A 67,604-nucleotide genomic window follows, 5' to 3' on the forward strand; every position below is an offset into this window, starting at 1 on the left:
TGTACTTAATTCTCACATTTGTACCTAATTTTCACATTTGTACCTATAGCTACAGTGAAAAGAAAAGCTTCTGATTTGAGATTGGAATATTTTGAGAGAATATTTTTGCACTCTCACCAATACCCACAATAATGATGTGCAATACACATGGACATTGAAATCTAGTTTCTTTCTCCAGTGTGTACATATTACTATAACCTTCTGTTAATTCCATGGGATTATTTATTAAATTTAATTATAAAACAATTTTCATAGGTCAGATGTGATGAAATATTGACAGTTAATATTTTCCCTCTTTAAATATGGACAGAATATTGAAAATAATTTTTAATATACCATATTGGCAAATTTTAACTACAGATTACTGTGTTATTCACTGTCTTTACCATGCTATGAGTTATATACACAGAACTTATTCATCTTAAAATGAAAACAAAAACCTAGATGGGCGCCAGTGGCTCACACCTGTAATCCTAGCTACTCAAGAGGCCGAGATATGAGGATCTCAGTTCAAAACCAATCATGGCACAAAAAAATCCATGGGACTTTTATCTCCCATTATCCATGAGAAAACAGGAAGTGGAACCATGGCTTAAGTGGTAGAATGCTAGCTTTCTGCTGCAGAACTCAGAGACAACATCCAGGTCTGTAGTTCAAGCCCCACCACTTAGCTTTCTGCTGCAGAACTCAGAGACAACATCCAGGCCCATAGTTTAAGCCCCACTACTGGCAAAAAGAAAAAGACTTTAAACATTGCTTTCTCATACATCTGACCCTGGAAAAACATCAAACTATTCGGCTTTTTTGAATCAACATTTTTGCACTCTATTCACAACTGAAATCATTCTGTATATTTTTCTGTTTCTGGAATATATCACTAGACATTCTTTCATAATGTCTCCAACATTCATCACTGTTGTCACAAATACTGAATATTCTTTTAATAGCTAAATAATAGTCCATTTTATATCAAACATTTAGTCTATTCATACCTAGGTGAATTACATATAATGGCTATCATAAATACAAGGAAATTTCTGAAGCATAAATTCAGTATGTCATCATCAGTGCTCTTAAGTTTTATAACCACTGACCCACACAGTAACAGCCTCACTCTGGGCTTTATTGGGTAATTAGGGTTCATGACGTATGAAATACTAGAACAGAAAGACACAGTCTGATCCTTGAAAGTATCAAAGTGAGAGAACATGAAATCTCATTATGTATACTGGCAAGTAGCCTTATATTTATGAATCAAAGTTCTTGATTTCCATTGGAAGTTAGTAAAGGCATCTGTTCCTACATTCTGTGCATGTATTCTGCACAGATTCCAAAGTTAAGTGCAGTCAGCAATCCCATGTTTTGGAAGCTAATTGTTCTCTACATATTTATTGTAGTTTAAGTGGTAGAGATTATATGTTTACTATCATATTATCCATCATGTGAATCATAGACAAATTTGGCCTAGCTACTACATTTTTGTTGATTCTCACCATATCAATGTATAAGAATATCTCATATTGGTATAGTTTCTCACTTTGTTATCTGATATATTGAATTTATTTGTATTTGGATATTTGAAATTTGATAGGGAAGGGGGGAAAACCAAGACGGGTAGGAGGTGTGGGGGGGAGGGAATTGGGTACCAAGACATGTGAAAGGGTATCAATGTATGCGAATTAATGCACCTTCTATTTGGCAAATATCATGTAACCCTTTTACTAATTACAATAAAAAAAGAATTACTGACATGTATCATTCTATTTGTTGAAACAGAAGATCTTTGAAGTATATCATCAACTGTGTTGTTTATTTTAAGAAAACTAAGAATGTTGCCTTATTTCATTGCATTGTTTTGAACAAATATGTAGCTGGTGGCATGAGGATTATTGTTTTATTACCCTAAGTAATATGATAATATGGAGGTGGTGGAAGCAGAAGTAGGATAACATTAGTGAATAGAAAAGGGAGGTAAGTAGTACCTTGAAGAAACACAAGCCAGATGTGGTAGTACAACCCTATAAATCCAATAGTAGGAAGGCCACATAGCAATAACCTGTCTCAAAAGGAAATTGAAAACAGAAAGAAAAAAATAAGCCATAATAAAATAGCAACTTTGTATAATTAAGCAATGAAAACAGCTCCCCAATATTGCAGGTGAAGTGACTAGAAACCTGTATGGACCTGGGGGCTTTGTAATACCTCCAGAAGAAAGGCTATAGAGTAATTTCAGTGAACATAGCCCTAGGTCAGGTGTATGTATCCAGCATTCCCAAAATTGCTCCATTATAATCAGTGAAGGAAATTATTGGAGAACCCCCAAATTAGAAACTATCACAGAGAGCCCCCAAATTAGAAACTATCATGGAACAGAGACAAACCCTTCCTCAACAGAAATCTCACACAGGATAAGCTAAAATTAGCCTCTCTTCAGAGCTTATAATCTGAAAGTATAGCAAGAGAAATAAAAAGCTCACAGAGTAGGCCAAGTTTGTAATTAGCCATAAAAAGACAAGGGCCTCATATCTCAAATATACTTAGAAATCAAAAAATTAAATCCCTCAAAACAAATCCACAATGAAATGGCCAGCCTATTAAAAAATGCTAAAGAATTAAAGAGAGACTTCCCTGAAGAGGAAATAAGAATGGCCAATAGATACTTGAAGAATATCTCAACATCTCTGGCCGTAAAAGAAATATTAATCAAAACAAGGAACTGTCATTATTGAGATATCCAAAAACAACAGAGGCTGGCAGATATGTGGCCAGAAGGCAACACCACTACACTTTTAGTAGGAGTGTTAACTTGTTCTGTCACCCCAGAAAGCGGCAATATGGAGGTTACTCCAAAGACTAAACATATAGTTGTTCTATGAATCAAAAATTCCACTTCTAGGCATTTACCCAAATATCCAGAAACAAGGCTATACTAAACCTGTCAGCACAGCTATATTCATTGCAACATTATTGTAATAACTAAGATATGGAACCACCAACACACCGCTTGGTAGATGATTGGATCAAGAAAATGTGGTATACATACACAATGGAATTCTATGCTGCTATCAGAAAGAATGATATCAACCCATTTGTAAAGAAATGAAAAGACCTAGAAAGAATTATATTAAGTAATCCATAACCAAAAATCATAGAGTCCATTTGTAATAAATAATTACTATGTGTCTAGGACTTTCCTAGGGTAGGACCATAATTTCTCAAAAGCTTTATTCGTATTACCATATAAGATTACTCCTAGCAAAATGAATTTCACAATATGGAAATAAGAGACTTAGTTGTTGTTTATGTACTATGTAAAATTCTATGTAAAGTTATTTCTTTGTTTTTGTTTTGTTTTGCTTTTCTCCTTTGGTTTATCCACTGTTGTTACTCTATTTGATTTTGGTACCATTTCTTGTATATATGTTTATCTGAATTGGGGAGGAGAAAGGGAGCAACAAAATGGTGAGACAAAGGACAAGGGATGAACAAATGTAGCAATGATACACACAGACAATTTTTTAAATGAACTGTGGGGGAGGGAAAGTGGAAGAAATACAATGGAGAGGTAACAAGGTCCAACACAAAATGTACTCACTACCTTACATATGTAACTAAGCTCTCTGTATATCACCCTGATGATAAAATTAGAGAAAAAAAGAAAGAAAATAAACCTGAAGAAGGAAGTTTACTAATGTTAACCTCAGACTTCTATATCAGTTCAACTAAAGGAAAACTTTGAAAAGAATGTAATAGTATTTGGGAAAATGAAGGGTTTCTTGTTTATTTGTTTGTTTTTGCATGTGTGATATTGTGGATAAAAATTCAACCTTTTGGGCTAGAGAGTTTGGCCTGCAGGTAAAAGTGCTTTCCTAGCATGCACGGTGACCCAGGTTTGATGACCTGGGTGCTATGGCTCAAGTGGTAGAATGCTAGCTTTGAGAAAGCCCAAGGACAGTACTTTCATTCCCTGAATTCGAGCCTCAGTACTGGTAAAAATAAAATACAACCTTTTTCTAAATGCAGTTTTTACTGTTTATATGTACACAGCAAAATTTTGCTGCAATTGTTTTTATCTGTCTAAAATGAAAATGAAGAAGTTATAATTGAAAAACACTTAGGTTCTCAGTTTCATATATTTAAAAAGTATGTAAGATTCACATTCAAATACAAACTAACAAAAAAGTCTATTTCCCATACCATATTTCATAAGTAATCAGATTATAGAAACTAAGTGAACCAAGTGTACCAGTTTCTTTTCCATGTTTTCAAATCTTATGCAATTCTTACGCAATTTAGTTTTCTATATTACTTCCTGTAAAGACAGGAAATTCACAAGTCAAAATCAACCTTCATGCAAGTCTGTAAAAGAGAAACAATATTGATATGAGTTAACAGAATCTGAAAAGGCCTGAGGCATAATATTTAGGAAGAAAAGAACATTTAGTTATTAGTTTTAATAAATACACCAGAGTAATAAAGATGAAGCCTAGAGGAATGAATACTAAATTTGTGTGCAATATATGATTCCTTTTTGAATTAAAGGCTAATACAAAATATTATGAAGATTAATACAAATGTAATTTAATTAGTAGGGGCAAATACGTATTTTTGTGAGACATGGGGTTTATTGGTGCTGTAAGTGACTGCTTTTGATCAAAACAATTTCATTTCTGAGATTTTGGTGGTTAATTGGAGATAGGAGTTTCACAGACTTTGTACCCCATAGGCTTCAAATCATATTCCTCAGATCTCAAAATCCTGAATACTTAGGGTGACATGCATAAGCCACAAATACCTGGCCAAGGATGTACCTCTTTTAATTGAAGTCATTTACAACAAAAATACTGCTGGCCTGATAAGCTAATACTGAAAACATTACCTAATTATGTCACAGTTTTGTGCTTAAACTATTTGAAAGAGAAAAATATGGGTAGTTAGCAAATATATACCAAGTACTTATTTTATCTGGTAAATTTAGGACACATCCATGGTTTATTTATACATTATTACTAGCCTTAGAAATGATTAACTACAAGCTGGGCACTGATGGCTCACACTTGTAATCCTAGATACTCAGGAGACTGAGATTGGGGTTCAAAGCTAGCTCAGGCATAAAAATCCATGAGACTCTTACTTCTAATTAACCACCAGAAAACTGGAAGTGGCAATGGGGTTCAAGAGGTGGAGTGAACTGAACTGAAGAGCTCAGGGACAGTGCCCAGGCCCAGAGTTCAAGCCTCACAACTGACAAAAAATAGATTAAGTACATAAATAACTATGATCAATAGTTACAGTTCCTATGAGATATTTAGAATGATGTTGGAGTTTGTAGGATGGTAAAATAACTTCTAAAATGTTGGACTAAGGAAATTTTATATGAAAGTGTCATTTAAATTGGATCTTTAATGATCATTTAATTTGGTAGGGCAAGAACATAAAGAGTATAATATGAAAAGTCAACAAGGTACACAAAGTAGAGTATTAAATATAATCAGAAATATACATTTCCAATTTTTTTCACAGGCTTGAAAACAAGGTTATTCTGCCATGTTCTCTTATGTTTCTTATGTTTCTTATGGAGACTGCCTCTGGGTCTCTTAACTTGTTGCCTAGGACTTTAATATGATAGGCTTAGTAATGCTTTAAGTTGCCTTGATCTGTGTTAAGAAACATCTGGACTACTATCTTTCTCACAGACCTGCTATCTTTCTCACAGACCTGGTATCTTTCTCACAGACCTACTATCTTTCTCACAGATCTGTTATCTTAGTGACCAAATTGCCTATGTCCTGTTCCCACGGACTCATGCTGAGGAAAATTTTTTCTACTGAACCTAGCCCCTGCTTTAGAGCCCTATATAAACCCCCTCTGACTTTCAATAAACAGACCTTGATCAGAACACTGTCTTGGTCTCATTCTTTGTGTTTGTCTGTCCCACTCATTTAGGTACGGTTCCCTCTCAGGTCTCAGTTGACTGAACCCCGCGGGCCGGGGCAGATTGGCACCCAACGAGGGGCTTGAGGCATGGGAACCCTGCCTAAAGCCGTCGCCACTGAAGAAGGACTGCACAGTCCAAGCCACCCCAAATTCAGAGGACGAGGAGTACCCGCCTACGTCCGCTGCCAAGGTAGGAGAAATTCGACGAATTGGGACAGAAACTTAGTAAGCAAGAGTTGTTTGTTCAAGGCTTAAAGGCTTCATTCAAAACACAAGGAACTTGGGTTAAAAAGAAAGATTCAAAGGCATTTTTCGAAGAATTATGTCCTTGGTTTCTCAAAGAGGGAACGATTAATGAGGTTAAATGGCAAAGAGTTGGGGACTGTTTAAATGATTAAGAAGATTCATGTTTTTATAAGAATTTTCATGTAATTATTGCAATTGTGGTCAAATAAGGAACATTTTCTGCTATAAATAGTGCATGCTTGGCCATGTACACTGTAAATAGCCTTTACCAAATGTGTTTGACAAGGAATTGTTTTTATGTAGATAAAATGATCATTGATCTGAAAGATTGCTTTTTTACAATTCTCCTACACCCTGATGATACTTTGTTGGCAGCTCAAGACAGGCCAGATCTACTTTCTAAGGCCTTTCTTAACCTTGGCTTGCAAATAGCTCCTGATAAGGTCAATGTCGTGTTGACTGCCTCCATACCCTTAGATATTCAATGGCTCAGGCCTTATTTAAAATTGCCTAATAATATCTTTTTGCCCCTCAATGATATTCTGCGAGGAGACTCTGATCCCTCCTCCCCCCGCAAGCTTACAGCAGGCTAACTTAGCATCAGCTTGATTTGGACATCTCCTCCAAGTTAAAAGTTAGACCCTTAAAGAATCCACACAAGTCTCAGGTAAAACAGCAGGCCCCTCCCTTACTTGTTTCTCCAATCACTCCCTCTCAGATTAAAATTACCCCAGGGCGGTGACAGCCAAAACAAGGAGGCAGAAATCCTGGAGTGAAGGGGAGTCAGGAAATGACTCCCCTCAAGGAGATCAAATAGACCATTCCGATAATCAGAGTGAGGAGTCAGAAGAAGAGGGAGAAAGAGGCCCCCGGTTAATCCTCAGAGCCCAAAATAATTATCGGCCTTTCAGATTTAAACAAATTAAAGAACTAAAGAATGCTGTTTCCTTTTGGGCCAACTGCCCCTTTTACTCTGTCTCTGTTGGAAACCTTGTGCTCATAATACCTCACTATCTATGATTGGGAAACCCTGGCAAAGGCAGTTCTTAGCCGAGGTCCATATGTTTCCTGGAAAGCTGATTATACTGAAAGATGTCGAGAGCAAGAAAGGAGCAATGTCCTTAAACCAGAAATGGCCAAGTGGACGCTTAAAAAATTATTAGGACAGGCTCCCTCTAACACTAATGAACGGCAAGCCAGGTTTTCCCCTGGGTTGTTAGCACAGGCCCAGCTTGCTGTGCTGCAGGCCTGGAAAGCAATACCTTCCCCTGGCTCCATTTTTTCCTCCATTGCCAAGATTCGTTAGGGACCGCAAGAGCCCTATAGTGAATTTGTGGGGAGCCTTACTGAAGCCGCTGAACGTATTTCTGGTAGGGATGAAACTGAGAGTGAGTTTATTAGACATCTGGCCTTTGAATATGCTAACGCTGCCTACCAAGCAACTCAAAGAGTTACACCCAGAAAAAATGCACCTGTGTTTTAACTGCCTTCAGGCCAGGCCAGACACTTTGCTCGGGAGTGCCCACAGCCCAAAACTACTAACTCAGCTCCGGGGAACTCCCCACAGCAGGGACAAATTCCGCCCTTTTGTCCACGGTGTAAAAAGGGCAGACACTGGGTTTCCTAGTGACACTGCAAGACAGATATTCAAGAAAAACCTTTAACTTCTGGGCTGGCGGGAAACTACAGGAGGAGCCAGCCTCAGGGCCCCAGTCAACAAACTTCTGGGGCAGTCAGATTTGTTCCCCACAGCAGGTGGCCCCTGCAGTGTCTCATCCCTCATAGGGGCCACCCCAGGGAGCGCAGGACTTGACCTCTGTTCCTCCACCATACAATATTAACCCCTGAGGTGGGAACCCAGCTCCATCCACTGGAGAATTTGGGCCCCTGCCGCCAAATGTATTTGGCCTTATTTTAGGAAGAGGCAACTCAGTTATTCAGGAACATAATATTTCACCTGGCATAATTGATAATGATTACACAGGGGAAATAAAAATCATGGCCTCTGCACAGGATGGCCCTGTCTCTGTTTATCCGGGACAGAAAATCGCTCAATTGGCTTTATTACCCCTAAATACTAATAACCCAAGCTTCTCAAAATCTAGAGAATCCTCTTATTTTGGCTCCTCCGATGCCTATTGGGTCCAGGCCATTATCCCTTCTAGACACATTACTTTTGGATACAGGAGCTGATGCCACCATTATTGCTCAAAATCAATGGCCAGTCACTTGGCCACTTACCCCCTCATTAACACATTTAAAAGGAATCGGCCAGTCTTCCAACCCTCTCCAGAGCTCAAAAATTTTAACATGGGAGGATCAAGAAGGAAATAAAGGCACAGTTCAGCCCTATGTAGTTCAAAATATCCCAGTTAACTTATGGAAGAGGGATATTCTCTCTCAAGTGACGCTTTTTATGTGTGGGCCAAATGAAATTGTAACACAGCAAATGCTTAGTCAAGGAATTCTTCCCGGCCAAGGGCTTGGAAAAGAAAAGCAAAGGCCTCTGGCCTAGAAACTGCTGCAGGCCCAGCTCCTGGGTGTAGCTGGCCTAGCAGCATCTTAGCAATTGGCATGCCCCCTGTGCTGGCCATAGCCATTCAGCCGCTGCTCTTAAAGAGAACCTGCCCTATAATCTCTAGGGAGAGACAAGATACAGATGTTGTGACATTCTATGATGACTGCATTAGTTATGAAAAAAATGGCATAGAACTGCTCCCCAAATTCTAGGGGCCACAGCCTAATCGCTTGGGGAGCAGTGGCCTATTGGCCGGAAAAACAATCGGGCCTACTAAAATTAAGAAGAATCAGGCAAATACAAGTTTCAAATACAGGTTTATTCATAATCTCCCCTCAGTAAGTATGCTCATGGGAACCACCCAACCAGGGCTCCCAAGTCTTTCACCAATTCCTAATAATTTGTATATTTATGCTATTGAGATAAAAGGTTGCTTTTTTCTAGAAACAGTGGTTTTCCTTTAACAACCTTTTTTGTAAAAGATGCCTAGGTGAAAAGCAAAGGCCTCTGGAGGTAAGTAGAAATCGGCCGACCCCCTGTATAAAGAGTATAATATGAAAAGTCAACAAGGTACACAAAGTAGAGTATTAAATATAATCAGAAATATACATTTCCAATTTTTTTCACAGGCTTGAAAACAAGGTTATTTTGCCATGTTCTCTTATGTTTCAGGATTTTCATTTTGTAAGTAATAGCATAATATTAATTTCAAAGTACTGCATTGTTCCAGAAAGAAGGTATTATATTTATGCAATCAGAACAGGTTGGTTAACTTTTCCCTTAATAGAATAAATGACATTTTCCTTTAGGAGAAAAGTTCTGAAGGAGATAGCTAACCAGTAAGACATACACAAGCTTTACAAATTGTATAATATATTTTTCCTTTTTCAGACTGTTTATAAGCCTAATATGAGAAGACAATAGTGTATAAGTTAACACAAAATAAAATGCTTTACTTTATTTAGCATGACTGAATATTACAGGAGTATTTCCATATCTTGTTCCCTGAAATGCACAATCATTTCTGTTGATCAAATTTAATGTCTGTAGTCATAAAATTAATAAGTCACAGATACACTGGGCAAAAAGAATAGAAAAAGAACAGAAACTAAGAAATATTAATTCAAAATTATTGTACATTCTACAATCATTTCTTTGGTATGTGTTTTATATCTCCTAGGTATTTTTTTCAAGTACTATCATTTTATATGACATAAAAACCAACTGGCGGTATTTATCTCAAATAATACTCAAACTCATCTTTTACAGTTGAAATATCTTTAAATTAGTAAATACAAAAATAAAACAAAGTGGAGATAGTTTTAATATTTTACATAAATTTATTTTATTTTGACAGAAATAAATAACATGAATCATGCTAATGCAATCTACTAATATAGAAATGACATAACCATAATTTTTCTTAGAAATACTAATTTCTCTGAGTGGGTTATAAAAAAACTCAGGTTTTTCTAAGTGTATAGTTTTTTAAAGCTCTAGACTTTAAAAAAATATTATTGTAATGTATAGAGTGTTTACAGTTACATTTACCAGAGAGTAGTTGCATTACTTTGCACATATTCATGCCCCTTCTCATGTTTTTGTCCCCATTTCCCTCCCACCACCCCTTCCCAATCATCTTGTTTCCCCCTTCCCTTTCCTATTTCAAATAATCAAATGTACATGCAATATACCAGGTAAAACAGTCAGATATAGTATTAATATGAAATTAACCAAAGAGCAACAAAAGAGAAGAGAAATAACATAAAACATTAAGAACAACAAGATAAACACACAAGACAAACCTCTTGTTTCCATATCCTAGAGTTACATTCATTTAGTCTCATCCTATAAGACCTAATGAATTTAGGTTTTGTGCTATTGTAATTCCCTGCCAGAAGAGTCCTAGATGTGTGCTATTAAAAATGAGGGAAACCATTGAGCCTGTGATCCTTTGAGTCTGGCTTACTTCACTTAATATGATTCTTCCAAGTCTTTCCATTTCCTTGCAAATGGGGCAATGTCATTTTTTTCTGATGGCAACATAGAATTCCATTGTGTTGATCCACTCATTAACTAAATGGCATGTGGGTTGGTTCCATGTTTTTGCTATGGTAAATAGTGCTGCAATGAACATTGTTGTGCTAGTGGATTTAGTATGTCCTTGTTTCTGGATGATTAGGTAAATGCTAAGGAGTGGGATTGCTGGGTCATAGAGGAGCTCTATGTTTAGTCTTTTGAGGAACTGCCATACTGCTTTCCAGAGTGGTTGAACCAGTTTGCACTCCCACCAACAGTATAGTAGTAATGCCTCCTCGCGAGCATCTGTTGTTATTAGATTTCTTGATCATGGCCATTCTAACTGTAGAGAGGAAGAGTCTTAAAGTTGTTTTGATTTGCATTTCTTTTATGGCCAGAGATGTAGATGTCTATAGGTCATTCTTTTTTTTTTCAGAGAAGACACTCTTCAAGTCTTTGGCCCATCTTTTAATGGGATGGCTGTGTCTTTGAAGATTTGTTTTGGAGTGATTCAATTTGTTTTAGCTGTAGATATATTTTAGATAAGAGGACTTTGTTTGTTGTATGGCTGTTGTATAACTTCTCCAACTCCATGGGATTTCTATTTAATTTGCTAGCTATATCTTTTGCCATACAGAAGCTCTGCAATTTAATGCAGTCACATTTGTCAAACTTTTCTTTAATTTGTTGTGTTTCTGTGTCTTCATTAAGAAAGTTTCATCCTGTGCCAAGGAGGCCTAGTGTATCTCCTATTCCTTCTTGCAAAGTTTCCAGTGTATCGGCTTTTACCTTGAGGTCTTTGATTCATTTGGAGTTAATTCTAGTGCAGGGTGACAAAGAAGGATCCAACTATAGTTTTCTGCAGGTGCTTAACCAGTTCTGTTAGCACTACTTGTTGAAGAGGCTGTCTTTCTTCCACTCTTTTTCTAGCCTTTCTCATTTGCATTTTATGTGTTCTTATCCTATTTTTTGCCATTTTACCTACACCTTTTTTTGTCAACGTTATGACTCTTTCCTTTTCTTTTTTCTTTTCCCGCATTCCTTCTGTCATTGTGGTCATTTTAGAAAAATAGTGATAGTGCTGGGTACAGACTGGATACAAATGACATTAATATTGATACAGTCACCTGCTTTTTAATCTGTTGATTCTTAACCCTAGTATTTCTGCTCTAAGAACTTACAATAGTGTGGGATCTCCCCTTCCTTTTTTCTTTTTCTTTTTTTTTGTTTTATTTTTACTTTATAAAACTTTTATCAATGAACTCTCCAATATATACATCCCTCTTTTCTCTATATATTCTTCTTCTTATTATTTTCATATGTTTTATCTGATTCTTTCTAAATATTGTGCTCAAATATTTTACCTTTCTATCACCTTAGGTTAGTTACCCTAATGCTATCCCTTTTCTTCATTTCTACATTAATCTTACACTCCTACATTGCTCTTTTCTTACCGCTCCTCTTGGCTTTCATTCTATTTTTCTTTCTCTGGTCCTCTATTCATCCTTTAACTCTTAAATGCATGGATCTACAGCTGATGCTTGTTGAGCAATACTGTATATCTAGATGTTCAATTATACTGTAGGTCCAGAGGGACTTACATACAATAGAGATTGAATTGAGGGGTTTATTGTTTTGGTCATAAAACAGTGATAAGTGTTGGTATTAGATTTGTCTGTAAGTGCAAAAAGAGAGAGTGATAGTACCAGTCTAAAATTGTGAACATCTATTGTCTGGCTAGCTAAAGAGGTCTAGATTGGTTATATCTTAAAAACTTCCCATTTTAAAATGGGCAGATTGAAAATCTCAAGAAAAATGTCAAATCAAGGAATAGTATCTCCCACCCAACATAAACAGGCAATGGAGCAGACAATGGCATAACTAGAGGAGAGTCCTCTAAGTGCTATAAAAATGCAAATAATAAACATAATTAATGAAAAGTTTGAAAACATGCAGTTAGAGATACGGGAGGAAGCCCTTTCTAAACTAGATGAAACCATGAACAAGGTGATATGTGAAAAAGAGGAAGTGATAAAGGAAGCCATAATAATGGTTTTTCAATGTAAAATGTATGAATTCATAGAATCCACAAACAAAAAGCTGACTGAACTCCAACAAATGTCCAATGAGAATAAAGCAGCTGAGATAACTGCTCAAATGGAAATCAAGGAGTTAAAGAAATCAATACATGCTCTAAAACAAGAGATGCAAGGCATCAAAAATGAGCAATTAGATGGAGGGGAGATGAAGAATAAAGTAGAAAGCATTGATAGCAGCTTAGACAATGCAGAAGAGAGAACTGTCGGAGTTGAAGATAATTTAGTTACTATAGAGAAAGAACAGAAAATGAGTCAAACCAAATCTAGGAAATATGAGAGAACGCTTCAGGAAGTCCAGATACAATAAGAAAGCCTAATTTAAGGCTAATTGGTATTGAGGAGGACCTGGAGAAAGAGGTCAATGGTATTGGAAATATATTTCAGGGAATCATCTCAGAGAATTTCCCAAATATCCAGAAGGACAGGCCCATTCAGATACAAGAAGCTTTTAGAACCCCAAACACACCTGATCAGAAAAGGAGGTCCCACCACCCCATTATTATCCTTACAGGATCAATAGAGATGAAAGAAAGGATCCTAAAAGCAGCCAGGGAGAAGAGAAAAATCACCTACAAAGACCAACCAATCAGAATGACCACAGATTTCTCAGCGTAGACCATGCAAGCAAGAAGAGATGTCATGCCCTTAAGACACATAAATACCAACCAAGAATACTGTACCCAGCTAAAGTGCTCATTCATAACTGAGATAAAAATAAAAACCTTCCATTTCAAGGAAAGGTTGCATCATTATATAGAGACCAAACCAGCAATACACTAAATTCTCAAAAATGGTCTACATTGAAACACAAACAGAATACTGACAAAGAAATGGCACCTAAAATTCATACTATCTAAGTACCACAAGAACTGTCAAGACACAGGCCCTAATGAAAGCTTTAAAAAAAACTAGTAAATATTTTTCAGTCCTAACGCTCAATATCAATGTACTTAACTCTCCAATTATATAGCATAGACTGTCTGGTTGGATCAAAAGGTAAGATCCTTCATTCTGCTGTCTTCAAAAGACAAATCTTGCCCAGAAAAACAAATACTTTTTGAATGTCATAATTTTCACCAAGTTTTTAAATTTGTAAAGATTTGATATGCCAAAGGTGGTGACTACAAAGTTGATATTTTAAAAAACCTTAACTTCCATTCTCTATTTGGCAATTTGATTCTATCCACTAATCATTGTTAAAACTATGAATATTTGATTGATCACTGAAAAATTATTCTTTGTCTTTTTTTCTCCTTAGACTTTAATTTCTATTCCAGCTCAGATCTTCCTCCCCTCAGAATTAACTCTAATTATATATTCATTCATGGAATTCTATGTGATTTGTCATTTTCTACAATAAAAATATGCATAAAAGAAGTTTATCAAGCTAACGGCCCCTATACACACGCTGGAGTTGCAATCCTCATATCAGATAAAATACATTTCAACCTAAAATTAGTGAGAAAAGACAAAGAAGGTTACTACATACTAGTAAAGGGATCCCTCCTCCAGGAGGACATAACCATCTTAAACACCTATACACCTAATCCTGGTGCACCAACCATCATCAAGCATATTTTACATTCACTAAAACCACACAGAGAATGAAATACAGTGATTGTTGGTGACTTTAACACACCACTCTCAATTTAGGACAGATTAACCAGGCAAAAATTCAATAGAGAACCCTCAGAATGGAACAACTGTATAGACCAACAAGATCTAAAGACATCTGCAGATTATTTCACCCAGCAACATCGAAATATATGTTTTTTGGCAGCACATGGAACATTTTTCTAAATAGACCCCATTTTAGGGCATAAAACAAACCTGGGCACATTCAGAAACACTGAAATCATTCCCTGCACTCTCTCAGACAACAAGGGCATCAAATTGGAACTGGACACCCATCTGCACCAACGAAAACCTTGTATCTCATAGAGATTGAACAACACATTGTTGAATCATCAATGGGTCATTGAGGAGATCAGAACAGATATTCAACAGTTTTTGAAATTTAACCAAAAGTAACACACAAAATACCAGCTCCTTCAGGACACAGCAAAGACAGTGTTCAGGGGAAAATTTATAGCTCTAAGTGCCTATGATAACAAGTTGGAAAAATCACAAAGCAACAATTGAATGTGTCACCTTAAGCTCCTGGAAAAAGAGCAACAAGCCAAACCTAATACCAGCAGAAGGAAACAAATTTTTAAAATCAAAGCAGAATTAAATGAATTGGAGTCTAAAAAAGCTATAGAAAGAATGAACAAAAGAAGGAGTTGCTTCTTTGAAAAAAATAACAAAATTGACAGACCATTAGCAAATATTTCCAAGAAAGAAGGGAGCATATCAAAATAAACAAAATCACAGATGAGAATGGTAATATCTTCACAGGAATTACCAAGATCCAGAGCATCTTTATGCTCTTGGCATCTTTATGCCAAGAAATTTGAGAATCTAGAAAAAATGGATGAATTTCTAGCCAATATCAACATACCCACATTGAACCAAGAATACCTGAGGAAATGGAAAAAACTCCTGGATTGGAAGAATCAACATAGTGAAAATGACAGTCTTGCCAAGGGCTATCTACAAATTCAACACAATACCCATCAATATCCAATGTCATTCTTTAAAGAAATAGAAGAGGCAATCCAAAATTTCATATGGAATAATAAAAGACCCTGTATAGTAAAAACACTTCTTATCAGAAAGAACAGTGCAGGAGGAATTTCAATACCAAACTTTAGACTCTATTACAGAGCTATAATTATCAAAACAGCTTGGTACTGGCACAAGAATAGGCCTGAATACCAATGGAATAGAACTGAGGACCCAGATATTAAACCACATACCTATGGCCACCTAGTCTTTGACAAGAGAGCCAAAAAAATAGAATGAAAGAATGACAAGTGGTGCTGGCAGAACTAGTTAAGCCCTTTAGAAAATTAAAGTTAGATCCTTCTTTATCACCCTGCAATAGGATTAACTCCAAATAGATCAAAGACCTTGAGGTAAAAGCTGACACACTGAAAACTTTACAAGAAGGAATAGAACATACACTAGGTCTCTTTGGCACAGGTTGAAACTTGCTTAATAAGGACCAAGAAACACAACAAATCAGAGAAAGTCTGCGTAAGTGGGAGTGCATTAAACTGCAGAGCTTCTGTATGTCAAAACATAACTAGCCAATTAACTAGAAAGCATATAGAGTGGGAGAAGTTCTTCACAAACCATACACAGACAGAGGCCTTATATCTACAATAGATCAACAGCTCAAGAAATTAAATCACTCCCAAACTAATCTCCAAAGAAACAACCATCCCGTTAAAAGATTGGCCAAAGACTTAGAGTCTTCTCTGAAGAAGAAATAAGATGGCCTATAGACACATGAAGAAATGCTCAACATCTCTGGCCATAAAATAAATGCAAATCAAAACAACTTTAAGACTCTTCTTCACTCCAGTTAGAATGGCCATGATCAAGAAATCTCGGGCTCTAGGAGGATCAGAGAAGCCATCCCAGGAAAACATTTGTGATACCATGTTTTAATCAATAAAAATCTAAGTGCAGAAGCATGTACCCATTCCAGCTGGTCAGGAAGTGCAACAGGAGGATCACAATCCAGATGATTAACACAAGAACTAATGTGAGACTCTGCTAGAAAAATAATGAAACCAGAAAGGGCTGGTACCTGTCTAAGTGATGGAGCACCTGTCTGGCAATCACAAAGCCTTGAGTTCAAAGCCCAATGACACCAAAAAGAGACTGAAATTTAGGTTATGACCAGAAGTCCTAACATTCATTTAAATTGTAAAAGAATGTAGAAATAAAGAAATGACTGAAACAACTTGAGCAAGGTACCCATGTTTAGACAGCACCTTATCTTTATTGGCTACATGGAAATCTATTCTATCAAAGAGGTAAGCTACATCTCTGCTTGATTTTTGCTGTGTAAATGAAATTTGAAAGACATTTTAAAGATAGAGAGATGTGAGTAATTGACCTTTTCTCTGGGAAGGAAGTAGTGATAGTTTCACGCATCATAGTAGTATTAAACAGGTCACACAGAAGGATGGTCACTTTTTAATGAAAACAGAGCAAAAAGACATTGCAAAAAAATTCATTTTTGGTGGGGATAATTGAAAATCTTGCCCAGAAAATAGGCACAAAGCTTTTAAGAGGACCATTATGCTTTCTTCCCCAAGCCTCTGTACTGTATCATATCATACTAACATAGTCTTATGTGGAAAATACATTTATCATAACTGACATTTTGGGCTGTGAACTTCCCCACCTTAATACAAGGTCACCTGGACATCCAGGGAGAGATCGTCTTGGATCAACTTCAGCCACAACCTGTCAGTTTCCAGAACCTGTCAGTTTCCAGTATTATAAACCTCATCATTAGTTTTAAAAGACAGAGCTATATCCTCCAGCAGCCTCTAATGATTTCTCTGAATCTCTTAAGCATGTTCTTGTCAAGGAATAAACATGCAATGCTGATCTTATCACAGAGATGAATTGCAACTCCAATTAAAATGGTGCTGTGGATGGGTATTGGGCGATCTCAGACATCAATTGTACAGTTCACACATAATGAAGGCAGCCACAAGAAACAGCATCTTTATGCTTAGGCAGCTCAAAAACACAGAGCTCAACAAAAAATTGATGGAAATCATTTCAATTAGCATGGATGCTACCACTGAGATTAGATTAATGAAACTGATAAATCCAAAATGGACCAAAATACCTAGTAATATGAAAAAAAAGATAACATATGAAGCCATCCTGCCAGGAAAATTTTCAAAGCTTTCACCATTTCAATATGATTCAAAAATCTACAGTTTTCTGGAAAGATTCAAACAAAACACAGATCAAATGGTAACAGAGTAAAAAATTGTATGTCTACTATTAGTCAGAAATGTGGCCAGAGAAAAAAGAATAGTTATTTCCAAAGCATGACATTCAGTATTAGCTTCCTTACATTTGCTATGTAATGTAATAGCAAGTGATGCTGTATTTTAATATTAAAATTTTTATGTCTTCTGAATTGAATGTCACATATCAATGTGGATAAGTGTACTAGAAGCAATGACAGGATCTGAAAACAAGGAAGTCTTGAATTACATATGCCGCTAGGAAATAATTTATATCCTTCTCTGGCAAATAATTAACCCTTTCTGGTGCTGGTGCCTAAGACTCTTTGTTTATTTTAAGTTCCGACCTTAAATACTCTTCTTAAAACTAGGGAACTGCCAGAGGCTACATTCATACAAAATAGTAAACAAGTCACATATAGGATAAATGAGAAAGGATTAACATTGCTTAAAGTCATCCTGATAAGAACTGATTGACATTGCTTAAAGTCATCCTGATAAGAACTGATTGACATTGACCCCACAGTCGGTCCCCAACATCTCCCCCAAATGGCTGTGTACACTACATGCACTTAGTAAGTACCTCCTAATGTATTAGGTATTTATTTTGACAGTACTGGCAGTTGAACTCGGGCCCTCTATCACCTGTGCCATGTCTCCAGCCCCTTTTTGCTTTCAGTGTGTTCTTCATGTAGGATCTCATGCTTTTCCCTTGCTGGACTCAGCCATGACCTTCCTATCTCTGCCTCCTGAGCAGGCAGGATTGACAGGCACAAATCACATGTGGCCCTTGTTGGGTCATTACAATGATGATGATATGATGATGATGATGATGATGATGATGGTGATGGCCATCAACCCCAAATTTGGATAAATAGACCAGTATGCATGTGCTCTTCTGCTGCCTGCCTCCCCTGAGGTCCTGGTATGAGGAGACTAAGGACCGGGCCCTGCAGTCAAGTCCATACCTCGCTTGAAATCCAGCAGGAACCAGCGGTAACAGAAGTAGAAGTGTGTGTAGTCCCCATTCTGGTGCATCAGCTCGAACAGCTCTGAGTCCAGGATCTGTTAGAGGAAGGAGAGGCAGTGTCAGCCTCCCCCGGTCAGCGGTCAGCGGTGGTGCACTACCATGCTGCAGCCAGCCAGCCTTCGGCAACCGGGAGCTGTGAAACGCCCATCAAGGGTAGCAACAGATGTCTGTCCAGAAGGCTCCACATCACGAATCATGGGGTAAATGCTACTAAAGTCCACAATGAGACACACCTGTGAGAACCAGAATCAAAATGGAGGACAGGAATTAAGTGTTGGCTAGGATGAGGAGCAATAGGAATCCCTGTACACTGCTCTTGGGAAATGCAAATTGGTGTGGCTGCATGTGAAACAGATAGGAAATTTCTGGAAAGCTTAAACACAATCACGATTCATGATTCCACACCTACATTTAGTCCCCCCCCCCAAAGAAATAAAAGCATGTCCACAAAATGTATACTGGGGGGGGGGTCCTAGTTGCTCACACTGTAACTCCAGCTATGAAGAGGCTGAGATCAGAAAGGAGTGTAGTCTTCTTCCTTTTTTTTTTTCTTTTTGCCAGTCCTGGGGTTTGAACTCAGGGCCTGAGTACTGTCCTTTGGCTTTCTCAAGGCTAAAGTTCTACCACTTGAGCCACAGCACCACTTTCAGCTTTTTCTATGTATGTGGTTCCAAGGAATCGAATCAGGGCTTCGTACACGCTAGGCAAGTACTCTTCCACTAGGCCAAATCCCAGCCAGGGTTCTAGTCTTATAACAATTCGGGGGCGGGGGGAGTTTATTTTTAAATATTTGTTGGTTGCAAGGCCTGGGCACCGTCCCTGAGTTCTTCAGCTCAAGGCTACTGCCCTACCCCTTAAGTCACAGCACCAGTTCCCAGGCTGGTCTTGAACTCCTGATCCTCCCGCCTCATCCTCCTCATTGATTACCGGTGTGGGCCACCACAGCCGGCAGGAAACTTTATGTCACCACCTCAATAGAAAACGCAAGGTGTTACCCTACCTGCAGTGGGAAGCATACATGTGAGGCCCATGTGAGAAGAAGGACAGACTCTCAAAATCTGAGCAAAAAGGGCTAGAGATGTAGCTCAAGAAGTAGAGCATCTAGCCAAATGCTGGTCGCTCACACCTGTGATCCCAGCTACTCAGGAGGCTCAGATCTGAGGATGGTGGTTCAAACCCAGCTCGGCCATAAAAGTCCCTGAGACTACTATTAAGTACCAGAAAACTGGGAGTGATGCTGTGGTAATAATGTATTAAATGTATTACTTGGTAATAGAATAAATAAAGGAATAAACTACTCACAGAAAGCAACTCAAAGAGATAAAGGAAAGAAAGATATGAAATTTCACGCAAACAAAATCGCTTCGTGCTCCAGTTATGCTCAAGGCCTCACAAATGCTATCCGGAGTGACAGCATCAAGGGTGTACAACTAGATGGGCCGTGCTGCTCCAAGAGAGCAGCCTTGGAGGGAAAGAGGGCCCCCAGGCCCAGTGCAGCACGCGTGCGCACTCTGGGCCAGCGCCTCCACCCAGTCTTGTGGCCCAGTTAGTCTCCTGTGCGCATGCGTCAAGTGCGTGCAAGCCACACAGCGCTCACCGCCTCGCCACCCGCCCGTCGCGGTACGTGTGACATCACGTCACTCGTGACATCAAATGGACATGGTGGCACTAGGGAGGTGTGGCATCACAGTGGCCGTGACGTCATGGTGGGGACTGTGCCATTGGTTTCTCCCATGTCCCTCGCTGTAATGACTTACTTGGACTCAGATGCAGACACTGCGACGCAGGGAGAAAGAAATGGATGTCCCCCCCCCCCCCCTCCGAGCTCGCAAGGAGCAGGCGTGAGACGGGAGCCCAGGGGAGCCCCAGGGGAGCCGGCGGGGCGGGGCCCTACCTGGATCAGCGACCTCATGTTGGCGAAGTGTGTGTCCATGGCGCCGCCGTGTGGGAAGTTCTGCGTCATCCTCTTCATGAGCTCGGTGAAGCAGCTGAAGGCCAGGGCCTCTGCGAGGGGCGAGGGCCACCGGGGTCAGCGGGGCCCCGCCCTGGCGCGGGGCTGGGGTGCGGGGAGGGGTCTGCTAGGCGCCGCGCTCGGTCACACCCAGTGGATGCGTTGTCCCGCCCCGGCCCCCCGTTCTGAACCCCCGCATGGGCTCAGGACCCTGGGCCAAGCCGCCCGGTACCTGGGCCGTCACGCTGCTGGCCTGGTGAGCCCACCGCGAGCGCTGGCGAAGGCGTGGCAGGCCCGAGCCCCGCGCCCGGGGCCCCTCCTAGGTTCTGTCCTCCCGCAGGAGGCGCCCCAGCCCCGGACGAGGGAGGGCACTCACCGTCATCCAGGACGACCAGCAGCGGGGCCAGGAGGTCACACATGCCCTGCACGTAGCCGATCTCAATGTGCTGCCAGATGTAGCTGTGAGAGACACGGGGAGCCACGGTCCCTCCCCTCCTCCCCGCTGACCCCTCCCCTCACTCCCCTCCCCACCGTCTCCTCCCTCCTCCCCACTGCTCCCTTCTTCCCAGGGCTCCTCCTTACTGGTCCCCCTCCTCCCCACGGCTCCACCTCCTCCCCTCTACTGCTCCTACCCACTCCCTGCTGGGCCCATGCTGGGCCTGAGCCTGCACCACAGCTCCAGGCCTGGCATTTTGATGGCTACTTGGAGACACGAATCCCACCGACTTTCTGTGGTTGGCTTTGAACTGAGATCCTCAGATCTCAGCCTCCTGAGTAGCTGGGACCACAGGCGTGAGCCACCACCGCCTGGCTCCAGTGTGTTCTTGCTGGGCTCCTCCAGCCTCATCCTGCAGGCTGCCTTCCTCCTCCTCAGTTTCCCGGAGCTCCCCCACCTCCCCATCCCATCCCGGCCTCTGCTGCTCCCCTCCCCCAGGCCCCGCCCCCAGCCACCTGCACATGATGTTGCGAAGCTTCTCCAGGTTGGCAGGCGTGAAGTACCAGTAGTTGCGGTCGCAGCGCTGCACGTCCTTCTCGATGCGGTGCAGGTTGACGGTGTACAAGTCCAGCAGCTCTGGCTGTGGGAGCAGGGGAGAAATGTGACCCCGAGACCCGGGGAGGGGGGACGAGTCCCCTCTCCTCCTCCTCCTCCTCCTCCTCCTCCTCCTCCTCCTCCTCCTCCTCCTCCTCCTCCCTCTACCTCTTCTCCATGCAGGCTTTTCTTCGTTTTTATTTTACTGCTCAAGCAGGGCGTGGAGCTGCATCCTCGGTGCCCCACGGGGAGGGCTGGGCTCTGCACACAGGGCAGGCAGAGCCCGCGCAGCTGTGGACTTTCAAACCCCACCTTGGGACCAAGTGTCCTCTGTGACCCATGCTCTGTGTGTTCAGAGACCCCGGAGCCCATGGGTGCAAGGCCTCCTTCACGTCCCCGGAAATGGGAGCTTGGCAGCGGGAGACTGGGCTCACATGGATGAACCCAGGCCGGATGAACCCAGCTGGACATCCTTCAGGCTTGGCCGGGCGAAGGCACCACACCGGCCTGGGAAAATTCCTTTCCTTCCTCTACAGACAGTGTCATGAAGGGGCATACAATTCCTCTCCCTATCTTATTGTATAAAATAGAATTCTGCCCAGGTACTGGTGGCTCACGCCTGTCATCCCAGCAACTCAGGAGGCTGAGGCCTGAGGATCGCAGTCCAAAGCCGGCCAGGGCAGAAAAGTCCCTGTGTGACTTTTACCTCCAAGGAACCACTAGAAGACAAGAAATGGTGCTGTGGCTCAAAGTGGTAAAATAAAAGCTCAGGGACAAGGACCAGGCCCTGAGTTCAAGCCGCAGGTGTGGCAAAAATAAATAAGTGAAACTTAAATTCCAAATAGCTGGGACTACAGGTGTGTGCTACTCTACTGGAGTGCTTTGGGTGTCTGATGATGTTCAATCGGTGACTCTCCCATGACGGAGATAATACAACAGACCCAGGGGCTCCCTCCTGGGTTGGGAAGGATGAATGGACTGGTGGTAGAGCCCTGTCTCCTCACAGCTGGTGGAAAGAACATTAGACAGAGGGGCTCCTTGGTGACTCACCGAGTAGGTAACGCCGCTGGAAGACACCGGGGATGCCTCACTGTTGGCAGAAGTGGTCACGGCCAGGGAAGCCAGGGCAGGGAAGAGACTCTCCATCTCAGGCTCCTCTGAGAGATTGTCCTCACTGTCCACCTGGCTCTGCTTCTCTGCCTCACCGGCCCGCCATCCCTCTACAGCGGGGCCATCCTTCTCAGGCAGGGCCACATCCAGGCTGCCGGAAATGGACATGAACTCGTCCATGCTCTCGTTGGCCAGAAGATCACTCTCCAGGCTGTCCTGCACAACCAGCTCCTCCTGGGGGCCCTCATCCCGGGATGTGGTGGCCTCACTGCTCTGCCCCTCATCCATGCTGCTGTCCCCAGGTCGAAAGGTCGGGGCCGCATTCCGCTGGGCGTCCAGCACGCTGTCTTCCGTGCTCAGACTGGGCTCCGAGTGCTCCGAGAGGCCAGAGGAGAAGTTGTGAGAAGAACGATGACCCGAGTCCGGAGAGCAAGGACCATTTGCCAGGTTCCCGTTGGGGATTTTTGGCTGTTTCTCCTCCAGCCTGCTGTCTGCCTCCACCTGCTCCACCTCATCCACGGACTCAAACACCTGCAGTCACAGGGCACAGAGAGGGACCAGCTGGCTGCCCAGCAGGGGGAGATGGCATTCATTGGTCATTCACATGTGGGATACTATACAGCCAGTGAAAAGAAAGGCGCGAGAGGGTGGTAGTGTAAGCTTCCATTTGTTTCACATAAATAGATGGCCTGTGTGCACGCACACAGCAATCCATAGCTGACTGAGAACGGATGCTGAACCAGGAAGTTGAGACAGGGGATATAATCATTTCTTCAGACATGCATCATGTTTTCAAGTAACTATTAGTTATTGTAAGGAACAAGCTAAAAAGCACATCAGATTATCTCCCTGAGGTTGACCACCACAGATCAACTTCCAAAGCTAGTTAGGTATTTAGAAAATATTGTGAAAATACTTCATACATACTGAAGTTCTCTGCGGTTCTTCCAAGCTTGGAAAGCTATCTCCCTTCAAGGGCAGACCATAAAAGACCATCTCCCCATGCCACTTGACTACTTCAGCCCAGTATGCTGCTAACTTGATGGGTGGTTCTTTTGTTTTCTGGTGCTGGGGATGGACCCTGAACACCTCCGCGTGCTAGTGAAGTGCTCCCACTCAGTCCTCCACCCCAGCCCCTTTTTCTATTGTGTGTATTTATTTCTCATCCCACTGACTGAATGTATGTAAAATACCAAGTTTAGAGTCAAAATTAGATGTTTTGAAACTCTCATGGTCTAAAGGAGAACAACTGAGGCTCAGGCAGCTTCCTCCCGCTCCACTGAGTATGAATGACCTGTGATCCGCACATGTCTGCGTTTGACCCATTTTATATAAGAGAGCGGCCCTGGTCTGGGTGTCTGTGGGGGCGGGACGGGTGGCCTGAAGACACCCCTCTGAGGACTCCCATAAACACCTGCAACATATAAACCGGAAAGTGACGGAGGACGACGGACAGGGAATCCCCAGGACGGCCAGGTGGGCACAGGCAGGAGCAGGCGAGGCACAGACGAAAGGGGCGGGGCCTGTATGGGCGGGACATGGAGCAAGGCCCATGGGCCCTGCCCTGGCGTGGGCGTGGCCAGGCCGGCCAAGGCGCGGAGTGGGCGTGGCCAGATGGGGGCGGGGCCAGTAGTGGAGTGGGCGTGGTATGGGCAGTGGGCGTGGCCTCTGAAGATCACCTGTGTGCTGCTGCTGGAGTCGCTCTGCAGACGGAGGTTCTGGCGGCCCGAGCTGCAGCTCTGTGAGGACTGGAAGGAAAAGGAGGAAGAACGGGGGTGAGGCCTCGGCTGTCCCTGCACCCGGCATGCCCCAGGCGGCGGGGGCCCGCGGCCGGCACCTCGTTGCTGATGGTGGAGTCCCTGTGCACCATGCGGTGCAGGTGGCTGTCCAGGCTGGCCCCCGACGAGCACTTGGCCAGGGCGGCGGCGTGGGACTCGCGCTCCCTCTGCCGCACGATGGCCTCGCAGCCCAGCCACTCGGACATGGTCTGCGCGTAGCAGGCGTGGATCTGCTCGTCCACCTGTGGGCAGGGGCAAGGTCACCCGCGTGCTGGGGCCTGGGTAGCGCACCCTGGCCCAGCCGCCTGCCCGGGGCACAGAGCCCACCCCGTGCAGCTCTGGAACAGGAAGGGGGCCTGGTATCCCAGAGCTCTGTCACTGAGACTGGGCAAGTTTAGGGCGAAAGATTGTGGTTCTCAGAGGGCTGAGGTGGCTTTGGTCAGTTCACACTCCGGTGGCACCCACTTCCTGCGCTGCCCCTCCGGCCCTGATGACCTCAACGAGGTGACCCTGACACTCCCACACCTGACCACTTCCCTCCTCAACAGGTCATTTTTAACTGACCACAGTCCCTGTGCATACTGATGGGTACAGTGTGACAATGTGACACAGGCATGCGGCCTCTCAGCATTTCCTTCTCCCAAAACATTTATCATTTTTCCCTTCTTTTTTTGTCAGTCATGGGGCTTGAACTTGGGGCCTGGATGCTGTCTTTGTGCTCACAGCTAGCCCTCTACCACCTGACCCACAGCATCACCTCTGGCTTCCTGCGACCCTTAGATCTCAGCCCCCTGCATAGCTACAATGACAGCTAGGATGGCGTGAGCCACTGGCACCAGCAAGAGTGAATTTCTTGAAGATAGATGTGACATTAATGCCAGGATAATGATGGCCAGAAGGAGGAAGAACAGCAACAATCTCAAAACCTCAGTGTGGGTGAGAGAATGTGAAACCCAGCCCTGGACATGTTCATGCAGATTACGTGTCAGAATAGTGACACATTGTACAGAGTGGTTGAATTTTCCCTGTGCACATACACACACATACACACACACAAGTAAACAGGGAAGTCTGAGTCAGACAGGCCCACAGGCCCGAGGCCTGCCTGCTATGATGTGGGGGCACACCCCTGTTCTTCTGCAGGTTCCCCAGGGGGAATGGGTGGGGAGGGCTGATGAATGAATTGATGCACAGGTGTCAGTCTTGACCCATATCAGCGGTCTCCTTCGGTAGCTCCCCTCCCCTCCCCTCCCCTCCCCTGCTCTCCCCTCCCCTTCTTGGTCCCCAAGGTGCTGCAGCTGACTCCGGGTGGCCAGCCCCCAGCGTCCACATGGCATCAACCTCTTTCCTCTCCGCCTCCGTCATTCCGAAGTGGTAGTGGCCCAGCAGGAAAGGCCACACAGCCTTGCGAATGTCATGCTGGACGCCCCCATAGTAGACGAGCCGCAGCAGCTCCTGCTCCTCGTAGCTCTGCAGATGGGACACAAGACAAAGCATCTGGTTAGGCAAGGACTGGGGCAGCTGTCACCCACCCCACCATCCTGCTTCTGGGACCGGCCCTTGGCCACTGTGCAGTGAGGGGTGGAGTGTGGAGGGGTGGAGTGCACTTGGCCTCCAAAGGCCCAAGTATATAAGGCTGAGTCCCCAGTTTGATGCTTCTGTAAGTGGAACCTTCTGGAAGTAGGGCCCACAGGGAGGTCCTAGATGAGCAGGGGCATGTCCTCACAGCAAGCAGCAGGTCCCCAGCTCTGCCTTCTTTCTCCCCATGTGACACTGATTTTCAGGGTGCATCTTGAGGCTCCCCCATCACCCATTTTCCCGTGAAGAACTGTCTGCCACAGGCTCAGTACAACAGGGCCACAAAATGACAGCTCCGATGCCCCCGCCGAGCAAACCTCTGCTCTTCATAAGCTGATCTAAAGCTTGGGTGTTTGTTATAGTAATGGAAAGCTGACTAGTGCAGCAAATGTGCCAGGACGTTCATCCTGATGGCCTCAAACCCCAGGAACCCCCAAGGGGAGCTGCAGTCCAGCCCCATGCCCTCCACCTGGGGGAGAGCTCCCTGTGGTGCTCATTATACCCCACTGCATGGAAGGGAAAAGGGCCAGAAGCACAGCATGTATTGTTTATTATAGAAAAGAAGTAAAAGAGGCCAACAGCTCCCACTAACGCTTTTACTTAATTCTCAACCAATGTTTCATCCTGTGCTTAGGTAGAAGTATTACTTCTCAGGATCCAGCTCCAAATAAAACAAAATAATCACTCCAGTGAATCAGCACCTATATATGCTCTGGGTGAGTCACAACTTTTAACGGTGTGAGCTGTTTCCTTGGGAAACAAGCACTCAGAGACTTTTGAGAAAGTAAGTTGGCTCGTCCATTGCAAACCTTAAAACGCATCAGTCAGCTTGGCTTCTGGAAGTACAAATGCTAGAACAAAAAGAGGTTGGTTGCAATACTGCTTGAAGTAAGCTTTCAGAAGGAGCAGGACGTGGTGGTAGCATGCCTGTAAATCCAGCACTAGGATGCTCAGGCAGGGGGGTGGTGAGTTTGAGGCCAGCCTGGTTACACAGGGAGGCCCTGTCTCAAAAGAGGAGAGGGGAGGAAGGAAGGAGGGCGGGCTGGCCCCATGCTTGAACTTGGGAGCCTCAGCTCATTCAGCTTTCTTGCTTCACAACTGCCGCTCTACCCCTCAAGCCACATCCCCATCCTGGCTTTTGGCTGGTTAACTAAAGAGCCTTTTCTTGCTCCAGGCTAGCTTAGAACCTTGATTCTCAGACCTCATAAGGGTGAGACCCAGGTCTAAAAACAAAATTCAGGGGTTTCGTACACACCAACACCCGTGGCCCACAAGGGAAATCTGTGGGATAGTGTTGGTGCGTGGGGTTTTTCTGTGGTGGTCACAGGTTGGGTGTGGGTGCTAGCGCTCTGCCAGGCTTCTGTGTGAGTGCCCACCACAGTCTGGACTTTGGAGTATTTGGGATCCCGAGGCACGCCCCACCTGCCATGTCTCGGGAAGAAGCGGGAGCTCTCGGGTGCCAGCATGGGACTCCCGCAGGCCCTCTCGGGCACTGCCCAGCTCAGGCCTACTCACAGTGCTGTCCTGGAGGTACCGCTCCCAGATCCCGGCTGTCAGCCCCTGCCCGGCGTCACAGGGCAGGTCTGGGGACACGATCTCGTGATTGACCAGGGCCGACAGGTGGGTCCTCACGGTGGACAGGTGCCTGCAGTAGGCCAGCCCTGGGGGAGCAAGTGGGAGGGGGTGAGACACCCCAACTCCTCCAGCCCCTCCCACTCCTCAGCGACCTGGCATCTGTCATTCTAGCTACTTGAGAGGATGGTGGTTCTAGGACAGTCCTGGGCAGCAAAGTCCACAGGATCCTCTCGGCTGGAGGCCATGCACAGTGGTGCTTGCCTGCCATCTCAGTGACAATGAGAAGCCAAAAACAAGTGGACTTCAGTCCAGACATGGGCCTTGGGACTGTGGTGAGATCCCATCTCTAGAACAAATAGCACAGAAAAGGGCTGGAGGAGTGGTTCAAGTGGTAGAGCACCTGCTTAGCGAGCACAAACCCCAGGACAGCCCAGAGAGAAATCCCTCCCTCCGCCAGGCTGTGAGGCTGGGGAAATAAAGTGTGCCAAGAATCCACACGGAGGAGTGCCTGTCGCCATACGCACATCCATAGAAGGCTCTGGAGAGAATCTGGTACTTCATATTGTCACAGAGCAGCTTGAGGGGCGCCCTGCAGGGGAGAAACAGGAGAAGCTGAGGCCAGAGCCCCCCAGTTTCCCCTCTGCCCTGACTGTTGCATCCCCTCCCAGGGCTTGCTTCCCCGGGGACCCCTGCCACCCACTGAGAGAGATCCAGGCGGGAGCTGCCATGAGTGGCTCACAGGTGGTCATGTAACACAGTCTGGGCCAATGGGAGCCAGCCCAGAGGCTCGGGCTGGAACCTGCTAGGAAGCAGACCCTGTTTTTCCTGCTGAGGTCCTGGCCCATGGAGGCTAGGCCAGGACCCCTGAAGCCATCTTTTTCAGGCACAGAGGAGGGCTGCCCAGGTCAGAGCCCACATCTGGAGACCCAGGGAAGGAGTTGTGCCCCCCAAAGCGCCTGGATCCAGCCAGTCCTGAAGATACTGTGAGTCTGAACTTCTTCATTATACCAGCATGTTTTCTTTCTTTGTTTCTTTCTTTTTTTTTTTTTTTTTTTGCCAGTCCTGTGCTTGAACTTAGGGCCTGGGCACTGTCCTTGAACACTTTTTGCTCAAGCTAGCACTCTGTCACTTGAGCCACAGCATCACTTCTGGCTTTTTCTGAGTATGTGGTACTGAGGAATCAAACCCAGAACTTTGTGCATGCTAGGCAAACACTCTACCACTAGGGTATGCTCCCAGCCCTCTTTTCTTTTTTAAAAAACCTGATTGAAGTAGGTTTATGGGACTTGCAAGAAAACTCTAGGAAAGTCCCAAGGGAACCAAATTGAAGGAAACTGGGAGACTGAGCCTGACAGACTGACTGCCATGTGCATAACGCCACAAGTCTCTTGGCTTAGTGTTTTGGGTTCTGTTTTGGCTGAAGGAGGGAAGGGGAGGGGTGTACGGCCCTGGCACTGAAGGAGAAGGCACACTGGAGCTCCACTGAGGATGGAAAGGAAGAATGGGGCTAGGTAATTTGGACTTCCCAGGGGGTGCCAGACAAGCTAGGGAGCAGGACGGGGGCAGAGACGAGGGCGGTGTACCGGGAGCACAGCACAGAGAAGTGCCAGCCTTGTTGCTCCTAAGGATGAGAGGCTCAGACTCCCTTGGGTTATAGGTTATATAAGAACAGCATCACACAGGGTGGGCTTGGCTGACTACAAGGTGGTGAACTCCCTGTCACAAGAGGTGTGTAAGACAATGTTGGGAAGTGAAGTGTTTTCCAGTGGCCCATGGAGATGACTGGCCTGCCACCAGGTTTCCTGGGTCCCATGTGGACCCAGCTCAGCCAAGGCTTCAGGAAAATAGTCCTGGTGTTGGAAGATGTGTCCCCACCCCACAACTATTATCCACGTTAAAGTTTACAAGTCTCACCCTCAGGAGTACAGTATACCCTTTATCATGGGCTGATGTTAAAATACAGGGCCAGAACCAGGAGGGTCGGGCCACACACCACAAAGCCCCAGGCATAGGGACATCAGATGCCTGCTGCCCTCCCCTGCCTGCCTCACCCCTATACTCCAAGACCAGGGCTAATGGGAAGCCATGCCAGACTTTTGCACAGGCTGAATAGCTGCAAACAGACAGTAGCTCTGGGCTTCAGAGATTTGCACAATCAAACAGCAAGTCTCACCAGTGTGACACTACTGCGTGCTGAGTACCATGTGCTGGGTATTGTATTCTGGGTACTGTGGGCCAAGTACCATATGCTCGGTACCATTTTCTGGGTACTGTGTGCTGAGTACTTTAGCTCATGACTAGATTCATGCCTTAGTGCTCACACCTTAAGTGAACTTGAGGATGCTTGTCAATTCTGTTCAGTAATGCCACAGGGATGTAGTAGGGCTATGTCTCCATGGGAGCAGAGATGACAGGTGAAGCCTCCGGCTGGGGCCTTTACTGGTGGAGAATGCACCTGTCTGCAGACTCATGACAGGCACACATAGCATCCATCCACATCTGCTACCAGAGGCCACTGGCTTTGAGGACTATTTGTTGTTGTTGGTGGTGGTGGTTGTAGGCACTTGAGCTCTGGGCCTGGGTACTGTCCCTGAGCTCTTCAGCTCAAGGCTAGTACTCTACACCTAGAGCCATAGCACCACTTCCGATTTTCTAGTGGTTAATTGGAGATAAGAGTCTCACCTGCTTTAGTGCCCTGGCTGGATATGAGCCACAACCTCAGATCTCAGCCTCCTGAGTAGCTAGGATTATAGGTGTGAGACACCAAGGCTGGCTTCTGAGGGCGTTGTTACTGCAGCGTCACTTTGCTCATCCTGACTGATACACATGAAGTAACCGCGAAAAGCCAGGAATGGATGGAGCTCTGGTGGATCCCATGGCCTCCCGATTCAACGTCAGGTAGCAAAGTGGCACCCACAAATCTTCAGTGGACCCTGGGCCCTTTCCAACGCCCCGCCTACCTCTCGTGGTTGCAGCCATTGTTGGAGCCATTGTCAGCTGAGCCATTGTGCGAGCAGGATGAGCAGGAGGACTTCCGGGGGCCGGGCTGCCATAGAGATGGGAGGCTGTTCTCAGAGACACCTGTGAGGTCCTGGGGGTCTGAGGTGAGGGAGAGAAGGGGTGGAAAGAGAGCTCTGTTTATGTCTATATGGGCCACAAAGAACCTTCCCCCCTCAGAGCAAGCAGCTCCCAGCTCCCAGCCTGGCCCTAATTGCGGTCTGCTGAGACCCTCAAGCCCACCGCATCCATCACCGGCCACCACCAAGATCGGCAGGCTCCAGCAGATGGACAGTGCAGGCACTGGCTGCAGAGAGAGGGACAGACCAGAAACCAGAGACCAGACCCAAGCCCAGGCAGGTGGCCCCACCGGCCATGTTGTCATTTAGTTGGGCACAGGGGATGGATGGTAACAAGGGTGGGATCAGAAGGGGGTCTGCTGGATGCTTCTGCAGGGGGCTGATGGGGCTTGAGTTCCCAGAGACAGGTCCCTGGAGCTAGGGACCCCAGGAAGTCTGAGGAGAGGGCCAGAGTTACAAACATGCTCTATGGGTGGTCCCAGATGCTGAGGCACTTGTTAAAAAGCTATAACCCAGCTGCATAAATCTCTTCCTCAAACAGAGCCTCTTAGAGGCAGAACACTCAAATCTGTGTTGAGGGTGTGTGTGTGTGTATCTTGGTGGCACTGGGCCTTGAATTTGCTTGGCTTTCTTGTTCACAGCTGGTGCTCTACTACCTGAGCCACAACTCCAGGGTTCTTTTGTTTGGGTATTTTGGAGAGGGAGCCTCATGGACTTTTCTGCCCCGGGTGTCATAATAAACTGCGATCCTCTGGATCTTAGCCTGCTGAGATAGCTAGAATTATAAGTGAGCCACAGAGCCAGACATCGACTCTTCATTTTCAAAGCCTGAGTTTTCTAACCCCGCCCCGGCTGCTGTGGCTGCTCTAGGACAGAGGTCATTTTGGGTCTATCCTGGGCTCCAAGGGACCTGGGTACCTTGTCACCAGCACTCAGAGGCCAACAGGCCACCCTTCCCCACTGGACACACAGGATGGACTTGTCACAGTCCCCCAAAGTGGCTATGACACTCTCCACTCTCCTGCCCCAATGAAGCCCCCACCAGGAGGGGTCAGAGAACCCCTTCAACTGTTCTAGAAAAACACCCAGGGAAGCTCTGACCAAGGCAGCCTCCTTCCTGGCCCTTGTACCATGCAGACATCACCAGCAGATCCCAGAGCCATGGAGTGAGCCCCTGGCACCCCTACTGCCTTCTGCAGGGAGGAGGTCAGGAGCCCGGGGACATCCATCTGTCTCCTTGTCCCACATCCCCTGGGACCAAGACTCCAATGACAACATGGCAGACCTGTCTGACACCAGCCCCTGGGAGGGGGAAGCAGACATTACTGGGGGGCTGCTCCTGCAGATGCAGAGTGGGGCAGGTGGCGTCCAGTCTCACTTGTGCCCACTGAATCCCCTTGGCCACCACCAGCATGGACTGGCCAGCAGGAACCATCGTCCAGGTGGGACCCACAGAGATGGGGCAGGCACTGCCCACACGGCCCGGGGGGACTTGAGACATAAAACAAAGGAGAACTGGTGAGGCACCAGGAATGAGCATGGCCCGACAGGAAGAGGCCAGGGAAACCAGTGCCTGCCCTGTCCTGAATGTGTGGGGCCACAGTCCAATAAAACTTTATTTGTAAAGTCAGGAGGTGGGGGGGGCGGAGATGGGCCATGGGTGTGACACTGCAGGTGGGTCTCGTCTCTGTCACTGGAGACACTGCAGGACGAGGGTTCTTGTCACCCACTGCAGTTAGGGCTCTGGCAGAAATTGGCCAAGCAGGGGGTCCCCATTCCCCCGTGGGCTGAACCTGACATCAAGAATGAAGCTGGTAAAGCCAGAGGGCTGGATCAAAGCGTGGTGGGAGCCTGGAATTCGCCGTGTGACCTTGGAGCTGTTGCTTGACCTCTCTGTGTCTGTTTTCTTCTTCCAGCTTTGCTAGGCATGGTGCTCAGACATAGAATTATGGAGCAGCTGCCAGGCAGCCTCAGCAGATGTGGGCATTATTAACCTCCTGGACTCTTCTCCCCTTTTCCAGACAAGAGATCTAGGCCTAAATTGGACAATTCTGGTGGCTATGCTTTGGAGGGGTGGAGGGGTGACGGCGCTGACGGTTTCTGTCCTGTACGCCAGTGGTCTCACTGGGTCCAGCTTCATCCCCCTGTCCTCCAGGGGACGCTGTCCTGACTTTCCTTCTTGTCACAAGGTGGGAGGGTGAAGGTTTGCAGTGAGAAGGTGGGGATACTACCTGGCTCTTCCCACGATGCTCTTCCGTCAGTGGCCTACCCCACCTGAGGCAAGCCCCAGTCTGAACACACAGGCTCCCACTCAGAGGAGTCCTGCTGATTCTCCTGGGGTCCCTGGGTTTGGTGTGGGACACACAGCACCGGTCACTTCCTAATTGGAGGAGCACGGCTCCATCTGACCTTCAGTGCTCAGACTCTTGTGGGGCAGGGCCACAGACACCTCCATTATATAGATGGGGAAACTGAGGCCTGAGGCATCACCAGCCTCAGTTTAGCCATTGCCCTGGACCATCTCACCTCCCTATTTTTTTTTAAACAAACAATTTGGGGGGGATTAGCCTCAAGACATCGTGTCTGCAAGGAGCCATGCTCCCAGCCCATTGTTGATTCTGTTATTTTCCAGGTCTTGCCTTGTTTGGCCTGGGCTGGCCTTGGACTGTCATCCTTCTAGGCATATTTCCCATATGCCTGGGTTTACAGCAGCCAGCCTCCATGCTCTGCCAGGCTTGCATGTTGAAATGGGATCCCCATCGACTCTCTGACCTTCAACTGTGAATCTGAATTTCGCCTTCCTTCGCGGTTGGGACGACAGGCGCATGCTGCCCTGCCTGCCTCCATAGTAGCTAACTCATCAACCAAGTAGGGCGTAGTGATCCGCTCATGGGGCACCTTACCAAATTCGCACTGCATGCCGGGATAGAGGATGCGGAACACGTAGTCCGTGGCCTCGTCCTCCTCCTTGTCTGAAGACGTGGACTCTGAGGAACCTGGGGGGCTCCGCTTACGGAGCTTGGGAAGCACTTTGCCCTAAAAGAACAAGTTCCAGCGACCGTCCCTGGGGCCCTGCCTGTCACCAGGTCCTGGGCTCGTGCCTCTGAGGGCCTCCGTGGGGTGTGCGTGCACCCACGAGGTCATGGGGGGGGCCCAGAGTCCACAGTGATGGTCATCCCTCTGCCATACCCACCCTGGCCTCCCCAAGTCCCAGGGCCCACTCACTTTCCCACGCTGGGACCAGAGCGGTGGGTCCAGCTGGCCGTGGGGGAGCAGCCCATTCTCCAGGCAGGAGAGGAACTGCAGCAGGTGCCCGCCCTTGGGGAAGCGGAAGGGCGACCTCTGGATGCCGTCCTGGCTGACCAGCACCACCGTGCCACCGCTGTCCACTGCCACGGCCAACGACCAGCGGGGAAGACCAGCGGGAAGTCACGGCAGGGAAGGGTGATGGCCGCTCCCCTCCGGCCAGCCCAGGGCCCAGGGACCCCCCCCCTCCTTTCTGGGCAAGGCCAGGCCCCTCTCCTGAGCCCCTGCACATCCATCTGGGGGAGCGACAGGATGAGACCCAGAAATGGCTTCCTAGGGCCTCTTCCCGGTCCTCCACAGCCCTGCCTGAATCAGGTTCCCAAGGCAGCCCACAGACTTGATCCTCTTGGCCCTGGTTGGCTCAGGCTGGCATGAGTGAGCGCTTATTGTATATTGGCATGGTGGTTGAAAATATTGTTTTTTTGTAAAGCTGTTTGTCATGGAAATGCCTACATGATGAAACCAAACCTCGGAGAGGTCATCTTGCCCATAATCACACAGCTCCTAAGTAGCAGAGCCTAGATTCGAACCCAAGTCTGTCTCCTTAAAATGGCATAAGCAACTGAGTGTTAATGGATGGGCTGGCCCAGGCCTCTGGCTTTCTAGAGCTGGCTGGGCGTCTGTGCTTCTGGCTTGGAAGGATGAGTGGCTCCTTAGTCTGCAGAGCTTGGCCTTGCAGAGACCTGGGTTCAAGTCTGAGCTCTGGAGCTGACAGGCGTTTGGCCTCTGACCCAGGAGCAGAGTCTCCCCATCGCTGGGCTGTGATGAACCCTGAACCGCAGTCATTCTCCACGGGGGAGACCCAGGCTCGGGGAGGGAAAGCTGCCGGCTTGAGGCTGTACAGGCGCCCTGGGACATCTGCTAGGTCTGGTCATCTCCTGACACTAACGAGTGGACGGGTGGGGCAGGCAGGGGCCCGAGATGCGTGTCCAGCTGTGCCCTCACTCCCCACCCCCACCCCGGTACCCACCTTGCTGGTGACAGTGCAGATAGACAATCTCCTCCAGGCGAATGGTCATGGCGTAGTCCCAGTAGACACTGGAAGAGAAGGGGTGGGGGAGGCTTGAGGGCGGCCTGCTGACCTCTGTGGATGACCCGCCCCTCCCCACCCCCCAGCACTCCTGATGTCTGTCTCCCTTTGCTCTCCCAGCACCTCCACCTCAGACCATGTGGACGCCCTAACACCCAGAATGGCCCATCAGCAGACACTGTCTGGTCCTGAGCACAGCAATGCCTGCAGGGAAGATCCTGGGACCAAGCAGAGCCATGGAGGCTCATGAGGCTGATGCACCAGTGACTGACGGGAGAAGCAGCTCCTAGAGGCCTGGAGACATCCAGGATGGTGACAAGGACGGAATTCCTTGAGACTAAAAGACCTCCAGTGCCTGGATCCATCCATGCCTGAAGCCTACCCACACCCCCATCCCCCCAGGTTCCTTCAGGTCGTGTGAACTGATGTTTACAGCAGCTTGAGCCTCGTTTTCTGTCACCGGCATCTCCTTTTCCTCCACGCTGTCTCGTGTCACCATAGCCACTCAGAGGCTTGGACCTCCCAGGTCCCGGTGGCTTGACTTGAAGGTTCCTTTGAGCCTCAGTTTCCTCTTCCGCCAAATGGGATCTCACAGTGTGGCTGTGGGGAGCTAGCACTAGCACTTTGGAAGGCCCAAGTCAGAAAAAGGTCCTTGGGACACAGCTTCTGTGAGCCTGTATGTGGCTGGACACACAGCAAAAGGACACACCGGGGACAGTGTGGAGCAAGGACCTGAACCCACAGCCCCCATCTTCCTGTGTCCTCATTGGTCCTTGTCCCAGTATGGTGCGAGGGGAGATAGTTCAGCCAGGTGCTAGTGGCTCACGCCTGTAATCCCAGATATTCAGGAGCCTGAGAACTGAGGATCACAGTTTGAAGGCAGCCCAGGCAGGAAACTTTGTAAGACTTTTATCTCCAATTAACCACCAAAAAAAGCGAGGAGTAGAGCTGTGTCTGAAGTGACAGAGCTCCAGTCTTGGGTGAAATAGTTAAGGGGCAGAGGCCAGGCCCCGAGTTCAAGCCCCAAGACTGGCATGCAACCTGCGCGGGCACACACACCCACGCGCGCGCACGCGAACACACACACACACACCCAACTCCTTGGGGAGGAGGGGCTGTGGGCATCTGATGAGAGTCCAGATCGTCCCGGACACTGCTGCCCTGGCCCTTGGGAGCTGCAGCCTGGTGGGCGGGGACCAAGTAGACAAGGAGGAGGGGATGAGGGTCTGGCATCCCAGGACTCTGAAGTCTGGGGGTGAGGAGGAGATGGTTGAGTTGCCAGGCTGGTCACATGACTACGGACACACAATGGCCACCAAAGAGATTCAGGGTTCGTGGGATCCAAAGGTAGCTGGGTAGTGGGGAAAGAGCCGAAGCTGAAACTGGAGATGAAGAAATCCCGGGCCAGGGCACCTCCCCCATGGCAGGGTCTTTGTGAGGAACCACAGAGCTGAGCTATCCCAGCTTCTACCCACCAGTGCTGTCAGCACTGCCTACCCAAAGCAGAGCACACACCTGTAAGAGCCCCACTCCTACCTTCTCTCATAGTCTAGGTCCCCCATGGACCCGTTCATCAGTTGGTTAGGCGTCCACTTCAGGGTCATGATGTCCGCCGTCTGGTGCAGGGACAGGTAGCCCGGCACAGCCTCCATGTCATCTCTCTGCAGAGACAGGAGCCACTCAGGCTTGGCTACCTGCCGGTGGTAGCAGAGGCACTGGTCCCACTGGCTCAACCACGAGGCATCGAAGCCTCGTGGCTGGCTTGCTGGGCCTTCTCCATGATGAGCACAGCCACCTGTGGTGGGTCTGCACGATGGCCCAGCCCCATGGCACCCACACCCCTTGTCTGAATCACCTGGGGTGCAGGCACTCTGCACCAGCCAGGGGCTCAGTCTCCAAGCCACAGAATGAGGCATGGCTCTCAGCCAGTCCCCAGGGAGAGAGGTGGCATCGAAGGCAGGTGCAGCCCCAGCATTGGCCTTCAGGAGCCCCTGCCCTCAGGCTGCTCTGCTTTCTCAGCTGTGTGTGTGGTGGGGGAACTGCCACTATCACCCATACAGAAAGATGGCAGCCCGATGCCAAATCCTCCACCTCAGGCAGCCACCAACCATCCACTGAATGTGAACCAAGGGGATGCCAGTGCATCCTGGCCACGTCACGCTCTCAGAGGAGCCCGTGTGCTCCCAAGAAGGGAGCCCCATCCATCCTGGGAAGCTGGGGCCGGGTGCCACCCTTGCCCTGTCACTAACGTGGCGGTAGGCCCTGGCACCCACCGCTCAGCCAGAGCTCTGCCCCAGGTCACTCCCTGCTCCCACCCGCTTCTGCGTGAGGCTGTGATGTTTCATGTCTTTAAAGCCATGTGATTCCACTTCAAAGCGACAGGTGACAGCCGCACCCACTGAGAGACTGGGCGCAGAGCAGCCTCTGGAGTGAAGAAGGAACACATCCCCGCTCTGTGGATGACCACAGAGCAGCAGCCCGGAGCTGCACAGAGCGCAAACCTGAGCCTGAGGCCTGGCCAGAGTGGCTCAGCTCCCTCCGCTCTCGGGTTCAGAGGTCACCAAACTTCCCATGCCAAGGGACTGCCAGGGACCTGTCTTTGCTTGTGGGGGCCACGCGGTCAACTCTGCCACCACAGCCTGAAGCAGTCATGGGCAATGCAGGATCTAATGATCGTGCCTGTGTTTCAATAAAACTTTATTTACAAAACCAAGTGGAGGACCCCCAGCACAGTTTGTCAATGCCTGGGGTCATCAGTGACTGAAACTATGACCGCTGAGCTGAGCGCTCTCATGCTCCCTCCTACCAGAATCTAATCATCATGCGGGCCATGGAGACAGACACTTCCTGAGAGCAGGAGCTGAGTGCACTGCGCCCCACCAGGCCCAGGAGCCTGGCCAGGTGCCAGAGTAAAGACGGTGACTACGCCACGGCCACAGCAGGTGGTGAATGAAATCATTAACCCTGCTCACCTCCACAGGCTTCAACGTGGCCAGGTAGAACAGGTCCTGCCTGTGAGGGCTGTGGGGCTTATGTGACTTAACACAGCCCAGAGCATTCACACAGTGCAACTCCCAGCAGACACCAGCCTGCCACATACGTGCCACTTACATCTATCACACAGCAGGCCTGAGTAAAGGTTTGGGGGTGTCATCCCCTGGGGGGGTAGACAGGAAGTGGAGGGATAGGAAATCAATGGACAATAGACTGGAGCAGAACATGTGGAGATGATGGGCAGAGGGCAGATGCAACGCCAGGCAGATGCCTGGACAAGGGGGAGTGGGTACACAGGTGAAAAAATGAGTGGGCTAGAAAGCAGAAGAGAGTGGACTGGCTGCTTAGCCAACTGGAGAAGTCATCAGCAGGTGGACAGGTGAGTGAATGGCTAGATAGGTGGGTAGATGAATAATGAGTGGACATTTTAGCAGACGGATGTCTGAAAGGTGGATGGCTAGATGGACGGAGTTACTGAAAGATGGATGAATGAAGATGACGAGTGGATGGATGGATGGATGAATAACAGACTGGCAGATGGATGGATGGGTAGGTGGGTGGTTAGATGAATGGATGAATACACTGATGGTAGGTGATGGGTGGAGTTATTGGGGAGTGGGCGAATGGAGAGATGAATGGGCAGGTGGTCAATGGATGAACGGATGAGCACACTGGCAAGTGGCTAGACAGGCGGATGTCTGAATTTATTGGCAGATGGATGGCTAGAAGAGTGGGTGAGTAGATGAATGGATGTGTTGGCAGATGGATACATGGATGGATAGATAGATGAATGCACGGGTGGATAGATGAACAGATGGATGGGCAAGATGAATGGATGGGTGATGGATGGGTAGGTGTGTGGATGTGTGGATGGATGAATGAATAGGTGGATGGATGGATGGATGGATGGATGAATGGATGGATAGATGGATGGATGGATAGATGGATGGATGGGGTGGATGGATGGATGTGTGGATGGATAGATGGGTGTATGAGTGGATAGACAGATGAGGATAGCTGCATGTGTTAGTGGATAGATAGATGAATGGATAAATGGATGAGTGGGTAGACAGTTAGATGGATAGATGGATGGATGGGCGGGTGAGTGACAGGATGAACAGATGTATGAATGGATGGGTGAGTAGAGGAACAACCTGTAGCCAGAGGAAAATCCCTATCTCCAGCCCAGATCCAGACCCTCAAAGCGAGGCCTTTGGGGGCTCACCGGCTGGACCAGGACGTTGTTCTTGCCATAGAGCAGGGTGGCGCGAGAGTTCTGGTGCAAGGACTCCACGTAGTCCCGGGCAGAGAGGGATGGCCGGTCGTCCATACTGCCACTTGAGTGCCTCTTCTGTATCTGGTACATGGAGAGACACGGAAGGACAGTGACCTTGGGTGGGAGCTGGGGTGACTGGCTCTGCTGCCCGCCCAGGCCCCTGCTGCCCGGCGCTCACATAGAGAGCCGGCCGCTTGGTGGGTGAGTCCTGGCGCAGGTGCGAGCTGTGGATGCGATGCCTCTGGACCAGCTCGTCGGCTGAAGGGTCCGTCCAGAAGTGGTCAGCGGTCTTCATCCTGGTGTACTCCAGGGCACAGGGCCCCACTGCGGAGCAGACCGGCAGGGGACTTGCAGGCACTGGATGTCCCCCCAGCTCACTCTCCTCCTCAGAGTCACACAGAGAAGACATAAGAAAGACGCCCCCAGGCTGGTGGGCAGGCTCCAGTGGGCTGGGTGGGAACAAGAGGGGGTCCCTAGGAGACGCTGCCGAGGTCCCAGGCCGGGCCCCAGTCACTTACCCAGCAGGGACGCCAGGATGGGGCCGTCCACGGGGTCCGTCAGAAGGGCCTCCTTCTCATAGTACTTGCTAGCAGCAGGGAAGGAAAGAGGAGCAGGTGTGCATGGCGGCCAGCAGGGGGCACACTTCCCTACTAGTCTCCTGGCTGCTGCTTGGAGTCTGGGCAGGGAGTGGAGGGTGGAGGGGGGCGGGAGGCGGTGCCAGGACCAGGCAGAGTATGGCACTCAGTCTGCATTCGCTAATGGTCATCACGAGAGTGGCAGGGACAAGGAGCAGGTGGCTGCGTGGGGAGGCAGGCTAACTCCATCTCAACTTCTCGGGTGCTGGTGAGGTGGGGAGTGGGGGGCGAGGAGGGGGCTTCCATCACCGAGGCAAAGAGATGCTGCTTCGATGAGCTGCCAGTGATAATGCCTGCCTGAGAGGAAGTCTAACACTGCAAAAGATCACGTGACACTACCTATGGAATGTGCACGCCACATGTTTTTGGTGTTGTTTGTCTAAATTATGGTGTGATGGTTTCCAATTCCTAGAAAACTCAATGAAGTCCAAAGACTCATAGGGTTTCTGCCCACTGCAGAAAGAGCAGTGGGCGTGGCTCAAGATGTAAAGCAGGTGTGTAGTAAGCGTGAGGCTCTGAGTTCAAATCCTAGCGCCTCCCTCTCCCCTTGCTGCCATCTACCAAGAGAGAAAACCGAGGAGGCTGAGACGTTAAGCCATGGGGCTCGCAGGACACCCACTCCCAGCCCTGACAGGAAGCGCCTGGATTGCCACTAGACACGGTCATGTTCCCAGGTTCTGGTCCAGCCCAGTTTAGCGTCAAACATCCAAGTGGCTTTTGTTCAATGGCTTTTTAAACGCCAGTAGTTTTGCTCACAAGGCTGCAATTCCCAGCACGCCCAGTGGGTGGTGGCGGAATACGTCCAGGTGTCTGTCTGTCCCTCACCTGCTGTTTTCCACAAGGTAATGAACAATTTTGTCCAGAACCTTCTCGAACAAGGCAGTGCGGATCCACAGGTGCTTGACGGCCAGTGGGGACAGGCTGGGCAGCTTTGGCAGCTTCCGCGCGTTCTCCTGCAGGCCCTGCATCTGGGTGCGCCTTCAAGATGGGGGAGAGACAGAGACTCAGGAGCAGGCCTCTCACAGGGCCAGCAGGCAGACGGACAGACACGCCCTCTGAGAAGGAAAGGGACCGCAGCTCATCACCAAGACCCCTCACAGCTCCTATAAGTCAGCCAAGAGTCAAAAATCAATTAGCCGGGTGTGGTAGTACATGTCTGCCAACCCAACCCTCGGGAGGTAGAGGCAGGAAGAGTCTAAGTGTGAGCCCGGGCTACAAAATGAGAGCCAATCTTGAAAATAAGAGGTGGCGGGGGAGAGGAGAGAGAGAGAGAAAGGACTGGAAAATGATGTCTGGTGAATGTGAAAATGGAGAAACACAGTGAAACAGACGCTTTGGTTTACCATTGAGATTCAGTCCACACACTCTTCCCCGTGGCTTTACTGTGGACAGAGGCTGTGGCCATCTGGCACATGGAACGTGGTATTGTGGCTCCCAGCTGGCTCTCATTGCTACCCCATTGTTTCCTGGCATGAACCAGGTAGGAGACGCCCACCCAGATGCTGGGGCCACGGAGAGGAAGACCAGATGTGGCTGCCTGTTCTCGTGCGCTTATGGGGAGCCCATAGAGCAGATACTTACAAATGGCAAGAGCAAGGAGGAAATAAGCCAGCCATGGGAGAGGAGGTGGACGGAGGGCTGGGATTTACAGAGCTAGGGAAGATCTGAATAGAATGGTCAGGGCAGTGAGTACCACACGGTGTTCAGCACATGCAAAGGTCCTGAGGTAGATGAGCAGCTAACTCTTCTGAGGGTAGAGAGGTGGACTCAGGCACGGCCTGAGGGGGTATGATCCGTCCTGGGCTCTCCCCCCCCCCTCAAGCTCTGCACTCACGTGCTCTCGATCAGCTGCTCCAGGTCCTGGACCTTGCGGCTCAGCTCCTCGGCCGGGGGGAAGCTCTTCCCCACCTTCATGAAGAGGGCTGCGATCTTGTTGCTGCGCAGAAAGCCAGCTGCCCACCGCCGCAGCCTGTGCAGGACGCACGCCTCCACCGCGGCTGTGGGGACATGGCGGTCAGCCAGGCCCTGCCCGTCCACGCTCCAGTGCCTCTGTGTGGATCACCACCACCCCTATACTCGGGCCTCAGCTTCTGGGCCTCAGTTTCCACATCTGGACCTCAGCTGCTGAGATAATGGAAATGTATCTGGCGAGTCTTTAGTGGAGCTGGCACTTAGTGGGTGCTTTATGATTGCTAGGAAGAGAGGAGGAGGATGGGGGGAGGGTGCTGCTGGTCGCTGGGTAAAAGCCACACCCTCGTCACCGGTGCCACCCACCGCTGCTGGGGTTACAGGGCCACTGCGACTGTCTCTGCTGCTCAGGGAGAAGGGATTCATCTCAGGCCACCCAGCAAGCAAATGCTGGGGCCAGCTGGGCCTTAGTGCTCATGCCTGGAATCCTTGCTATGCAAAGTGGCTGAGATCTGGAGGATGGAGGTCCAAAGCCAGCCTGGACAGGTAAGTCCCTCAACTTCCATCTCCAATTAGGTAGCAAAAGAGCTGGCTGGGAGGCGTGGCTTTGGAGGTGGAGCACCAGCAGGGAATGAAAGTCATGGAAGAGGGTGGGGTCTGAGCTTAAGCTCCAGCACCAGGAAGAAAAACAAATAAAAGATCTTGTCTATGTCACCCAACGAGGAAGTGGCAGAGGTGGGATTTAACCAGGCCTTCCTAGATGCAAAGGGGTGAGCTGAGGTGCTAGATCTCGTGTCATGGAGTACACTCAGCCTGTGTGGGCCCCACACGTGACTCCCTGCTCTCCTAAGGGAGGAGGCCACAGGTAGCCCAGCTCTGGCCTTGCTCAGCCTCTGCTGGAAGCCCAGGGCACTGGGGAGTGTGTGTGTGTGTGTGTGTGTGGTTATCCTCACCAGCCACCCCCATGGCTAAACAAGACAGTGCTCCACCATGGACAGCGTGAGTCGGGCCTGGCTGGCCCCCGGCAGGCACAGGCGGCAGCTGGTCACTCCTGGCTGGGGAGTCACGTCCGCCAGGGCCTTGCGGGCTCCTGTGGCTTCCAGGTCCCCACCACCCAGGTGTGCTGCCCCACCTGGCCCCTGGCACCATGGGCCGGGCAGGGGTGCGCAGGGAGGGGGCCCTGCTGGGGCAGGACTCACCGCAGAAGGAGGAGATGTGGCTGCTGTCCTGATGCACGAACTTGCGGGTGACCGCCTCCTCCATGATCTGCTTCACCTGTGGGCACAGGTGTGACGGGGTGTGACCCCAGGGGACCCCGGGTGCATGGAGTCACGGGCTGCTGGCAGGTTTCCTTGTTTCTCTGGGTCTTTCTTCTGGGGCTATCTAGCATCTTCCAGATCACAGTGGCCAGGCAGCCCCCCACCCACGGGAGGATCCTACCCTCTGCGCTGGTACCTTCTGTAGGCACCCCTTCTCAGAATGTGCATCCTGGGGCCACATCTCCGCCTCCTTGCCCTCCCCACCCGGAGGGAACACAGAGTCAGCCAGTACCAGCCTAACTGCATGCTGGGAGGCAGGGCCACCAGGACAAGGCAGAGTCCAAACCCAACGGGGCGACTGCTGACAAGAGGCAGGGCTTTACTTCTCTAAGGTGACAGTGCCAGTACCTAAAACATAGTCATTCCTGTCATCTACTTAGGAGGCCGAGATCTGAAGATCACAGTTCAAAACCAGGTAGGAATGTCTCAGAGATTTTTTTTTACCCCCAATTAGCCCACCGTGGTTGTCCCTAGCTTCTCCCTGGCTCTAGCTTGCCCAAGGCCAGGCCCAGGAAGGTGGCATGACGGGTTTCAGAGTTTGGGGCAGGCCCACAGGGTCTGCCAGAAGGTGGCTGGGCACATCCAATGCATAGAGTGAAGGAAATGGTTTTTTAAAGTACATTTCCAGAACGGGAGGGAACCATCAGCTGACTGCCTCACATGCAGAAGATGCCTTTGTAGTTTTTATCTGCCGAAACTGGCAAAATCGGTGCTATAGACTGAATTGCCAAGCCTCAGCCCACAGTCTCCTTTGCTTTTGTTTTTATGTACCAGTACTGGGGCTTGAACTCGGGGATTTTAACTCTTGCTTGGCTTTTTTTTTTCTCTTAAGATCAAAGCTGGTGCTCTAGGACTTGAGCTACAGCTCTACTTCCAGCTTTTTTGTTAGTTATTTGGAGATAAAGAGTCCCATGGGGTTTTCTTGCCTAGGCAGGCTTCAAACCTTGGTCCTCAGACGTCAGTATCCTGAGTAGCTGTGATTTCAGGTGTGAACCACCCCACCCTAAGTTCTCATGTTTAAGTCTGAAGAATGTAAAAGAAAAGGGACCCAGGCGCAGTGGCTCGCACCTGTAATCCTAGCTACTCAGGAGGCTGAGATCTGATGATCAAGGTTCAAAGCCAGCCTAGGCACTAAAGCAGGTGAGACTCTTATCTCCAATTAATTACTAGAAAACCAGAAGTGGCGCTGTGGCTCAAGGGGTAGGGCAGTAGCCTTAAGCTGAAGAGCTCAGGGACAGCACCCAGGCCCAGAGTTCAAGCCCCACGACAAAAAAAAAAAAAGAAATATAATTTTTTTTTTTTTTGCCAGTCCTGGGTTTGAGCTCAGGGCCGGAGCACTGTCCTTGGACTTTCTCAAGGCTAGAGCTCTACCACTTGAGTCTCAGCACCACTTCTGGCTTTTTTCTATGTATGTGGTACCGAGGAATCGAACCCGGGTCTTCATGCATGCTAGGCAAGCACTTTAACCACTAGGCCAAACTCCTGGCCCCAGAAATATAATTTTTTAAGGGTCAACGTAATAGACTAGGCCACAGGGGCCCTTGAAGACCCCCCACCCCATGCAGGGGCCCACGGTGGCTGCTGAATCCTGAGTCACCCTTCCACGTCCCTCCTGTGTGGTTGGCACTTGATGGGCGGAGAGCAGGACAACAAGGGGGTGACTAATGATGAGCCAGCACTCAGCTGGCAGTGGAGGCCTTGGGCGCCCTGTCCCCTTTTGTAGGAGATTGGCAGAGAAGCCAGGAGCCTGGTGGATGCCAGAGGCCTTTGTGGGGAGGGGACCGGAAGCTCCTCCCCATCCCCCAACCCACAGCCACTGGTGTGAGGTGGGGACAGTGGGGTACAGTCCTCTGGCCCTGTGGAGCCCTTTGCAGCCTGACACCCAGGGGGTCCACATGGGCTCACAGAGGTGGGCTCACCACACACGGGAACAAAACCATCAGCCAATCACCCAGCCTGTCCCCAGCGTCTCTCACACGTCCAGCCAGACGGAACTTGCAGGTGGGTAAACAGGACGTGCTCTCAACAGCCAGGAGCAAATAACCCGAGTGCTTGGGGGAGGATGGGGGGGTGGGGGAGGGTGTGCTGGAGGAGGGGTCAGTTCAAGCTGGATTTTCTTGCCTCCATTTCCCCCAACTCCATAAAAGGGAAGTCAAGGCTCCCCACCCCCAGCTGTTCCTACAGAGTCCCTGGGAGCTCAAGGAGGGGAGAGGCGTGAGCTCCAGGGAGCAGGGACAAGCAGAGCTGGTGGCCTTTCAATGTTTAACTTGCTCTGGGCGTGTGGCAGGGGTGGAGCACAAGGTAGCCCCAGAGCACTGAAGGGAACAGACGGTGGGGGGGAGGAGGGGGGAGGAATGGCCCTGCCTTGCCAGCTGTTTGCAAACCCTAGAGCCAGAGCCAACACCCACCACATGGGCACCAACACCCATTTCCGGCCTAGCAGGCAGGAGCTGGCACAGCCCACTCCTCCCCAGGTCCTCTGCTTGCCCACGCTAAGAGGGTGACATTCATTTCCGCCTCACAGTTGCCTCTGGAGGCAAGCAGCCACAGATCTAAAACCTTTTTTAAAAAGGCAGAAATGTGGAGGTTTTCTTTTTTCTTTTTTTCTTTCTTCTTTCTCACCCTGGTTTCCTAGGTAACCCTTCACAACTATGGAAACAGTCTCCTGGGACTGGGCACGTGACACCGTGGACGCTTTCGGGAGGAGTAGTGCGTAAGCACCACGCCTTTTAAACAGGCATCTGAGCACATGTGGGCTTGGCATCTTGGGGCGTGGGGGGGGGACTGGAAACAGCTCCCCTTCAACACAGAGAGACCACCATCAACTTCATTCTGATGTCTGGGCCTTTTTTTTAAAAATCATTATGGAGGCAGTGGCTCAAGCCTCTAAGTCCAGCCACTTTGGAAGGCAGAGATGGAAAAGGTCATGGTTTGGGACCCTCCATCCTAACCAACAGCTGGGTGTTCATGCCTGTCATGAACGTGAGCACGCAGGAATAGGCCCTTTTCATGAAAATCACCATCATGAGGCTGGATTCCCGAGGCTCACACCTGTAATCCCAGCTACTCAGGAGGCTGAGAGCTGAGGATCGCTGTTGAAAAGTCTGTGAGTCCCTTATCTCCAGTTAACCACCAGAAAAACAGAAGTGGCGCGGTGACTTCAAGTGGTCGAATGCTAGCCTTGAGCTGAAGAATTCGGGGACAGCGCCCAGGCCTTTAGTTCAAGCCCCATGACCAACAAAAAGAAAAAGAACCATCCTGAACAGGAGCCAGAGGCAGAGCCTGGCTGGTTCCCAGCACCAGGTGGCAGATGCCCCTGCTCCCTCGGCCCTCTGAGTGTCTGCTCCTGGGGCCCGGGTCCAGCAACCCCTAAAGCCCACCTCTACCCTGGGTCCCCCCAGTACACCTGACCATGCCCTGACCATGTCCCGAGGAAGGTCTCCAGGAGAATGGTGCCCAGAAACAGAACCATCCTACTTCCTTACAATGCCTCCACCCTGCAGAATCAACTCCACCTGGCTCTGCCAAGGCGAAGCTACAGACAGGAGAGACTCATGGTTGTTAGGGACTGGCCGTTGCTAGGGACCCACTGTTGCTAGGGACCAGCTGTTGCTAGGGCCTGGCAGGGGGTGATAGTGAAAGACACTGCCACCCAGCCCTCCTCTGTGTCACCAGCCAATCCTAGGTGGCTGATAACAGATAGATGCTGACAGCAGACTCAGAAAGCTTTCTTGCTCCTGGCTGGTATCCGACCACTGGAGCCATGCCTCCAACGTGAATTGTTTTTCTTTTTGGCGATCGTGGGGCTTGAACTCAGGTCCCAGGCACTGTCCCTGAGCCTCCTGTGTTCAAGGCTAGTGCTCTACCACAGCAGCCATAGTGCCCCCTCTGGATTTTGGGTAGTTCATTGGAATGTCACAGGGACTTTTCTGCCCAGGCTGGTGCCAAACTATGATCCTCAGAGCTCAGCCTCCTGAGTAGCTGGGATTACAGGCATGAGCCACTGGCACCCTGCCAGGCTGGATTTTGCTGGTTCCCTGGAGAGGGAGCCCCTGTGACTTCTTCGTCCTGGCTGGCAGTGACCCAGGATCCTGGAGGAAGGAGGACAGGTGTGAGCCCTGCCCTGCCCTGATTTAAGAGCAGCCTTCTAAATTGCTCTTCCCCCACCCCCAGAGTGACCAGCAGGGAGCCTGAGGTGGAGGGGGGCTTCTCAGATCAAAGCCCTCCCTATTACCTCCACAGGGGGACATCTGTGACCACAGGTCACAGAGGACAACCTCTCCCTCAGCTGAATCCTCCTCATCCCTGCCTGCTTGCTTTCCCAGATGCTGCCGGCCGCTTCCTGTCTCAATACCTCTGCTCAACCATTCCCAGCCCTGCAGGAAACATCAAGAAGCTATGGCAGGGTCAAGGAAGGACACTTTCTGTAAGAAGTCCACCATGAATGCCGCCTTCTCCTTCCTCCTGTACCTTCTCCTCTAGTTTGGAGCTGGTTGTGCCTCTTCACCCTTTCTTGTTGGTGCCTCCTCCCTAGCACTTGTGCCTGTCTGCGTCTCCTGGGGCCTGGTGGAGCAGGAGGTCAGCAAACGCTGGCATGGATGACAGGCAGGTGCACGACAGGGAAAGCAAAGTCGGGAGACGGACGGCAATAATGCAGGGTGTTAGGAAATCCTTCCCACGCCTTTCCCGCCCTCCCAAGTTAATGGTTTATGGCTGGCTGTGTGTGTGCTCTTGCCAGCCTGCCCTGATGAGGAAGGGTGGTCAGGGGCTACAGTAGTCCTTGGCTCCCTGTCCAGACAATAGGGGTGCTTGGCTCTGAGCATGGCCTGAGAGCACAGTGCCTGAAATGAGGTTCTCACCCTGCTCTGCCCTCCCCTGGAGCCCGAGTGGGGACAGAGTCAGGAGGCCATCCTGGCTTTCCTCCCTACAGCCCATCTTCCCACGCTGGCCCCACCCTCCCCCTTCATGCCTGCCTAGCATGCATGCAGCCCTGGGTTCAATTCCTTGGTACCACATCCACAGGGAAAAAATGCCGGAAGTGGTGCTGTGGATCAAGTGGTAGAGTGCTATCCCCGAGGAAAGCCCAAAGACAGTGCCCAGGTCCTGAGTTCAAGCCCCAGTACTGGCTCCCCACCAAACACAAAATTACTGAGTCTTTGAGTCTTTCCTACCCCCTGTAATTATTTATTTTTCAGCAGTACCAGGGTTTGAGCTCTGGACTTTCTGATTGTTAAAGTAGAACCTCTGTCATTTGTGTCACGTCTCCAGCCCTTTTGCTCTTTGATTTTCAGACAGCGTCTTGAGCTAACTCTGACAGCCTCCATCTACAAATCTCCTAACTGCTGCCTCTCTGGCAGCTAGGATGATGATCGGGCTCTGCCTGGCCCAGCTCCAAGTTTAATTGGAGAAAGTGGCGCCAGCTGAGTTTGGGCAGTGGTCCTCGTGAAATAGAGCTGTCCAGCCTCGTCTGTTTAGGAAACAAGAAGGGAAGGTTCAGAGCAGGGGCCTGCCAGAAGGCCCACAAAGTGCCAGGGGCAGAGCTGGAACTAAGATTCAGCCCCCATTTTTTTCCAGTCCTGGGGTTTGAACTCAAGGCCTGAGCACTGTCCTTGGGCTTCCTCAAAGCTAGAGCTCTACCACTTGAGCCACAGCACCACTTCTGGCTTTTTCTATATATGTGGTACTGAGGGATTGAACCTGGGTCTTTGTGCATGCTGGGCAAGCACTCAACCACTAGGCCACACTTCTGGCCCCTCAGCCCCCAATTATTTTTTTATGATAGTCCTGGGGTTTAAACTCTAGGCCTGGGCACTGTCCCTGAACTTCAGGCTTAAGGCTAGTGCTCTAGCACTTGACCCACAGCTCCATGTCTGGCTTCCATTTTCTTTGGGGGGGGGGTGTTTAATTGGACTTTCCTGCTCTGGTTGGTTCCAGTCATGATCCTCAGACCTCAGCCTCCTGTGTAGCTAGGATGACAGGTGTGAGCCACCACATCCAGTCAGATCCGGCCTCCTCACATCTCATCTCATCCCATCAGCTGGAGGGGGGACCATCAACCTCCAGGCACAGAAGTCTCTGTCCCTAGCTGACAAGACCATCTGGGGCTGCTGTGGGGAGCAGCAGGCGGAAGCCAGAGAGCCAGGCCTGCCTGCCCGCCTTGCTGCTCATACATGGACCCAGGGCCTATCCCAGTCTCAGCCCAGCACTAGCTCTCGAGATCTGCAAGCTACCTTTCCAGGGCCCTGGCAAAAGCATCGCAATAGCCAACTCCCGTTGGTTTCCGCTTTAGGAGAAAATCTGAAAGTGGAAGTTCTGAGTGCCAACATGATGCTGCAGTGGCATGCCCCTAGCCTGGCCCCCAAAGGCAGGCCCACTGAAGACACATGTCTGGGGAGTCCCATTTCAGCTTCCGTCCTGGCCCCAAGATGTCGTATTATGCAGATATGCATATGCACTTCAGGACCCTGGACAGCACCCCAGGCCTCTTCCTGGGGCGCAAGGGAGCAAACCCAGCTGCAATATCCCAAATGTGGGCAGAGGGAAAACATCCCCTAGGCTGGGCTTCCAGTCCAGCCAAACACTTCTCTGTATTTATCTGAAACTCAGGTTTAGTAGGGTGGCCTGTATGTTACCTACACCCCGGTTAACACGTCCCTCGTCCTTTATGATGATACTGAGGTGGGCCAGGTATAACGGTCCTGTACCTGTAATCCCAGCATGTGGGAAGTCCAGGCTATGATGTGTGCCAAGAACAAAATAACCCCCCCCCCAAATAAAACACACAAGGAAAAAAAGAGGCCTGGCTACAGTAGGACCCGAGTTGCCATGGAAACACTTACGGGTTTCCATCCCTCGCCTGGAGGTCAGCAGCTGCCACAAGGGGATCACAATGCCGCCCTCTCTGCCAGCCAGCTCCGGCTCACTAACTGTGGCTTCCATGATGACATCACTGCAGACTAGCCTTCTCCAGGCCTCTTCCAGGTCCCATCTGCCCACCCTCCCCCCTTCCTCCCCGTCAATTACAGGGGCCTCCAGGCCCCATATGTGGGAGGCAGGGAAGCAAGGCAGTTAGTCTCTTGGCTCCCATTTATCGAGGCAGGCACAGTGTGTGGCTGGCTCCTTTCATGGCCATTGCCATAGCAACGGCAAGCTGGTCTGGTGCCCTCCCGCCACCCAGAGAACCAAATCACAAGGAAGAGGTGGCCAGTGGGGCTGGGCAGAGGCCACTTAGGGGGCCGGCCACCCTGTCCCCTACTTTCCTTTGCTGGTCCACAGGGACCAGAAAACAACCACCATCACTAACCACAACACCCCGGCCCTGGAGAGGCTTGGGCAAAGCTGGCATTTCCTGTCCAGATAATGGACACACCAGCACTGCCCAGGCAATGGCTGACCCAGGCGTTGTGGAGGCAGAGGAGGGGTTGGTCCACCTCCAAGGCCATGGCCTCTGACCCTAGCCCACTGCACAGCGCCAGCCACCCTGCTCTCTTCTCCACTGCTGCTGCCAGCGCCTCCCCTGGGGCCCTGTGGTTCCAGCAGGCTCTCCCCTCTCCAGTGCCCTGGAGGGGGCCACTGTGGAAGTCAGTGTGGAGCCCCCTCTCCCCAGGACCAAACATGATCCCCAAAAACATTATCGCCGTGGGACCCGTGCCAACCACTCTGGACAGACCCAGAGGAGTGTGGGGTAGTTCCCACGAAAGCCTAAGCGCCTCCAACTTCACCATGGCTCTGTTCAGGAATGAATAGCGTGTGGACTATGAATTTCTTGTGGAATACCACTCAGCTAGGAGAAAAACACAAAATCATGTCATTAGCAGGTCAGGGGGTGGAACAGCAGGTCCCCAGGTTGAGTGAGATGAGCAGGGTACAAACACCCTGTGTGCATGTTTTCACTCACTAGGGGGAGGGCACACTTAAAATGACCACGGCGAAGACACTGATGTTGGCAGCAGGCTCAGAGCCTGAGCCTGAGCAGAGGGTCCATCTAGTAGGGAGGGGAAACGATGTCCCTTTACAGATGCTTCACGTGCAAGGGAAGAAAGCTATCTGAAAAGCCAGGAGGAGGACGGGGAAGAGGGCCAGCAATGGCGGAGGGGGTGAATTTGTTCCAAGCGTGCGTGGGCATGAACAGAACCATCATCACAAAACCCTACACACTACCAATGGAGATGAAGTAAAAAAAAATAAGATAGTAATAACACTTTTAAAAAGATGGATATGTGCCCCTTCCCCCATTGCAGAGCCTTTGACACACACAGCCGACTGGGTTGCTGTCCCAGCCCCCAAATCTTCAAATCCTTGGGAAGCCTTCGTGGGTCCTGCATGCTTGCACGTCTCCCTGTTTGGTTTTATACATTGTATGTAATATTGCATATAATATGTGGTATGTATATCTAATTATACACTGCTTTGCAGTGGAGATGGGGCCCAGGGGAATGAGAGGCAAGCAGGCCACCACTGAGTTGTACACACATCCAGCCCTGTCTGCATTCTTGGGGTGCTGATGCTCCCTGCAGACCTCCCATGCACCCCTCCCCTCATAACTACCTTCCCCACTGGCCCAGGCTCTGTGGGGCTCTGCCTCCTCCCTCAGTCTGTCTCTGTGTCAGTCCTTCGCCACCAATGGGTGCCTCCAGGCCAGACCCCAGCTCTGGTTGAGCCCACAGCTCCCTCCTAGCTCTCCAGTAGGATGCTGGGTCCTGAGGACCGTCTGGAAGGAGCTGGACACCAGGTGATTCAGTGGTCAACCCATCAGCGCTGCCCTCTGAATGAAGGCTGTGAGGGTCTTGGGAGGCCCAGGGCTCCTCTGGGCCCGGGGAAGGGGCTGGAGGATGGGGCTGAAGGATGGCCTAAAAGGGTATCCTTTACCCCAATGGCAGAGGTGCACCTTTCCAAGGAGAGAGGGAAAGCCCAATAGGGAGTTTAAAGATGGTTGACGTGCCATCTTAGTACCACTTCTCTCTGAGCCCCAACATTGCTATCTGCACACTGGACCCGACATCATCCACACTTGTGTAGAATGAGCCTGTGTGTCATATGGGATCAGGACAGAGACTTGCTCTGGGGTTCCCCAGACCCTCCTCTGCCTCTCCTTGTCTGGGGGGCTCTCAGGCATTCACACCCCTTCCTCAATAAATTTGCCACCACTGGCCTCTTTCTGAATCTTGTCTTCTAATCTCGGATCCAGTTTCCACAGGTTCCCCCAGCCGCCCCTCCCCACCAAGCAGAGTGATGGGGCACCTCTGAGCTGGCTTGGGCCACCAGACTGGTGGAATTGCTCAAGGCAAACCCCACAGCTTACCCCTCCCACCCCAGCGGGGAGGCCGCAGGCCTGGACTTTTGGTCAGCAGGTCAGCACAGCCAGCCCCTTCTCTGCCTGCTCCGTAACTAAGCCTGGCAGGGCAGACACTGGGAGGGATGTGCGTGTTTGGGGGAGCTGGTAGCAGCCCTGGGACCAGGGCAGCAGTTGGCCCTCTCCCAGGTCTCTGCAGACTCCTTCCACCCGCACCTGCCCTTTCAAATGAACCAACCAACCACATCCTCAAAGGGGAGCCACGGGAGCTCCAGCACGGATCCCAGGGGCGCCTGTTACCTCCGGCTGCAAACGAGCAAAACCGTGGCAGGGGTCCAACCTCACCTAAGTCACACAAGGCGGGGGTTCTATGGACTCCTCAGAGAAGTCCCCGCAAGGTCAAGGCCGGGCTGAAACTTCCAGACCTTTCGGAGGGACGCCCCCCCCCCCCCGCGTCTTGTTTGTTCTCTTATCAGAAGCAGCGGGACGTGGAGCTGCTGCTTTGCACAAAACGGGACGTGCCGCACACGAGGCACACCCCCTCGCCCCCTGCTCCGTGCCCGCCGCGCCCGGCAGCCGCGGGGCCTCGCCAGGGACGGCGCGGGGAGACCGGCTGGGGCCAGGCCGCCACGGGGACGACGCCATTCCACGTTGGGAGCTGAGGGCAAAGCGGGCCGGGTGGCGGCCGGGCCCCGCAGGGGGTCCCCACGCGTGCCTCCCGCGTGACCGCCGGGCGCGCAGACAGGACCGCACCGCGGTCTAGACGCGCCGGCGCACGCATCCGGGGCTCGCCCCGCCCCCGCGGGGGCCCGCAAGGCCGCCCGGCCCGACCCCGCCGCCCCGGCCCGACCCCGCCGCGCCGCCCCGGCCCCGACCCCGCCGCGCCGCCCCGGCCCCGACCCCGCCGCCCCGGCCCCGACCCCGCCGCGCCGCCCCGGCCCCGACCCCGACCCCGCCGCCCCGGCCCCGACCCCGCCGCCCCGGCCAGACCCCGCCGCGCCGCCCCGGCACCCACCTCCTTCTTCACGGTGCGCAGCAGCCGCTGGCGGGTCTCGGCCTCTGGGGGACGAGCGGGGCGGCGCGGGTGAGCGGCGTGGGCCGAGGGGCCCGAGGGGGCCCCGCCGTTCCCCCAACGCCCCGCGCGCCCCGCCTTACCCGCGGGGACCGTGGCCATGGCGCCCGGCTTCGGTCTGTCCTTCGCACGGCTCCGGAGGCTCCGGCTCGGTTCCCGGTGAGGCGGCCGTGCGGGGGCGGGGCGGGCCGGGGCGGGGCCGGGGCGCGGGGCGGGGCCTGGCCAGAATAGGGGCGGGGCGGGGCCGGGGCTTGGGGCGGGGCCAGCCGTGAGGGGGCGGGGCCTGGCCAGAGTAGGGGCGGGGCGGGGCCGGGGCGGGGGGCGGGGCCAGGCGCGAGGGGGGCGGGGCGGAGGCTCGCGGGGGGCGGGGCCTGGTGCCGACGTCACGGCCATCCTCGGATCTCCGCCTCTGGAGCAGCAGGGAGGACGGGCGGGACCCACCGGCGCCCAGATTTCATCTCTCATGAACACTGGGGTGAGTGCAAGGTAGCAAAATTTAAGATTTACGTTATTAAGGTAGCCATCTTGACCTTCCAGGCTCGGGTTCTCGGCCTGAGAAATCACGAAGCCCGTGGGAAGTGCGCGAGGGGGAGGGGAGGGGGGAGGATGGTGGTGCTGCCTGGGATTCTGCAGTCCAAGAGGGAAGCCCTCTCTCCCCAGGGCCAGGCCTGGGCAGGGCTCTGGCTGCTCCGGGAGGGAGGAAGAGGGAGCGGGAAACAGGAGGAGTGCGGGGGGGGGGGGGGGAGGGAAGGCGCAGGGAGGGAGGGAGGGAAGAGGAGAGGGAGGCAGAGGGTAGGGAGGAGGAAGGAGGGGCGGAGGGAAGAAGGGGGAGGAATGAGGAAGGACCCGGAGGGCGTGGGGATGAGGGGGGAAAGGTGGAGGAGGGGAGGATAAGGAGAAGAGGAAAGGGGGAGGGGGAGGGAGAAAGGGAAAAGGATGGGTGGAGGGAGGGAATGGGGGGAGGAGGAGGCACGAGGGCGGGGAGGGAGGGGAGAGGGAAGGGGCGGGAGGGAAAAGAGGCAGGAGAGGGAAGGGAGAGGGAGGAGGCGGGGAGGAGGCCGCGCCCTCGGGGGGAGGCGTTCTAGCCGGAGGGCGGGACCAGGCCCTGCTTCTCCACCCAGCGGTGACAGGGATGGTGGCCGAGCTCGGATGGAGACCTCGCGGCCCGCGCGCCGTCCCGGGCCTCTGCGCGGCGCCCGGGCCCCGCGGACGCGAGCGCGGGGCGGGATCCGCGCGGCAGCGCGGGGAGGAAGGCCCGGGAGGCCCGCGCGGGGCGGCGGGGCGCGAGCCCGCGGGGCCCGGTGTCCCTTGAGAAGGCCTGCATCCACCACGGGGAGTCCAGTGTCCCTGGGGCCAGCCCAGAGCCCAGGCCGGCGGCCGGCCCGCCTGCCCGCCTGCCTCTGCCCGGTCTCCTCTCCCTTCCCCAGGAATTGACAAGCTTATTTTCAATGTCATACTACCCAGAATTATTCGAAGACGGCCTCAAGTTTGTCCATCAGAACGCTGTTTTATTTTTTCATAGGTTTTCATCCCCGGGGTCACACCAGCCAGGGCACAAAGTTTGCAAGAGCTGGTCTCAGCCAGCAGCAGGATACATGGGAGTGGCTGTAATTCCGGCCAGGACAGCCCAGGCCTATCAACCACCACAAAAAGTTCGTGGGACCCCATCTCAACAGAAAAGGCTGGGCCCTGTAGCATCCCTGTCATCCCAGCTATGGGAAAGAAGCATGTGTAGGAGGGTTGTAGTAGAGACAGGCTTGGGAAACTAGAGAGACCTCATCTCAGAAATGCCTACAGCCAAAAGGGCTGCAGCAATGGCTCTCAAGGGGAGTAGTTAATTGTCTGCCTAGCAAGCTCAGAGTCCTGACATCAAAAGCTCGATACTACCTCCCACCATCACCAGAAAGAACAGACTTGCCTTCTGGCCTAAGATGTGATGTCCTTTGAAAAAGCTCCACGTGCGCCCTGCTGTGGTGGGGTGTCCCCTCTGTGGCCTTCATCCTGCAGTGCTTTCCTCCTGCCATCTGGTGCCCGTGCCTGCTTCTCACCCTTTCTTGAGCCCGTCTTGGCTGGGGAAGGGACAGGGGCTTCTCTGCAGCATTGTTCAGTCCTTGATTTTTAATCCAGTTGTTTGCCTGCGTCTTCTATTTTTGTGTTTATCTTTTGTCAGTCATGCGGCTTGAACTCTGGGCCTGGCACTGTCTCTGAGCTTTTCAGCTCAATGGGAGTGCGCTACCACTTGAGCCACAGTGCCACTTCTGGTTTTCTGGTGTTTCCTTGGAATGGTGAGAGTCTCACAGACCTTCCTGCTTGGACTGGGTTTGAACTGCGATCCTCAGATCTCAGCCTCCTGAGTCGCTAGGATGATAGGTGCCTGTGTCTTTTAATTGGTAAGACACACCCCATCTGTGTGTTTGCCTATGCTCTGAGTTCTTTTCCCAGCCTTGTCCATTCCAGTGTGATTTTTTCTTTTTGTCCTGAGCTCTCCCACCCGTGCCTCCATGCCGGCTTGCTGGTGGTAAAAGGCCTTTTCCTGGGCTCTGTGCCCCCTCTGGGGGCTGGACGGTAGTGACTCCGAGGCCATGCCTGTGGTAGACTCCCCACGGGTCTACTGGGGCCGAGGCATCCGCCTGGGTAGAGCAGGGTGGCCTCTGTCCCCAGTGCCTCTTTCCACAACCAGCGGATGGAAAAGAAATTTACAACCAATGTAGAAGGAAAACATTGCACACATACAAACACACACACACACACACAAAACCTCAAAACCATTAAAAGCATTTAGCTTGGCATGGTGCAACATGCCTGTAAGTCCAGCTGCTCAGGAGGATGGTGGCTTGGGTCTGCTTGGGCATAACTGGAAAAAGTAGAAAAAAAGCAAAAAGGGCTGGGCACGTGTGGCTCTAGTAGTGGAGCACCTGCCTAGGAAATGCCACCAACCCCACAGCATCTATACCACCATTAAAACGAAAGAACAGCGGCTCACTCCTGTTCTCCTAGCTAACTCAGGGGTCTGAGATCTGAGGATCAAAACCAGCCCGGGAAGGAAAATCCTTGAGACTTATCTCCAGTGAACCCCCAGAAAACCAGAAGTGGCTCAAAGTAGAAGAGCACTAACTTTGAGCAGAAAAGTTCAGGAACAGTGCCCAGGCCCAGAGTTCAAGCGCTAGGACAGGGTCAAAAAAACAACAAAACAAAACAAAACAAACAGGGAGGAGAAGGGGAGAGGGTTGATACAGAATGTCCTGCACAGATTCATCGTTGGAAGCACACAGCCCTCCTGTGTCAGGAAACCAATAGGTACATGACCTTTTACTTCTGCACAGAAGGAGGCTCTGCCCCTCTCCTAGGGCTAGGCAGGCACCCAGGCGGGCTATTTGCTGTGTGTGTGTGTGTGTGTGTGTGTGTGTGTGTATTTGCTGTGTGTGGGTATATGTGTGTGTGTGTATGTGTGTTTATTTGCTGTGTGTATTTGCTGTGTGTGTATGTGTATGTGTGTGTATTTGCTGTGTGTGTGTGTATGTGTGTGTATTTGCTGTGTGTGGGTGTATGTGTGTGTATGTGTGTGTGTCTTTGCTGTGTGTATTTGCTCTGTGTGTGTGTGTGTATGTGTGTGTGTGTGTTATTTTCTTCAGATTTTGCAAGGAGTCTCTGATTCAGTACTCAGAGGTCTCCAGGAGGGAGATGCCACTGGCATGGGCTGGGGGTGATGGCTTAGTCAAGACCATGTAGTACTCCACAGCCAATCATAAGTGAGGGCAGGGCAGGTGCCCTAACTCCATTCTGCCACCCCCCCCCAAAAAAAACCCCACTGCTCCCTAAGGCACGGGGCGGTGTCATCCACCCCTGACATTTTGGACAATTCATTGGCCAGGATGGTCAGGCCTTATGATGCCTTGGTGATGGCTCTGCCCAGCACTGCACCCCAGCCATTGCACACACACCCGTCCTGTTCTGCTAGCATCATGTCTCACGTAACCTGTGCTCCCAGGCCAGGCAGCGGGCAACTTTGAGTCCTTCACCTATTTCCTTGATTGCATCTCTGGTATAGATAGCAAGAACATTTGCTGATTATAATAAATATAACTAATCCAATGGACATTTTCCTGTTCTTTTGGTGTTAATCCTGGGGTTTGAACTCAGGGCCTGAGTGCTGTCCTGAGATTTTTGTGCTCAAGGATGGCACTCTACCACTTGAGCTGCAGCTTCCAGATTTAAAAAATAATTTTTGGGGGGTAGTTAATTGGAGATGAGCGTCTCACTGACTTTCCAGACCGGGCTGGCTGGCTTCCAACTGCAATTCTTGCATCCCAGACTCCAGGAATTTGATTGACCATGGATTACCAAAAGGGTACTGACTCAAATCCTGCTTTCATCTGATTTCTTGGCATCCTCTGTGGAGACCCCAATTGCATCGATGTAAATATGAGCGTTGAAAGAACCTTGGGGAGTGCTTGTGTCCCTTCTTTTTCTTGGGGGTGATGGTGATATCCCTATGGCATGGGATGGGAGCACCAAGGCCAGGGTGAAAGCCATTGCTGATGATATTGAGGCAGACACGTGGAAGAGTCTTGTTTTTCAGTGTGGTCCTTTCCCCTGCTCTTTCCCTGCTTTGCCCTCCTGCCTCACCTACAAGCTGTGTAGGTGTTCAGTGGGCATCACGGCTGCATTTGTCCACTCTTTGGAACAGTCTTAAGGTGGTCCTTGGGGCTTGGCCCGCAGGGCACTGTGTCCTTTCAGCATGCCTCACCCCAAGTTTGAGTGTGCTGGAAGAGAGCCTTGGTAGGGCAGATCGAGCCTCTGGTCTTCTGTCTCACAGGCCTCACAGTCCCTCTTCAGTGTGATGGCAGAATATTTGCTCTCTTCCCTCCAGGCACTGGTGTCCCCCTGGGCCCCATTTTGAAGGCTGCCATCTGCCTTTTATCCTGTATTTATCAGATCTACAACTCCTTGGGATTGAGCCCCACATAGCCTTCCAACCTCACTAAAAATCATCATTTTGCAAGTGGATGATTTTTGGTTTGCTGCTGGTGCTGGAGCTTGGACTGAAGAACCCCGGGCATTGTCCCTGAGCTTTTCTCACAAGGGGCTGGCGCTCTACCACTTCAAGCCAAAGTACCATTCCCCCCCCCCCCCCCCCCCCGGTGGTTCATTGGAGATAAGAGTCTCCTGGACTTCCCTGCCTGGGCTGGCTTCAAACCTTTATCCTCAGCTCTCAGTTTCCTGAGTAGCTGGGATGGCAGGTGTGAGCCGCCAGCATCTGGCTTTGCCAGTCGATTGTTTTAGGGTGTGACTTTATGGTAAGTCTTATAATGCAAGAATCTGACTGTTTAGTCCGGGGTGTCCGAGGGGAGACATGTTTTTAAAAACATTTTTTAGACTTTTATATCTATTTGTTCCCCCCCCATCCTCCCCGTCATCTCCACTATCCGACTGCCACCACTGGCCTCAGCCCGCTGTCACCCACCATTCACCACCATTGCAGGCTCCCGCCCTCTGACGAGTGTGTGATTCGCTCTATTTTGCAGTGTATGATTGGCCTGGCCTGCCTCAGCCTTGCTAGTATTGAGGTGCTCATGGTTAGTGACATGAATGGCCAAGCGTACCTGAGCTTAGGAGCATATCTGTGGTGGTCCTTCCTGGGTGCCAGTACATGCACGCACGCACGCGCACACGCACGCACACAGCCTGTCTTGGGGTCCTTGGCTCTTGGATGCTGGCCCCATCCTTCTCTGGAGTCACTATGGTTTAGAAGACCCAGAAAGCCCTCCCTGGCCCCCTGGCCCCTCCTGGACCTCCGCCCCTCCCTGGTCCCTGGCCCTGGCCTCCCCCCCCCCCCCCCCGCTGGCCGCCAGCTTAGTTTTCTTCCAGGTCTTGATCAGCACTGAATTCCCAGGTTGATGAGGATGAGCAGCAAAGGCAGGTGGAGGGGTTCATGCCAGCAGCTTTCCTCCCCCTCCCCTCCCCCCGACCCTGCGCCATAACACACACTTATGTATTATTCTCTAAGAGAGAGCAAAGTAGAAGACAGCCCAAGTATACACTTGTGGGCCTGGGAACCCATGGGTTCCCTCCAAGACTATGGGGATGGGGGGTCCTCCTGTCCTCCTGCACAGGTTTTGGTTTCTTCGTTTTGGGAGGGTTGGCCCCAGAACTAGTGAGGGGTATAAGCAAATCCAAGCCTGCACTGCCACCCCCTAGAGGAACCACTTGCAAAGGAAAGACTCGGGTGAAGATGGAGAGAGACTCCCCCTGGAGGAGAGGACCTGGCCCTAAAACCAGTGCATGCCTGCACCTGATGGATGCAGTGGGGACTCTGTTTCCTGAAAGGGAGGGGTTGGAAAGAGAGGGGTGAAGCCATTGCTTTGGTTGCCTTGTAACAGAGCCTCTCATGGTAGGGGATGCGGATGTGCAGAGTGCCACTGGGGCAGCCTGTGGCCGCGGGTCCTCTCAGCCCTGGAGGGTTGGGGAGGGTCCAGGTGAGGAGCTGGGGGGGGGCAGGCTCTCACCTTTCTGGGCAACCCTGACTGTTCTTTCCAGAGAGAAATCAAGAAAGAAGCAGGCAGCTTTTTCTTAGGGTGGTGAGAAGGGGGAGGGGTGGGGAGGGGAGGGACGGGCAGGAGGGAGGGAAGGAAGGACTACCCCTCTCCCACACCTGAGCAGGGGCTGGGGGGTGGGGTAAGGTTTGCAAGATGAGGGGAGAAGTTTGTCTCCCAATTGCTGCTTCTCTCAGAGACACACGGATGAAAGTCAAACTCCTATTAAAAAGGAATCAAAACCAGGGTGAAATAATTAAAACTGATGTAAGAGAAAGGAGGAGGAAAAAATCGGAAACAAACTTCATCAAAACCTAGTGAGGAAGAGGAGGACACCAGCAGTGTTGGAGGCGGAGACACTGGAGGCCCCTGGGTGGCAGGGGTGAGGCGGAGGGTCTGCTGGGGGTGATAGAGGTGCTGTGGGCTGCAGGCGCGTCCAGTGGGTGGCCTGGGGACTGGACCCTCACCTTGTCTTCAGGTATGAGGCAGGACCATGTCCCCTGAAGACTGTATTTCAGTGCCTGGCCTCCCTGCTCATGCCTATAGTCCCAGCAACTCTTGGAGCCAGCAGCAAGCGCGCTCATGCTGTAGATCCCCTGCACTCCCCAGACCCTGGGGCAAAGCGTTCCAGTGCCACGTGCCACAGGACCATCTCAGTTGTGTGTGTGTGGATGACCTGCAGGGAGGAGGCAGAGCCCCACAGTGCCCTTTACAGCCAGGATTTTTATTTGAGGTGGAATCTCCCCTTCCTCCCTCCCACCCCCACCCCATTCCCAGATTGGGAATGAGTTCTTCATGAACTTGTGTCAAAGTCCACCCCGTCTCTGAGCCAGTGACATCTTGGAGATCAGAAAAGGCAGAAAATTTGGAACCACTCAGAAGCTCAGGAAGATTCCCAGTTACAGCACTGTACGAGTACGCAGTGAAGAGCAAGGCTGGCCTCCAGCCCCAGCTTCCCGTCCACCTCCCAGCTCTCTCTCTCTCGGGCTTAGTCTGGGCTTGGGAGCCTGCCCGGGGCTGGTGTCCACCTCTGGTGATTGCTGAAACTCTCTCTTCTCACGAATATCCCAACTGAGGGGACCACAAGGCTCCGGGCACCTCCACCCCCTCCCAGCCACTCTGCCCTTGGCCTCCAATCCATCCAGCCTCACCAGGAAGCTGCACACCTGTCCCTGGCTTTTGTGTTGGTTTTTGTGACCCTGGCAGACCTGGAGCACCACGAGGTGCCCGTGCCTTCCCGAGCAGCTGCAGCTACAGGGATGTGGGGCCCACTTTGCCCCAGCTGTGTCGGGACCTCGGTCAACCCCGAGGGTGATTCTGGAAGCCTCTATTTGATGGTGGGGGGTAGTTCTCCCCACACCACAGGTCCTCATTTGTACTAATTATCCCTTAAATGGTTGGAGCTTCATCTCCTCAGTGTCGGAGTTGAAAAAACAAATAGTCAAAAACAAATCCAACCTCTCCATCTAATAAACCCCTCAATACTCAAAAAGCAAGCAATATGCAGTTGGGGTTAGGGGAGAAAGGCAGGAGGTGCACCCCCCCCCCGCACCTAGCAGGATGTATGTGCCCCTGCTGGGAATTTGAGGTGACAGTCCATGGAGATACAACATTAACCTCAGGCTGGATCTCGGCTGTCAGGCAGCCTTAGAATGCTTTGTGGGGGGCAGGGAGTTTGGCTGCTTGGTTGACAGCTGTCAGACCTCTCGCCTGCTTCAGCTGACAGGGGAACCCAGGGGGCCCCCTAGGCGGTAAGAGGGGCGCCTGAGGGGGTGGTTCCTGAGCTCACTGGTTCTGAGTACTATGGTCGCCCCTCCTGAAGACCCGTGCCGTTGACCCAGAGCCTATGGGTCAGCTGACAGCCGTAGGGCCCCGGAGGAGGGAGGCTCACTCGTTCTTGTTGGCCAAAGGCATCTGTCAGTCTGTGACTGCCACCTGAACAAGGCTGGCTCAATGCTCAGAATTCTACAGGAAATGGCGAGTGGGGCTTAGAGAGCACTGTGGCCCATGGCTGCTGGGCCCACTGTGACTTGTTGCGGTCACGTGAGCCCCAGGAGAGATGATGCATCCACAACAGGTTCAGATGACCCTATGGCTCCTCACCTGGCTTGGGTGCTGGGATGGGGTGGGGAGAGGGAAGGGAGAGATGTGCAAAACCTTTACCCCAGGCTCACTTTAAACTCAGATCCTCCAAGTCTGTATCATCACGAGCCCCTGCCAGGTTTTGACGGGTGTACTCCTTTTTTTTTTCTTTTCTCATGGAAAAAAATCTCTATCTACTGAGGCTGAGTCCTGGTACCCACGTCATGCTGTGGCCATGAAGCCTGGTAAGCAGGGTTCAGTACTCAGGGTGGGGGCACAGCGGCAGATGACTTAAGTAGCTCACACTTTCTGGATGGATGGCTGCATGCCCCCTCTCCCCCCGCTCCCCCAACATGTACTCGTTCCCTTGGATCCATGTCAAGTTACACCATCCTGGGTGGAGGGGCCAAGGAGGCCCTGCCAGGGCCCCAAACATCTCACCATGCTCAACCAGGACCAAGCAGTCCTGGGCTCTCAGTGCCTCAGCCTGGCCTTTGACTCTGCCAGTCCCTTTGAGTTGTGGCTTGGGAGCAGTTAAAGGCCCAGCTCCTACCTGGCAGCAGGAGGCATCGGTACACCCCAGACTCAAGTGGGTACAAGAATTACAAGGTTCTTGAGGGGTGGGTGAAGGGGAGCTTGGGAAGAAAACACGTCTCTCCTCCCTGCGCTACTCCTGTGGCAATTGGTTGCCAGGTGACATCATGATGGAAAGAACCCGGGCAGGTAGAGAGCCCCTGGGTACGTACCCCTCTAGTGTCACCGTGCTGCCTGTAACTCGACAATTGACAGTTGGCATCTGACTGCTGAGTTGGGCCTCCTGGCAGAGATGATACTTGCACAGAGCGGGGCTCTGGCACTCACACCTGTTATCCCAGCTACCTGCGAGGCTGAGATCTGAGGATTGCTGCTCCATGCCAGGAGACTTTCATCTCCAGTAAAAAGCTGGAAGTGGCGCTGCGGCTCCAGTCTTTGCCCCTTCGTTACTAGAATTGACAGGCAGTTCTTTCCTTGCAAGTCTATTATCATTCAGGCTTTTGCATTCAACAAGTTAGTGAAATTGTGTTCACTTAAAAAAAAATGCTGGGAGCACCTAATGGTCTGCAGAGAGCCACCCCAAAGGGTTCCATACCAGGCCACCAGGCCACAGTGACTGGCTGCCACATGGCTCCTGTGACCTTCTGTATCTTCAATACCAAATTGCATCACATGTTCTGTGTGCTTGGTACGTGGTTGTGTTTCTGTCCTCCATAGATTAGATAACACGCCTCACTTAGCAGGGCACACGGAGAAGGGAAGCTGTCCTGCACTTGAAGCAGAGAGCCCCTCTGGGGAATGCTGGAGCCGGGGGGCAGGCACATGCCAGTCTATGAAACCCCATCAAGACCTTCCTGTCTCCACTAGGTATCAGGCCTTGGCTCTACTTTGACCATACTGGGCTACTGCTTTTCAACCCTCGTGTTTTAGGTCACAGACCTCCTCGATGCACCTGTTCCAAGAGAGTTCCTGAACAATTTTCCACCACCAGGACGACTTCCCCGTCAATTAGGTGTTCAAGGGTGTAACTTCAGTGTCATGCTTAGATGAGGAGTGTGTTCATTTTTCTTTTGGCCTCAGATAGAAGGAATTCAGCATTGGTAGACTATTTTGGGGGAAACTTCCATCTCACTCTAGAAATATCCAGCTCTCACATGACTGGCAGGCAGCCTTTCCAAACGGGGAGGGAGGCCCCAGTGCCAGAGGTTGTGGGGGGACCCATCTGTCCCAGGCTTGACATGGCCAGGCAGTGTTGGGAAGCAGTGTGGGAATTCTCGGGGCTGATTCTATATTAGAACTGGAAAAATAGAATCTGACCTTCTGGTGGGAGTATATGGAACCATTTAGACAGGGCTGCCATCTGTGCTGCAGTCCCAGAACTCTGAGTGGATGTATTTTTCTCTGAATTCCCGCTTGCTCCAGGCACGTCTCCCTATGCTCTGGCCTGCCTCATTGGTCTGACTCTAGGTAACAGAGACACAGCAAAAGACACGCTTCATACACATTTGGATGTGCCGTGAGTGGAGCATCATGCTCCCAAGTCCTCCTAGCAGAGATGGAGGTGGGGGTTTGTAGTCCCATCTGAGGTACAAGGAGACGACCAATGTGCCCCTGTTTACCCCTTATTTGCGAAGGGGGGGGCAGACCTAGATGTTCAGACACAGGTGATTGTGGCTAATGCCTCACACAGGGCTGCAAGCGTATGCTTTGTCAAGGCCGGGGCAGACTCTTCTTACAAACTAAAGAGGCATTTGTTTAATCCAGCTTTATGTCCTTCTGTTAAAAACGGGGTGATGCTGCCCGCAGTGTAATAAGATCCTTCCCGGGAGAGGACCCCACAGAGGCGCCCTCTCCCGTGACCTCAAGTGTCCTTGGCCTGTACTGGGTCAGCAGCAGGAGACTGCTGCAATTTTTTTTTTAACCAGGCTTATTGCCAACCACCCACAGTTAGATGACTGCTGGCCTAGAAATAGTTATTTATCACCTTGGGGTCCCCATAGGGGGAACCAATGTGACACCCGAAGCCCCGGGAGGAGCAACACCTCACAAGAAATAACTTTATCTTTAGTTACACCCCAAGTGTGGGCATGGGATGGGAGGAAGATGGAGGGCTTGACCTTCTTAGTCTGGAGAAAATCTATTAGAGGGACTTAGGAGACCCTTCCCCCTTTTCATTGGGACTTCAGCCGTTCAGGTGGCACCTAGCCCTGGTTGGGTCAGGCAACATGCCACCAATGAGTTGCTGGTTGACCAGGTGACGGAAGAGCTGTGAGTCCAGGAGATGATGGCATATTTAAGGATTCTAGTAAGTGGATGTACACCTTATCAGAATGAGAATTGTCATCTAGCTGCTTGGCTGCTTAGCTCAGCTCTGGTGATTCCCTGCTTGGCAAACAGGTATCTTTGTGCTCATGGCCCCTGGGGACCAGATGCTGGATTGTCTGGAAGGAACGGAGGCACTCCTTTCCTCGAGGCTATTTGGGGGTGCCGGAGGTGAGACAGCTTGCCTTAGAAAGAAGGGTAGCCTGCGTCAGTCCAGCCAGTACCTGGAACCAAGCCCCAGGTGAGCTCCAACAGCAAATGGGTGGTGTCGTCACTCCTGCTGGCACGGGGCCTTCCCTGTAATTCCATGGCTGGTCGTGTCTCCAGCAATTCTGGGCAGTCATCGTAACTGGGCAGCACTGGTGCCCTGAATGTGAAGCGTGTCTTGAGATAGTGAGGGGAAAGCTGTGACTGTATGTAATTGCTCAGTTCCATCCTAGGGTGCTCATAGCTATTCCAAATGGCTGCTGCCTGGCTTGCACACCCCTCACCCAGGCTCATGCACTGAGGAGAGATTAGGAGACGCCGCTTGATCTCTGTCTTCAACCATCACCACTGAGAGGTGCAGTACAAACAGCCTCGAGGGTCCTCTGGATTCCAAGACCAGGAAGCCATTGAACCTCTGATCTGGACCCCTGTGAACAGGGGACCCTGGCCTGAGCCGCCCCTTAGGCTCCTCTGGTGTGCTCAGCCAGACTCAGCCACGACCAGTGTTGCCTCTACCAGTCGTCTGGGGGCAAGACTCAAGTTCCAGTCCTTTGGCTACTTTCGGTGACATGATCTCTCACAATGTCACTACACACGGCCACCCGCCAGGCAGAGACACCTAATAGCCCTGGGAAACACCGCAGGGAACCCAGTATGAGCTCCCAGCAACCCCTCTACTATTCTCAGCCAGTTATCAAGGAAATGAGTTCATTTACAGTAAGAACCCACTTCAGTATTTTTTTAACACAATTCACAAACAGCCTTGATGATGCAATTGCCATGGAAGTAGGCGAGGTGGAAGAAGAATCGATCCAGGATTGTGTGTGTGTGTGGTGGGGGGGGGTTATGTACACACGTGTGCATGCATGGGGCTTTGCCCATTCTGTGATAGAAACTCTCTTTCAAAAGCTGCTTCGGAATCAACCCTCACAAGTTGTAGCTGTCGGCTGGATCTTCACCATGGAGTCGTGATCTCATTCTCTCTGGTCCGTATTACACAGCTTTGCGAGTCTTGCTTCCTCACCAAGCTTAGAGCTGCCAATTATTTTACCACCTATCAACTATGGAGCAGATGAACCAAGTCATTTATGAATGGCTGTGCGATGCCCCTCACCACATACAGGCTATTTTGCATCTGACCCTTTGCCATCCTGCAGTGCTCTGAGGCTTATCTAAAACATTTCCTGTCTTTATCTTCCTTGTGTAGGTGGCCCTGGGCAAAGAAGCCTTGCTGAAATAGGGAGGCAGATTCTATGTTGAGTGACCCACGTGGCCAGTTGGATCTTCTACTGACATTTTTGGTCCATCGTGGGGCTTGAACTCAAGAGGCTGGGCACTGGACTCAAGGCTAGCGTTCTACCAGTTCCAGCCACAGATCCACTTCTGACTTTCTGGTGGTTCATCGGAGATGTGAGTCTCATTGACTTCCATGCCTGGCCTGACTTTGAACCGCGAACCTCAGATCACAGCTTCCTGAGGAGTTAGGATTGCAGGCATGAGCCACCAGCTTAAGCTCATTCTCAATCATTACTGTGAAGCTAAGAAGTCCCACTGATACTCCGGGGCTCTTGACTTATTAAAACTTCCATTTTGCCACAAATCCACGTGGATCATGTGGTTCGTGGGTTCCCGCCAATAGCAGAGAGCCTTTGGGAGCTGATATCTGAGAGACAGGGTACCCAACAGCCTCCTCAGGACACACAACATGGCCACCGATGCCTAGTGTTTCAGCTGGAGGGTATGACGTGAAGATAAGAAGTCCCATTCTCCAGCAGAGTTTCCTGTACCATATTCACAAAGTCTCAAAAGATTGCATTGGATATTTGTAGAGTGGAGGCCAACCTTGTGGGAGCCATTTCTGGCAAGTGCTGCCAGCTCACGGCTTCTGGGTCTGGCTGGGTTTGCGACCGTGGGGCTCGAACCATCCTTGTCCCCATTGTCGCCGGTGCTCCCTCCACATCCGCCCAGGCCATCCCTTAGGCGGGAGTACTGCTGAGAAAAAAAGTACTGTGATGAGGAATGTGCTGCCTCCATCTAGAGCACGGTTGGTGGATGTCAGATGGGCATCCTTCCACTGCAATGTCATCTGAGGGACCACAGGACTCCTCTCCAGACCCCATGGTTCCATCTGCTGCATCCTCCCAGCAACCCATTGGCTACCCCAGCCTGGGACAGGGGGAAAAAAAGGAAATGATACTCGTTTAGGTAGTATGTCGTTGGAGAAGGGGAGCGTTCCTTCATCAATGGCCATATCAACTTTCTT

The 67,604-nt window shown here is 50.8% G+C and overlaps 1 protein-coding gene and 1 long non-coding RNA gene across 2 annotated transcripts; both read right to left on the bottom strand.

Annotated features, from left to right (window-relative positions):
• Positions 1 to 18,638: 18,638 nt before the first annotated feature.
• LOC150040344 (small G protein signaling modulator 1-like) lies at positions 18,639 to 42,406 on the bottom strand. The gene is made up of 21 exons (XM_090327354.1): positions 42,325 to 42,406; positions 41,907 to 42,069; positions 40,898 to 41,050; positions 39,956 to 40,023; positions 39,616 to 39,761; positions 39,387 to 39,518; positions 36,704 to 36,828; positions 35,108 to 35,175; positions 34,057 to 34,220; positions 33,735 to 33,867; positions 30,715 to 30,853; positions 28,279 to 28,343; positions 27,695 to 27,840; positions 25,943 to 26,071; positions 24,661 to 24,843; positions 24,503 to 24,571; positions 22,764 to 23,354; positions 21,635 to 21,759; positions 21,060 to 21,142; positions 20,627 to 20,736; positions 18,639 to 18,767 (listed from the first exon to the last, which is right to left on the bottom strand). Exons 1-21 carry the CDS (start codon positions 42,404 to 42,406, stop codon positions 18,639 to 18,641), a joined length of 3,003 nt encoding a protein of 1,000 aa, XP_090183480.1.
• Positions 42,407 to 43,179: 773 nt separating this feature from the next.
• LOC150040345 (uncharacterized) lies at positions 43,180 to 53,833 on the bottom strand. The gene is made up of 3 exons (XR_016534025.1): positions 53,747 to 53,833; positions 53,607 to 53,650; positions 43,180 to 43,255 (listed from the first exon to the last, which is right to left on the bottom strand). It is a non-coding gene; the product is annotated as an uncharacterized LOC150040345 (long non-coding RNA).
• Positions 53,834 to 67,604: the final 13,771 nt, after the last annotated feature.

Source organism: Megascapheus bottae, chromosome Y (genome assembly GCF_031878675.1).
Source record: "Megascapheus bottae isolate mThoBot1 chromosome Y, mThoBot2.hap1, whole genome shotgun sequence".
NCBI classification, from domain to species: domain Eukaryota; kingdom Metazoa; phylum Chordata; class Mammalia; order Rodentia; family Geomyidae; genus Megascapheus; species Megascapheus bottae.

Bases quoted from the DNA above. Each gene is read 5' to 3' on its own strand.
- LOC150040344 (XM_090327354.1), bottom strand. From the start codon at position 42,406: ATGAATCCCTTCTCCCTGAGCAGCAGAGACAGTCGCAGTGGCCCTGTA. The intron at 28,344-30,714 runs GTAGGCGGGGCG...TCTCCCCTGCAG, and splicing joins AATGGCTGCAACCACGAGAG to GGCGCCCCTCAAGCTGCTCT. The intron at 24,572-24,660 runs GTGCCGGCCGCG...TTTTCCTTCCAG, and splicing joins ACTCCACCATCAGCAACGAG to TCCTCACAGAGCTGCAGCTC.